The 72089-nt window shown below is 40.7% G+C and overlaps 6 protein-coding genes and 1 pseudogene across 6 annotated transcripts; all 7 read left to right on the top strand.

Moving 5' to 3' along the window:
- The first annotated feature begins 9447 nt into the window (after positions 1–9447).
- Positions 9448–10227, top strand: LOC116409554 (olfactory receptor 2T1-like). The gene has a single exon (XM_031898230.1). It carries the CDS (start codon positions 9448–9450, stop codon positions 10225–10227), a length of 780 nt encoding a protein of 259 aa, XP_031754090.1.
- Positions 10228–13578: 3351 nt separating this feature from the next.
- LOC116409553 (olfactory receptor 1-like) lies at positions 13579–14181 on the top strand. The gene has a single exon (XM_031898229.1). It carries the CDS (start codon positions 13579–13581, stop codon positions 14179–14181), a length of 603 nt encoding a protein of 200 aa, XP_031754089.1.
- Positions 14182–17154: 2973 nt separating this feature from the next.
- On the top strand, positions 17155–18099 carry LOC116409552 (olfactory receptor 13C9-like). The gene has a single exon (XM_031898228.1). It carries the CDS (start codon positions 17155–17157, stop codon positions 18097–18099), a length of 945 nt encoding a protein of 314 aa, XP_031754088.1.
- A 24373-nt stretch (positions 18100–42472) lies between these two features.
- Positions 42473–43093, top strand: LOC116409551 (annotated as a pseudogene).
- A 3459-nt stretch (positions 43094–46552) lies between these two features.
- On the top strand, positions 46553–47140 carry LOC116409550 (olfactory receptor 1-like). Its single transcript, XM_031898227.1, has one exon. The coding sequence runs from the start codon at positions 46553–46555 to the stop codon at positions 47138–47140; it is 588 nt and encodes a 195-aa protein (XP_031754087.1).
- Positions 47141–53638: 6498 nt separating this feature from the next.
- On the top strand, positions 53639–54595 carry LOC116409549 (olfactory receptor 13-like). Its single transcript, XM_031898226.1, has one exon. It carries the CDS (start codon positions 53639–53641, stop codon positions 54593–54595), a length of 957 nt encoding a protein of 318 aa, XP_031754086.1.
- Positions 54596–69500: 14905 nt separating this feature from the next.
- LOC116409548 (olfactory receptor 2T10-like) lies at positions 69501–70253 on the top strand. The gene has a single exon (XM_031898225.1). The coding sequence runs from the start codon at positions 69501–69503 to the stop codon at positions 70251–70253; it is 753 nt and encodes a 250-aa protein (XP_031754085.1).
- Positions 70254–72089: the final 1836 nt, after the last annotated feature.

Here is a 72089-nt window from a genome sequence, read left to right as displayed (position 1 = left end):
CCTGCCAGGGGTTAGGGGGGTGTGGGGCAGTAGCCCCGGTTGGCCCTGCATCCCCCAGTCCGACCCTAGTCATATCACTTATAAAACGGAATGGTGACAACAATCTGTTGCTTTGGAAATTGTTAACTGTAAGTATTCCTTGCTAGGCAAACGCTAATGGGTAATGGGGGACACTTCATTGCTTTCCAAAGATCCAACAATAGTAAATATTCCCTGAGATGTCTGGTGTGAGGGCTCACAGAACCCATGCCCCATGGTTCTTGTGCTGCCTTTGGTTAATATAGCTTGATCCTCACCAGAACAATGCAAAGTTATCCTATCACTAATAAAGTACTGTCTGTGTCTTTTAAATCTCGGCTCTTATGAACACAATGTAAAAATCAAATGTTATCTTCTTATTCAACAAAACAAAATAAAGTGATTTGCTAGAGGACAAACCACATGGTAATCATGCTTCCCAGGCTAATAACCCAATGGTTTAGTATCTGACAGGGTTTGAAGAACTGATTTCCATTGATTGCAGATTAAAACAACAAACTTCTTGACTGTAAAAGTTAAAAATATTTCCACACAAAGGCTCCCTATTGTATGGTTGTAATAACAAACAGCAACAATACAGGGAGCAGAGAGACATTGTGATGAATTTTGGTTACAGATCTATATATGCTTGTGTAATACTTAAAATATGCATAATAATTGTAGGGACCCATAGGGTTAAATGGTCCCTATGGCTTTAAATCCACACAGGTTAAATTCCCTTAGTTGCTGGGCAGAAGGGAATGTATCTAAGTAAGTTTATTAACATATGTGTGCTATTGGCTAGTAGGTATGGTGACCACTTCCTGCCTCACTTTGCTATAGTGCTGGGAAAGGAATGGCACCTTCCTGTTTGCTTCCTCCTGAGGAACAGGATTGGTGTGTGCTGTGAGCCCAGGGAAGGGGCCCAGTGAAGTCGGGGAACAGGGCCCCGTGAATGAGGCATTAAATAGTGGCAGGTGTAGCTCCCTTTATTGTACCACTCTAGGAGTGTAAGGCAGTTAGGGTTGAGCTAGAAAGAGCAGTTCTGAGCTCCTGCATAGGAATTGCAGTTTTGGAGATATCTCTCCCAGGCCACATTGCCTGTAGTGTAGGGATCCAAGTGAATAGGGAATCAGGATAGAGAATCCCCTGAGGGATCCACTACAGGGTGTGTCGCAGAGGTGAAGTACAATTCCTGCCAAGTCTGTACTCAGGGGAGTGTCAGTCTGTATTAGACTCTGTATGTGGTGTTGCCTGTACCACTGGCCCCTGAGAAGCTTTATTGTGAGTAACCCTGTGGATGTTCAATAAACACTTATTATTTTGTTGTTTGCAAGAACCTCTGGCGCCCTCTGTTTTTATTTTTCTGTATAGCACTAAGAGGTATAGTTGCAAAACACCCTCACCTTCCTCTTCCACTTAGCAAAGGCCCATTCTGGGTGAGAGACTACAGTGTAATCCATGTTCTACTGGTACTAGTCCGGGAAGAAAGCTATTGAGCTGAAATAGAGGTTACATAATAATGTTATTGCATTTGCTATTTTGTAATGAAGAGACAATACAAATCCACCGAGGAACCAAAGTTTGCCACTTGTATTATACCCACTTCATATGTTCCAGAGAACAAGAACACATTGCTGTAGCAGGAGGTCATTTATGGGGCCGTTATTGGGGGTATATAGTAGCATGCATGCATGTATGCCTCACTGAAACTTGTGTATCATAATAAATTTGTACCCCCTGTTGTAAAAAAAAAAGAATATTAGATGTCACCTCAGAGTTCCAACTCTCAGCCTTCGGCCTTGTACCTTTATATGGTCATAGAGGTCATGGAACTCCTTCTATTTTACAGGAATAGGGGGTACATTATTTATTATTGTCAGGACCTGCCTGTACCAGAACTCTAGACTGTATGTTAGGCAGGTTCAGCATTACCTCACTGAGCCACTGGAGACCTTGGGCACCCAGCCCTGAACTTTCTGTTAACCCCTCTTCTTTGCTTCTGTGTCTATGTTCTCCTTCTCCTCCCTTAATTAGCCCAGGTGGTTGCAATCAGACAATTAACGGGCCTTATAAGCCTGTAAACCCCTGGTTGCTTGATCATTGAGCCCTTTTACGTTCCAGTGACCTTACCTGCTTGTTCCAGTCCCTGTTCCTGCCTGACTCCTGCCCGCATACCTGCCTGATTCCGTTCACCTTACCCTGTTCTACTACTCCTGTTCCTGACCTCTGTTTGATCTCCCGGTATTGACCTCGGCCTGATTATTGGACTCTCCCTGCCTTCAGCCTGCCCCTGACCACTGCCTGTTATTCCGGACCCTCCTTGTTTGCTGCCAGTCCAGACCCTCTGCCTGCTTTCCGGATTTGTTTCATCTTCTGCCTGCCTCTGACCACTGGCCTGTTGTAAGGACTTCCATATTTCTTATTGCTCAATTTTCATTTAATAAATCAAGTTTCAGCAACATAACTTTTTTCCTGCCTATCAACAAGCGCAGTACCCCCTGTACCCATATTACACGGCATATAAGCTCCTACCTGCCAGCCACCCACCTGTGGCTGTTCCTGACAATTATATAAACACAGGGCTCTAACAGTAATCTGAATTTTACACCACCCCTTTTCATAGGCCTGTGATGGGAATCCTGATTTTAGGCTTTGTGGCTCCATAAAAATGAAAGATATTTTTAATGCCAGTTAGATCCCCTAACAATGGAAAGGAATATAAAACTGTGAATTACTTAAAAAATACACTGTAAAAGAGCAAGATAGATAAATATATAGATGCTGTAGATGATGATGATGATGATAGATAGATAGATAGATAGACGGACAATAGATAGATAGATAGATCAATCGATCGATAGATAGATAGATAGACGATAGATAGATAGATAGATAGAAACATAGATGGATAGATAGATATCCAAAGATAGATAGATACATAGAAACATAGATGGATAGATGATAGATAGATGATATAGATAGATAGATAGATAGATAAATAGATGATAGATAGATAGATAGATAGATAGATAGATGATAAATAGATAGATAGATAGATAGATAAATAGATGATACATATCCCTTCAGGCTGGCAATAGGGACATTTCATTAGGTATTAGGGAAATGAATAGTGATGAGTGAATCTGCCCGGTTTGGCTTCGCCGGAAAATTCTCAAAACATCAAGAAATGTTGTGAACCAGCAAAAATTCAGCAAAACGCGTTTGTCGCACGACTTTTTTGTCCCCCACATCTTTTTGCTGCAACCATGCCTACTTTGCCGTGATCGCACCCATTTTGATGTATCACCCCTATTTTGAAGTGACCAATTTGGCACAACCGTGACTTTTTTTTAAACCTTGAACCTTTTAAACTTTGTAAAATAATCAAATTTAACCATGTTTTTATTTGAGAGACAACTGCAGCAACCTAAATGTTCTGTCTTATTTATTTATTTTTAGCTTGGGGGGTGGAGTTGTAGTTTGTTTTTTACTTGTTGAATGTTAATTGTCCTTCCTAGGATTTGGACAGAATTTGTTGCTCTATAGAAATTAAATACAATCAACACCTCACCTTCATGAGATCCTTGACCCCATGCTGGTTATGATAAACAGATTATGCTGATTGGAGCAACATTCCGGGGTATTTATTCCAGGAAGATCATTGTACAAGTCATTCTGAATTGAGAAAGCCAGTTGGATGACTGGCAAAATGACTTCAAGAAAAACACAGCAAGTTCAGTTGATTTGACTTATTATTACAGATATACTAAGCAACCATTATTATCTGCTATTTGTCACTAAAAACAATAAGTGCAGATCAAAAGAACCTTTCTCTGCATTACCAGAGGCCCAACAACTGTCTTCATAGGCCACCCAAATTTAACAAAAAAGCTAACCCAACCCTGTCACTGGTGAGAGAATGGGCTGATTGGCTGGAGAGTGAGACCATTCCCTATCATGCATTGAAGTGTCAAAGTCAGAAAGGTTATTGCGCCATTTACAATCGTTCAGATACAAAAATATCGTACATCTACGAAAATAATTTTTGTAACATTTTCGATCATCAGAAATTATAAATTATTATTATATTTACTCCACATATTTGCCAATCGTACTTTTAAACATCCGAAATTTGGACTTATAAATGGGACCCTGCTCGGACCTAAATCACTAATCACAATTAATCACAAGTAATATGTCCTTTTTCTAGTACAGATTCCATTTATTTGGTTTATTTGGACATAAGCTGTACTAAAGTATGGTCTGTCTACTAATACTTGTCAGTAAATCTAAATAGATAGAGTATTATTTTAATTCCCTAAGATCTAATTGCTCAGAACATTATTAGCTGGGTTTCTTATGAGAATAAACAGGAGTCCTTTTGGGAACTATGTACGTTTATATAAATCTCAGCTTTCTAAAGCAAGATTTTGGCTCAGTTGGCTCAGTAAAATGGGAAATAGTCTCAGCAACAAGATACATTCCCGAGTCATATTCACCAGTTTTATTCCAATTAGCGGCGGCTTATAAACCATTTACAGTAAGGGTTAATGCGTCTTTATCCAAGTCAAGCCTGTTTAAATGGTACAGAAAATGTTCAATATTGATATTCTGGAAACACTTTTCTTCCTATTATGCAAAGGGATTTGAGATGCATCTGTTTTCAGTGTTTTCAGTGTTCAGCTTTTAAAATGGAGGAGCAATTCAAAATTGATCCAAAGTGGGTTTATGACCAAAATGAAAATTCTATTATTTATATTCCTTCCTTTCACAAGTCATGTCTGGGTTTTGAAGAGACCGTTTTTTCTTTTTAATCTTTTTATCTTTTGTGGTTTGTGTGAAGGCGTATGTTATTATTATCCTTTATTTATAAAGTGTCAACATAATCTACAACGCTTCATGGAAATTCTATTTAGTTCATATTTAATGGAGCTTGTAATCTAAGGTCAGGAGAGTCTTTAGCGGGTAGGGGGAACCCATACAAGCATGGGGAGAACATACAAACTAATGTTCTGGTTGGAATCAAACCCAAGACCTTGGAGCTGCAAGGCATCAGTACTACCCACTGTACTACTATACTGCCCCGTGTCAGTGAATGCTACAGGCAGGATGCTTTTCCTTAGCAACAGGGTTTTCCTACTAGGAGTAATGCAAACTCAATCAGATTAACATGTAGCTAATGATAGGAACTTTATTATTTTATTGTTATTATACGATTTGATTATTTGACAGTTTCTGTCCTTTACTGAACAATACATTTACTAATTTACCCAAGAATTACAAATAGGATTGAAAAATACTTGTTTTACATTTCTTTTGCATTAAAAGACTCTTTTAAATTTCTGTCATCCATTTTCTTTAGAAAGAGTTTAAAAGGGGCTATAAATTAGGAAATGGCCACGTGTCTCTCATTTTTGACACTTAATTGATAAAAATCCTATTTAATAATTTTATTTCCAACATGTTATAAGCATATTTCTCTTAACTATTATTTTTTCTTACTTTAGTTTGTAAAGAATTTCATTCAAAAAATTTAAAAATCATCTATTTTTTTTTCCTTAGACTTACAGTGAAATAAATTGTTTTCCAAAGGAAGCTAAAAATGTATGATTTCATACAGGAAGATAATCTGTGGCAAAAAGAGAGTCACAGAGATGCTCCCCTACTAGTGATGTGCGGGCCGGTCGGCACATAATTGGCGTGGGTGGGTTCGGGTTGAGCTCCTCCGCTCCCCCTCCCCGCCAGAAACCGGGGGTTCGGGTTGGAAGTAGGCGGGTTAGGGTTGGGTTCAGGTTGAGATTTTCTCGACCCACACATTACTATTCCCTACCCATCACTAATTTTGTCAAAATCAGTGTAACATTATACTGAGCAATATTTCAGTGTTTAATCAGTGTTTTACCAATTCAATTCAATCTTTACTTTTGTATCACCGTCTGATTCTGAATAAAACGTAAAATGCATTAGAGATGAAATGTTACTACTCCAGTGGTCTAAAACAGGGCACATTTATCCATATCCCACTAAGTTGACAGGTAGGATCCAAAACAAAGAACACATTAATCCCCAACTAGTTTCTAAGAGCCCAGAAGATATTTCTGTAGTCTCCACAAGGCCATTTACAGGGATTTTTTAATGGGGTCACTGCGCCAGTTCATCGTGCAACAAGCTTGATATGTTTTTATATATGTGTGTATGCTTTGGCTCACATTATATACATATTTATTCATGATTTATTCCTGGAGCTGAATCATAGGCGGAGGGTGACTTTTTTGTTTGGGGAGGCTAAAGATGGGTCATACAGAGACTGACCTACAGCTAATGTGAGACTTAGTGGATTCGCTGCTGGTGTAAAAAATGAACTTCCCAACTACCTCTTACGGTTCCCACTGACTCCCAGGGATACTGCGCAAAAGTGCGGGTGGGAGTGCTTGTTTTTTTACCCTAAAATGCTTAGAATGTACTTCTGTAAGGGGTTCTCCATTCATTTGTGTTTGTGATCAGTTAGCTTAAAGGGGCAGTTCACCTTTAATTCACTTTTAATATGATGTAGACATTGATATTCTGAAACAATTTGCAATTGGCCCTCTTTTATTTTTAATGGTTTTTCAGTTATTTAGCTTTTTTTCAGCTCTCTGTTCAGCTCTCCATTTGGTATTTCAGCAGCTATCTGGTTGCTTATTTACCCTAGCAACCAGGTAGTGGTTTAAACAAGAGATGGGAATATGAATAGTTAAGGGTCCTGCATGGAAAAATAAAAAAAGTATTAAAAAATTACAATAATAATAAAATTTAGCCTCACAGAGCAATATTTTTTAAAAGCTGGAAAGAGGCAGAAGAGAAATATAATTTGAAAGCTGGAAAGAGGCAGAAGAGAAAAGCAAATTACTCAAGAACTATAAAAAAAAATTAATTAGGAAGACCAATTGCAAAGTTGCTAGGAATAGGCCATTCTATAACATACTAAACGTTAACTTAAAAGTGAACCACACCTTTAGATGTATTTTATTTACTTTTATAGAGAGAGAGGCAGTGGGTACTGACACCCCAGGCACATTATATACAGTCAGACGCAGTCGGTATTGACAAAACCAGCACATTATATGGAGTGAGATGCAGTGGGTACTGATGGCAGATATTCAGGCACTGGCACTGATATACAACATTGGTTCCCCTGTAACTAACTAGAAATGAACAAAACAATAGTAAGTGCAAAAAACAACAACAACAAATATATAAAAGCACAATGAGCTTTTTCAGGGGGAAAGAGTTAACTTACCCTCCATCTGTTAGGATAGGTGATAGGGATATTATAAATGTCAGGCCAGGCCAAAAACAATTTAATTTCAACTAGTGATTCAGCCTTTAGAACTGTATAGTACTTGTGTATAGTACCTGTGTGTATAGTACCTGTGTATAGTACCTGTGTGTATAGTACCGGTGTATAGTACCTGTGTGTATAGTACCTGTGTATAGTACCTGTGTGTATAGTACCTGTGTATAGTACCTGTGTATAGTACCCTGTGTATAGTACCTGTGTGTATAGTACCTGTGTATAGTACCTGTGTGTATAGTACCTGTGTATAGTACCTGTGTATAGTACCTGTGTGTATAGTACCTGTGTATAGTACCTGTGTATAGTACCTGTGTGTATAGTACCTGTGTATAGTACCTGTGTATAGTACCCTGTGTATAGTACCTGTGTATAGTACCTGTGTGTATAGCACCTGTGTATAGTACCTGTGTATAGTACCTGTGTATAGTACCTGTGTGTATAGTACCTGTGTATAGTACCTGTGTGTATAGTACCCTGTGTATAGTACCCTGTGTATAGTACCTGTGTGTATAGTACCTGTGTGTATAGTACCTGTGTATAGTACCTGTGTGTATAGTACCTGTGTGTATAGTACCTGTGTATAGTACCTGTGTATAGTACCTGTGTATAGTACCTGTGTGTATAATACCTGTGTGTATAGTACCTGTGTATAGTACCTGTGTGTATAGTACCTGTGTATAGTACCTGTGTATAGTACCTGTGTGTATAGTACTTGTGTATAGTACCTGTGTGTATAGTACCTGTGTATAGTACCTGTGTATAGTACCTGTGTGTATAGTACCTGTGTATAGTACCTGTGTATAGTACCTGTGTGTATAGTACCTGTGTATAGTACCTGTGTGTATAGTACCTGTGTATAGTACCTGTCTGTATAGTACCTGTGTATAGTACCTGTGTATAGTACCTGTGTATAGTGCCTGGGTATAGTACCTGTGTGTATAGTACCTGTGTATAGTACCTGTGTATAGTACCTGTGTGTATAGTACCTGTGTATAGTACCTGTGTGTATAGTACCTGTGTATAGTACCTGTCTGTATAGTACCTGTGTATAGTACCTGTGTATAGTACCTGTGTATAGTGCCTGGGTATAGTACCTGTGTGTATAGTACCTGTGTATAGTACCTGTGGGAGTGGGATGAAATCTGCAGCAAAAGTTCAGAGTTGGTTCTCAGGTAAAGTGTACAGTCTGGAGATCCTTCTTTTCAGTCTTTATTTCTGCACTGCCTTCAGTTTGTAATATCTCCCGAGCCCTGTCTGCATCTGTGCCTTGATTGGTCAATTTTACTGTCTGTCAAGAAAGCTGTGCACTGATTGAACAATCCACAAGAAGAAAGATCCAATCAGAGCACAGCACAACTGGCTTGCAGGAACAGGAGAAGATTTCCAGGACAGTGCAGAAATGGAGTGAGGTTATTTTTGTTTGTTTTTCTTAAGGTGCCAAGCTGGTTTGGGGAGGCTTAGCCTTATTGAAAATCTGCCTATGAGCTAAATTAGTTTTTTCCTCTTTTTATTATTTTACGAATTATGTGTTAGCAATTTCTTACATGCCATTCATTTACTGGTGATCTTGTTGACACAAAAGCTGTCATGGGCACAAAGTGTAGAAGGAACCCGGTTCTCAATATCTGGTCAAAACAGAGGTATAATACAAGGTTCTTTTGTGCCTTAGATCAATGCACCCTGCACCTTGTGTCTATTTCACTAAAGTAGGTGCAGTTGCTTAACTTATTCTTTTTAATATATCATAAATCTAGGTTCTGTATTTCAATAGTACAAGTTTGCACATGTTGTAGTATCTACCAACAACAAAAGAGCTACAAAGGGTCAAATATATATACTTATTCATTATCACTTTTGCATTTTTCAGTCCATACATATTAAATTAACTATTCTGCTTTCCCCAAGGACACAGCATGACTGGAAATAAAGGAACGAACAGAACATTGCAGAGAGAATTCCACCTCTTGGCATTTTTGAGTCATGAAAAGCTTTCAATCTCTATTTTGGTGCTACTGATGTACATTCTAACTGTATGTGCAAACCTTATCATTACTGCACTTGTATGTTTGGTGCCCCGCCTGCACACTCCAATGTACTTTTTCCTCTGCAACTTGTCTGTCCAAGACATTGTCTATGTCACTGCCATCTTGCCCAAGTTTCTGTCCATCACTATAACAGGAGACAACAGCATTTCTTTCCTGGGCTGTATGACTCAGTTGTTTATTTATGGAACATGTGTGTCGGTGGAATTCCTCCTCCTGACCTCCATGGCTTATGATCGCTTTGTAGCCATCTGTATCCCCATGCGCTACTCTCTCATCATGAAGACAAGTGTGTGTGTTCTTCTTGTCTCCGTTTCTTGGTTGATGGGTGCCACAAATGGTTTCATGTATTGTTGGTTCATTTCTAATTTATTTTTCTGTGATCATCAAAATATCAATCATTTCTTTTGTGAGCTGAAAGCCATACTGGAGCTTTCTTGTAGTAGCTTTGAAAACATTAAAATTGTAATGATTGTTACATGTGTAATTATTGGAGTTATACCCTTTGGTTTAATTCTGATCTCCTATGGAAACATTATATCTTCTGCCTTAAAGATCCGAACTTCAGCAGGAAAACTCAAGACCTTCTCCAGCTGCTGCTCCCATCTCACAGTTGTGCTTCTGTTCTGTGGGACGTGTATAAGTTTGTACATGAAACCTGATTCTGGGAATACCCAAGAAATGGATAGGCTGCTGTCTCTGCTGTATGTGGCTGTCACTCCCCTGTTAAACCCATTAGTGTATAGCTTGAGGAACAAGGATGTTATTAATGCCATTAAACATATCATAAAACTTTATTTCTGGTGTAAACACCCATTTTATATGTAATAATGCATTGCATTTAATAATAAAATGCAAATAAATATATTACTTCTCATATAGGCATAACTGTAACTGTCTACATACAGTACATTTTTGCCCCTATTAACTTAAGGTCCAAGCTTTATTTTGTCAATGCAGGGAGACACATTAGATATATTCCTTTACAATCTTTAATTCTGTAAGTAATTTAGTGACAAAGGCTTGGCAAGGGCATTGGTAGGCTTACTAACACAGGGAACATAACACAAATTTTATAAACAACCCTCTGTTCTCATTTCAATTAAGCTGAAATTCTGCACTGTGGTTTTCAGGAAGCTTGTTGCTCTTAGAATGGATTCCATTTCGCGGATCTTTTGATTTGCGAATTTTTCGGCGAAACGGAACAGATTCGCTCATCACTAATGGCCTGTCTACTTATACTTGTCAGTAAACCTAAATAGATGGAGTCTTATTTTAAATCCCTAAGATCTAATTGCTCAGAACATTATTAGCTGGGTTTCTTAGGAGAATAAACAGGAGTCCTTTTGGGAACTATGTACGTTTATATAAATCTCAGCTTTCTAAAGCAAGATTTTGGCTCAGTTGGCTCAGTAAAATGGGAAATAGTCTCAGCAACAAGATACATTCCCGAGTCATATTCACCAGTTTTATCCCAATTAGTGGCGGCTTATAAACCATTTGCAGTAAGGGTTAATGCGTCTTTATCCAAGTCAAGCCTGTTTAAATGGTACAGAAAATGTTCAATATTGATTTTCTGGAAACTCTTTTCTTCCTATTATGCAAAGGGATTTGAGATGCATCTGTTTTCAGTGTTTTCAGTGTTCAGCTTTTAAAATGGAAGAGCAATTCAAAAATTGTGGGTTTATGACCAAAATGAAAATTATATTATTTGTATTCCTTCCTTTCACGAGTCATGTCTGGGTTTTGAAGAGACCGTTTCTCTTTTTAATTTTTTTTATCTTTTGGGGTTTGTGTGAAGGCGTATGTACACACTATGTTATAGGCAGGAAACAGCCCGGACTGGAAATCTGACTATTATTATCCTTTATTTATAAAGCGTCATATTCTACAACGCTTCATGGAAATTCTATTTAGTTCATATTTAATGGAGCTTGTAATCTAAGGTCAGGAGCCAGTTACCCGGCCTCTTTAGTGGGTAGGGGGAACCCATACAAGCATAGGGAGAACATACAAACTGATGCTCTAGTTGGAATCAAACCCAAGACCTTGGAGCTGCAAGGCATCAGTACTACCCACTGTACTACTATACTGCCCCGTGTCAGTGAATGCTACAGGCAGGATCCTTTTCCTTAATCACAGGGTTTTCCTACTAGGAGTAATGCAAACTCAATCAGATTGACATGTAGCTAATGATAGGAACTTTATTAGTGTATTGTTATTGTGTGATTATTTACAGTTTCTGTCCTTTACTGAACAATACATTTACTAATTTACCCAAGAATTACAAATAGGATTGAAAAATACTTGTTTTACATTTCTTTTGCATTAAAAGACTCTTTTAAATTTCTGTCATCCATTTTCTTTAGAAAGTGCTTAAGGGGGAGGGCTATGAATTAGGAAAAAGCCAAATTTCTCTCACACTTAAATAATCGAAAAAAAATATATTTAATAATTTTATTTCCAACATGTTATAAGCATATTTCTAACTATTATTTTTTCTTACTTTAGGTAGTAAAGAATTTAAAAAAATTCATCTTCTATTTTTTTTTCCTTAGACTTGGGGGCATGTTTACTAAGATTGGAGATAAATATCTCCGGTAAGATTTGAACAGTCACCTACAAGTTAGAAACCAAAGCAAAGACCTAATTGGCTGCTACAGGCAACATCACAGGTGATATTTACAGTATCTCCATTCTTAGTAAACACACCCCTTAGAGTGAAATAAATTGTTTTCCAAAGGAAGCTAAAAATGTATGATTTCATACAGGAAGATAATCTGTGGCAAAAAGAGGGATAAAGTCACAGAGATGCTCCCCTACTAGTGATGTGTGGGCCGGCCTTGGCACATAACTTGTGTGGGTGGGTTCTCCCTGCCAGAAGCCGGGTAGGGTTCGGGTTGGTAGTAGGTGGGTTAGGGTTGGGTTTAGGTTGAGATTTTCTCGACCCACACATCACTATCCCCTACCCATCGCTAATTTTGTCAAAATCAGTGTAACATTATACTGAACAATGTTTCAGTGTTTAAGCAGTGTTTTACCAATTCAATTCAATTTTTACTTTTGTATCACCGTCTGATTCTGAATAAAACGTAAAATGTGTTAGAGATGAAAATTTTTCTACATCAGTGGTCTAAAAGAGGGCACATAATATTTATGCATATCCCACTAAGTTGACATGTAGGATCCAAAACAAAGAACACATTAATCCCCAACTAGTTTTTCAAGAACCCAGAAGATATTTCTGTAGTCTCCACATGGCCATTTACAGGGATTTTTTAATGGGGCCACTGGACCAGTTCATCGTGCAACAAGCTTGTTATGTTTTTATATATGTGTGTATGCTTTGGCTCACATTATATACATATTTATTCATGAATTATTCCTGGAGCTGAATTAGTTCTTTCCTCTTTTTATAAATTTATGAGTTATGTGTTAGCAATTTCTTACATGCCATTCAGTTACTGGTGATCTTGTTGGCACAAAAGCTGTCATGGGCACAAAGTGTAGAAGGAACCTGGTTCTCAATATCTGGTCAAAACAGAGGTATAGTACAAGGTTCTTTTGTGCCTTAGATCAATTTACCCTGCTCCTTGTATCTATTTCACTAAAGTAGGTACAGTTGCTTAACTTATTCTTCTTAATATATCATAAATCTAGGTTCTGTATTTTAATAGTACAAGTTTGCACGTGTTGTTGTATCTACCAACAACAAATGAGCTACAAAGGGTCAAATATATATACTTATTAGTTATCACTTTTGCATTATTCAGTCCATACATATTAACGTAACTATTCTGCTTTCCCCAAGGACACAGCATGACTGGAAATAAAGGAACAAACAGCACATTGCAGAGAGAATTCCACCTCTTGGCATTTTTGAGTCATGAAACACTACAGCTTTTAATCTTCCTTTTGGTGCTACTGATGTACAGTCTAACTGTATGTGCAAACCTTATCATTACTGCACTTGTATGTTTGGTGCCCCGCCTGCACACCCCAATGTACTTTTTCCTCTGCAACTTGTCTGTCCAAGACATTGTCTATGTCACTGCCATCTTGCCAAAGTTTCTGGCCATCACTATAACAGGAGACAACAGCATTTCTTTCCTGGGCTGTATGACTCAGTTGTTTCTTTATGGGTCATGTGTTACAGTGGAATTCCTCCTCCTGACCTCCATGGCTTATGATCGCTATGTAGCCATCTGTATCCCCATGCACTACTCTCTCATCATGAAGACAAGTGTTTGTGTTCTTCTTGTCTCTGTTCCTTGGTTGATGGGTGCCACAAATGGTTTCATGTATTGTTGGTTCATTTCTAATTTATTTTTCTGTGATCATCAAAATATTGATCATTTATTTTGTGAGCTGAAAGCCATACTGGAGCTCTCTTGTAGTAGCTTTGAAACCATTAAAATTGCAATGATTGTTACATGTGTAATTATGGGACTCCTTCCCTTTGGTTTAATTCTGATCTCCTATGGAAACATTATATCTTCTGCCTTAAAGATCCGAACTTCAGCAGGAAAACTCAAGACCTTCTCCAGCTGCTGCTCCCATCTCACAGTTGTGCTTCTGTTCTGTGGGACATCTTTAAGTTTGTACATGAAGCCTGATTCTGGGAATTCCCAAGAAATGGATAAGCTGCTGTCTCTGCTGTATGTGGCTGTCACTCCCCTGTTAAACCCAATAGTGTATAGCTTGAGGAACAAGGATATTATTAATGCCATTAAACATGTCGCAAATCTATATTTCTGGTCTAAAAACCCATTTTATATGTAAAAATGCTTTGTATTTAATAAAAAAATGCAAATAAATATATTAATTCTCATACATAACTGTAACTGTCTACATAGAGTACATTTTTGCCCCTATTAACTTAAGGTCCAAGCTTTATTTTGTCAATGCAGGGAGACACATTAGATATATTCCTTTACGATCATTAACTCTTTGTAGCTCTCTTTTGCTACGGCATGAGATTAAAGCATTCACTTGCACGTGGCACTACAGGAGTCCTGTGCCTCCGCTATCTGAAAGAGCAGGTACACTGATAAATGGCGTGCCTCCACCCAGGGTCAGGAGAGGTTTGACTGCAATACCCCTCCTCTGTTCCACAACACACAGGAAAGGTTGATGGATTTATTGTCAGAACACTATACCTTTAAATTTGCAGAGATAGATACAGCCTGCCAGCCAGGGGCAACTTCCCTCACATAACATAGCTGGTACTTTCTGAACTGCTGAGGGGAATCCCCCACTTATGTGGCAAGAACTCCCTTTGGCTTTCCGTGCCCTGAGAAGAGCACGTTTTGCTCTTCAGAGCCCAGAGCCCCCTTTCCTTCCGCACCCTAAAAGAGCGCGCTTTCTGCCACTGGGGGGGTTTACTTTCTTATACAGAACGGTGTGAGCTACCAGCACCTTGCTTGTCTCTCTGCTTTCTTGTTCCAGCAGCACCTCCTTCTCACTTCCTTCCTGTCAGATCACACAGGGGGTGGGGGCTCCTCCACCTGCATAGTAACAACACAGAGGAGAGACAAGTGTACACAGCTCCCCTACATCTGTAAGTAATTTACTGACAAAGGCTTGGCAAGGGCATTTGTAGGCTTACTAACACATGGAACACAACACAAATTTTATAAACAATGCCTTGTTCTCATTTCAATTAAGCTGAAATTCTGCACTGTGGTTTCCAGGAAGCTTGTTGCTCTTAGAATAGATTCCATCAAGATCCCAATCAGTTCCTTAGCTAAGAGTGGAAGGACATAAATAGCCATATATGTTTCAAGTATCACCTACAGTAGGGAGCTCTTTACCAGTTAGTGAAGAAAGTTTAAAAAATTGCCTTTTTCACTAAGAACCAATTTCAGGCCCCTCGGTTCTGCCCCTACAGGGGCCGATAAGCTGATGAATCGGTCCAAGGGACCGAAATCGGCAGCTATAATCGGCCCGTGTATGGGGACCTTAAGAACCATTAGCAGAGATCAGAAGAACCTTACTCTCCATTTCCTGATGTCCTACAACTATCTTCAGAGGCCAACTGACTTTAACAAAAAAGCTGAGCCAACCCTGTCACCGGTGAGAGAATGGGCTGATTGGCTGGGGATTGGGACAACTCTTAAGGGGTTGCTGGGAATCCTAATGTACTGCTTGAAAGGAAGACCTGGCATCAGCCTGGTGTTTGTGTCCAAAATGGAGGATTTGCAAGAGCCAATCCCTGTACTGTAAGGAAAAGAAAGGCAAAGAGACAGGAGCAGGGCTGGATTTTTTTCAAGTGCTGCCCTAGGCACCATTGGGCATTAGCTAGATAAGTAAGTGTCACTACTGTTGTTTTTAGTGCAACCAACAAGAATGAGACTTCCTTGAGGTGTCAGCAACCGGCCAGGCTACATTAGAACTCTTAATCTGTTGCTCAGACCTAAATCACTAATCACAAGTTATCAGTACTGTGGTAACCACTGGAACTGAAACTAGTCCCCATTCACTCATTATGTTCTTTTTATAGTATTAATTTCATTAATTCATTAATTTCATTTTTAGACATAATCTGGCAACTAAAATAAAGTATGGTCTGTCTACTAATACTTGTCAGTAAACCTAAATAGATGGAGTCTTATTTTAAATCCCTAAGATCTAAATGCTCGCAGCATTATCAGCTGGGTTTCTTAGGAGAATAAACAGGAGTCCTTTTGGGAATTATGTATGTTTATATAAATCTCAGCTTTCTAAAGCACGATTTTGGCTTTTTTGGCTCAGTAAAATGGGTTATATCCTCAGAATCAAGATACATTTTCTTCAGTTTTATTCCAATTAGCGGAGGCTTATAAACCATTTACACTAAGGGTTTATGCTTCTTTATCCAAGTCATGCCTGTTTAAATGGGACAGAGAATGTTGCAAAAACTGAACAGTGTTGATGTTCTGGAAACATTTTTCTTCATATTGTGCAAAGGGTTTTGATTCTGAAGAACATGTGAAATGTGTTAGAGATGAAAATGTTACTACTTCATTGGCTAGAGTGGCTCATTATATTTATGCATTTCCCACTAAATTGATATGTAGGATCTAAACAAAGAACGCATTTATCCCCAACCAGTTTTTTTAAGAATCCGCAAAAATTTTCTGTAATATTCAGAAGGACATAAGAGGGATTTTTTTAATGAGACCATTGTACCAGTTCATCGTGCAACTAGCACAACATGTTTATATATATATGCGTTTATGCTTTGGGTCACATTATATTCATATTTATTCTTAATTTATTCCAGGAGCTGAATTAGTCTTTATTTCTTATTATTGTTTTTGGAGTTATATGTCAGCAATTTCTTAAAAGCCATTCAATTATTGGTTCTCAATCTGGTCAATACTGATGTATAAGATGGGAGGTTCTTTTGTGCCTTTGATTAATTTACCCTGCGCCTTTTGTCTATTTCACTAAAGTAGGTACAGTTGCTAAACTTATTCTACTTAATATAGCCTAAATAAACTTAAAGTCTAGATGTAGTCACATCCAGTATTTTGATAGTATAAGTTTGCACATGTAGTTGTACCCACCACCAACAAAAGAGCTACAAAGGGTGGAATATATACATATATACAAGAACAATAAATATTCTGTAAATTATATCCTTATAAATGGAACTTAGTGATGTCATAAGTTATAATCGGTGCTTAGTAATATCATTTCTGTCTTCAGCCTCGTGCTTGATTCAATCCACACACGTTAAATTAACTATTCTGCTTACCCCAAGGACACAGCATGACTGGAAATAAAGGAACAAACAAAACATTACAGAGAGAATTCCACCTCTTGGCATTTCTGAGTCATGAGAAATTCCAGCTTCTGATCTTCCTTTTGGTGTTACTGATGTACAGTCTAACTGTATGTGCAAACCTTATCATTACTGCACTTGTATGTTTGGTGCCCCGCCTGCACACTCCTATGTACTTTTTCCTCTGCAACTTGTCTGTCCAAGACATTGTCTATGTCACTGCCATCTTGCCAAAGCTTCTGGCCATCACTATAACAGGAGACAACAGCATTTCTTTCCTGGGCTGTATGACTCAGTTTTATCTCTATGCATCATGTGTTGCAACAGAATTCCTCCTCCTGACCTCCATGGCTTATGATCGCTATGTAGCCATCTGTATCCCCATGCGCTACTCTCTCATCATGCAGAAAACTGTGTATGTTTTTCTTGCTTCTGTTTCTTGGTTGATGGGTGCCACAAATGGTTTCATGTATTACTGGTTCGTTTCTAATTTATTTTTCTGTGATTTTCAAGAAATCAATCATTTCTTTTGTGAGCTGAAAGCCATACTGAAGCTCTCTTGTAGTAGCTTTGAAAGCATTAAAATTGTAATGATTGTAACATGTGTAATTATTGGGTTCATACCATTTGGTTTAATTCTGATCTCCTATGGAAACATTATTTCTTCTGCCTTAAAGATCCGAACTTCAGCAGGAAAACTCAAGACCTTCTCCAGCTGCTGCTCCCATCTCACAGTTGTGGTTCTGTTCTGTGGGACATCTTTAAGTCTGTACATGAAGCCAGATTCTGGGAATTCCCAAGAAATGGATAAGCTGCTGTCTCTGCTGTATGTGGCTGTCACTCCCCTGTTAAACCCATTAGTGTATAGCTTGAGGAACAAGGATATTATTAATGCTATCAAAAATATAAAAAAATCAATATTTCTGATGTAAACACCCAGTTTGTACATAACGATGCACTGCATTTAATGCTAAAATCAAAATGAATATATTATTCCCCATTTATACGTTACTGTATACCCAGACTGAATATCTGCCCCAAAAAACTTAAGGCCCAAATGTATTGTCAATGCAGGGAGACAATTTACTGACAAAGGCTTGTCAAGGTTTATTAACAATGCCTTCAATTAAGGTGACATTTTGAATTGTGGTTTTCAGCTGGTTACTCTTGGAATGGATTCCATATCTCACTGGAGAATGTTGAAAGTCTATTATACAAGTAATATAGCATCCTGGCAACCTCCCTGATGCTTAGCACTGTAACCAGAGATGCGCACTCCCTCATTATATCATAATATATATAATCTCATTATATTTGGCTGCAATATTTATTGTACGGCAAAAGAGTACTTTGTGCTAGCCAAGGTAAAAATTTGAATGAGCAAATCTGATTGTTGTGTTGTAACCTGGGTCTTAGCCAAACTTGATTTTGTTATTTCACAGGGAAGCTCTGAATGGCATTTCTCCCCTGGTGACAGGCAAAGGCCATCTTGTATGTTGCTTAGGTGAGTAATGGGTGAAACTTTTATGGTTATTGCTACAGCCTACCACAAAAAAATGAAAGTAGGACCCCTGTCTGCATTTAATAGTTGTTGATTGGCTGGAGGGTGGGGCATATGGCTGGAGAATATTGGGAGCCCTAAGGGTTTGTTGGTTAGATAGAAAGGCCTGGATTTAGCCCAAAAAATTACTGAGGGACACAAAATTGTATAGATGACTCCCTGCAGCCAGAGAGAGAGAGAGACAGTCCTGCCTCTGCTTAACTAAGCCAGAAAGAGAGCCCAGGAGTTTAATCACTCACAAAGCAAAGGTCCTCCAATGTCATTTTTTCGGAAATTTTGCCGGTGCCGCGTGCTAGTTTAGGGAGACAGCGGGAGCTTAGGGAGCTAAATGCGTGGCTAAAGTCTTGGTGTAGGAAGGAAGGGTTTGGGTTCCTAGAGCACTGGGCTGACTTTTCTTTGGGGTACAATCTATACAGCCCTGACGGATTGCACCTCAATGGAAAGGGGTCTACTGTGCTAGGGGAGAGAATGGTTAAGAGGCTGGAGGAGTGTTTAAACTAGACAAGGGGGGGGGGGTTGGTAAGCTAGATTCTTATGGGAGAGCTAGTGTAGATGGGGCAGTGGGACCAGTAAAGGGTTGTGGGGGAGGAGTGAGGGGGGCATATAGTTTATCAGATAAGGAGCTTCCATTGTTACAAGGGAAACAGACTAATTTTCACCTTAGCTCTAACTGTCCTTTAGCTAATGTAAGCATCAGAGGAAGAAGTAGTAATCTCCGCTGCATGCTGGCTAATGCGCGTAGCTTGTCGGGAAAAATAGGGGAGCTGCAAGCTATTGCATGTATTGAAAATTATGACTTAATTGGTATCACTGAGACCTGGTGGGATGGGGGATGCGACTGGGCTGTGAATTTGGATGGGTATACGCTTTTTAGGAGGGACAGAGGGATTAAAAAGGGTGGAGGGGTTTGTCTTTATGTAAAGTCAGATTTAAAGCCATGTAATAAAGACATTACCAATGAAAACGTTGAATCTCTTTGGGTAGAAATTTCAGTAGGGCTGAAGGTCACAAAGAAAATGATCATTGGTGTATGCTATAAACCACCCCGTATAGATGAGGGGGATGAGGCCCAGCTACTTTTGCAAATGGAGGAGGCTTCAAAATTGGGTCAAGTTGTTATTATGGGGGACTTTAATTATCCGGACGTTGACTGGAGTAATGGGGTGGCTAAGTCAGAAAAAGCTAGTAGGTTTGTAAATATGCTAAATGACAACTTTTTATTTCAGGTGGTTCAAGAACCTACTCGGAATGATTCTATTTTGGACCTGGTAATATCTAATAATACTGAACTTATCTCTAACATTTGTGTGGGTGAGCATTTGGGGAACAGTGATCACAACATGGTCTCCTTTGAGATAATGCTGCAGAGACAGCTCTATAAGGGAGTAACTAAAACGCTCAATTTTAGACGTGCAGACTTTGCCAGTATAAGGGCATCTCTGCAATGTGTCAACTGGGAAAGGCTTTTCATGGGGTTAGACATAGAAGGAAAATGGAACGTCTTTAAAACATTGCTTTGCAAGTATACACAACAGTATATCCCCCTTGTAAGCAAGGAGAGGCATCGCAAAGCAAATCCTTTATGGCTGAATAAAAGAGTTAAGGTCGAGGTTGGTAATAAAAAACATGCTTTTAAAGCATTCAAGTTAGCTGGGACAGCAGAAACTTTCATCAGGTACAAGGAAGCAAATAAAGCAGCAAAAAAGCTATCAAGCAAGCTAAAATAGAGATGGAAAGGGATATTGCAGCTAGGAGTAAAAAGAATCCAAAATTATTTTTTAATTATGTGAATAGTAAAAAAATGAAGCAAGAAGGGGTGGGAACTTTATTATCACGGGGAGGTACGTTGGTTGATGAGAACGGGGAAAAAGCAGAAATTTTGAACTCTTATTTTTCATCTGTCTATACATCTGAGGAGCCAGATAATGAAGGCTTCCCTTGTAATATGCCCAGTTCTAGTAATTTAGCTACTGACGCATGGGTCACTCAGGAGGGAATTCAAAAGAGACTTGAACATGTAAAGGTAAACAAAGGTCCAGGACCGGATGGGATTCATCCCAGGGTATTAAATGAGCTGAGCGCTGTGATTGCCAAGCCTCTTCACATAATTTTTCAGGATTCGTTGAGGTTTGGCATGGTGCCGAGAGACTGGCGGATTGCTAATGTGGTGGAATTATTATAAAAGGGATCTCGTTCTCAGCCTGAAAACTATATGTCTGTTAGTCTGACATCAGTAGTAGGAAAGCTTCTGGAAGTGGTAATAAGGGATAGGATAGATGAATACATTGCAGTTCACAATACTATTAGTTTGTGCCAGCATGGTTTTATGCGTAACAGATCTTGCCAGACTAATTTAGTTGCCTTTTATGAGGAGGTGAGCAGGAACCTTGATGCTGGAATGGCAGTTCATGTCATCTACTAAGATTTTGCTAAAGCGTTTGATACAGTACCTCACAGAAGGTTAATGATCAAATTGAGGAATATTGGCCTAGAACATAATATTTGTAATTGGATAGAGAACTGGCTGAAGGATAGAGTACAAAGAGTGGTTGTAAATGGAACATTTTCTAATTGGGCCAGTGTGGTTAGTGGAGTACCGCAGGGGTCAGTCCTTGGTCCTTTGCTTTTTAACTTGTTTATTAATGACCTGGAGGTGGGCATAGACAGTACTGTTTCTATTTTTGCTGATGACACAAAATTGTGCAAAACTATAAGTTCCATGCAGGATGCTGCCGCTTTGCAGAGCGATTTGACAAAATTGGAAAACTGGGCAGCAAACTGGAAAATGAGGTTCAATGTTGATAAGTGCAAAGTTATGCACTTTGGTAGGAATAATATAAACGCAAACTATCTACTGAATGGTAGTGTGTTGGGGGTTTCCTTAATGGAGAAGGATCTAGGGGTTTTTGTAGATCACAAGTTGTCCAATTCCAGGCAGTGTCATTCTGTGGCTACTACAGCAAATAAAGTGCTGTCTTGTATAAAAAAGGGCATTGACTCAAGGGATGAGAACATATTTTTGCCGCTTTATAGGTCCCTGGTAAGGCCTCACCTTGAGTATGCAGTGCAGTTTTGGGCTCCAGTCCTTAAGAAGGATATTAATGAGCTGGAGAAAGTGCAGAGACGTGCAACTAAACTGGTAAAGGGGATGGAAGGGTTAAACTATGAGGTGAGACTGTCGAGGTTGGGGTTGTTTTCTCTGGAAAAGAGGCGCTTGCGAGGGGACATGATTACTCTGTACAAGTACATTAGAGGGGATTATAGGCAGTTGGGGGATGTTCTTTTTTCCCATAAAAACAATCAACGCACCAGAGGTCACCCCTATAGATTAGAGGAACGGAGCTTCCATTTGAAGCAGTGTAGGGGTGTTTCACGGTGAGGGCAGTGAGGTTGGGGAATGCCCTTCCTAGTGATGTGGTAATGGCAGACTCTGTTAATACCTATAAGAGGGGCCTGGGTGAGTTTTTGAACAAGCAGAATATCCAAGGCTATTGTGATACTAATATCTACAGTTAGTATTACTGGTTGTATATATATAGTTTATGTATGTGAGTGTATAGATTGATTAGTATAGGTTGTGTGCTGGGTTTACTCGGATGGGTTGAACTTGATGGACAATGGTCTTTTTTCAACCCTATGTAACTATGTAACTATGTAACCTACCGGTATGTATGTTAATATTTTTCAATTGACTTTTGTTAGTACCATTGGTGTTATATTTACTTTATGCCTTATCTCTGATATTGTACTACTTCTTCTCATGCAAGATTATTCAATTTTGTCTATAAAAGTGCTGAAAAGAGAGAAAGAACAACCTGATACCTGCTTAGTTGCAAAACACCATGAAGTGACCAACATTGCTGGATAGGGTAACAGCCCTGCAATCTATGAACTTCAGTGAGCCATACCCTGTGAGCATATCTGGGAGAAGACTGCCAGTGGGAGGATATAGGTAGAGTTACAAGTGTGTGGCCCTGGTGTGAATATAGGTCTTGTAAATGTGCCTGCACATAGTAGTAGCTGCCTTTTTGCCAGGGCGAGCATCAGAAAAGGTAGCACTAAACCAGGAACAAGCCTGTACCTTTAAATATCCTATTGGAGGTAAATGGTGTGACTCTAACATAAAAACACTTATTAGTCAACTTGTATTGTTTTTATAGCAAGTTAGACAAAGTGTCGGCATTGCATGTTTTTCTTTTATTATTTGCCTGAGACATTTTTCTCTTTCTATGTGAATTTCAATATCTTTGCTAATAATAATAATAATAATAACTTTTGATATTATTATTATCCATTCCAAGAACCTAGCCTTGATCCTAGCTCCCCAAACAACTATAGCACTCATTTTTGAGACTTTTATCGGTACGAATCGAGGTGTCTCTCTAATGGAGTAAAACCCTAGATTGACAGGCCCCACCAAGAAGAACAGCTTTTGTCCAGGTTTCCAAATAGCTTTTACAGATGGCAGCTAGACAACCACCCAAAGACAGATAGTTGATTGATTGACACCAAGGGGCACATTTACTTACTCACGATTGTTCTGACGGCGTCCGATTGCGTTTTTTTCGTAATGATCGCTATTTTGCGATTTTTCGGAAAATTGTCGCGACTTTTTCATTGCCATTCCAAATGTTGCGCAAAATCTGCCGATTTTTTCGTAGCGTCAAAACTTGCGCGAAAAGTCGCGAATTTTTCGTAGCCTTCGCGCCGAGTACGAAAGATTCGGATTCATTCAAGCTTCAGTATGGTGACTTTTCTTGGGCCAGGTTGGAGCTGCAGGGTGCCATTGAGCCCTATGGGAGACTTTCCTTGGGCCGGGTTGGAGCTGCAGGGTGCCATTGAGCCCTATGGGAGACTTTCCTTGGGCCGTGTTGGAGCTGCAGGGTGCCATTGAGCCCTATGGGAGACTTTCCTTGGGCCAGGTTGGAGCTGCAGGGTGCCATTGAGCCCTATGGGAGACTTTCCTTGGGCCGGGTTGGAGCTGCAGAGTGCCATTGAGCCCTATGGGAGACTTTCCTTGGGCCAGGTTGGAGCTGCAGAGTGCCATTGAGCCCTATGGGAGACTTTCCTTGGGCCGGGTTGGAGCTGCAGAGTGCCATTGAGCCCTATGGGAGACTTTCCTTGGGCCAGGTTGGAGCTGCAGAGTGCCATTGAGCCCTATGGGAGACTTTCCTTGGGTCAGGTTGGAGCTGCAGGGTGCCATTGAGCCCTATGGGAGACTGACTTTCCTTGGGCCGGGTTGGAGCTGCAGAGTGCCATTGAGCCCTATGGGAGACTTTCCTTGGGCCGGGTTGGAGCTGCAGGGTGCCATTGAGCCCTATGGGAGACTTTCCTTGGGCCGGGTTGGAGCTGCAGAGTGCCATTGAGCCCTATGAGAGACTTTCCTTGGGCCGGGTTGGAGTTGCAGAGTGCCATTGAGCCCTATGGGAGGCTTTCCTTGGGCCGGGTTGGAGCTGCAGAGTGCCATTGAGCCCTATGGGAGACTTTCCTTGGGCCAGGTTGGAGCTGCAGGGTGCCATTGAGCCCTATGGGAGGCTTTCCTTGGGCCGGGTTGGAGCTGCAGAGTGCCATTGAGCCCTATGGGAGACTTTCCTTGGGCCAGGTTGGAGCTGCAGGGTGCCATTGAGCCCTATGGGAGACTTTCCTTGGGCCGGGTTGGAGCTGCAGGGTGCCATTGAGCCCTATGGGAGACTTTCCTTGGGCCGGGTTGGAGCTGCAGAGTGCCATTGAGCCCTATGGGAGACTTTCCTTGGGCCGGGTTGGAGCTGCAGAGTGCCATTGAGCCCTATGGGAGACTTTCCTTGGGCCAGGTTGGAGCTGCAGGGTGCCATTGAGCCCTATGGGAGACTTTCCTTGGGCCGGGTTGGAGCTGCAGAGTGCCATTGAGCCCTATGGGAGACTTTCCTTGGGCCGGGTTGGAGCTGCAGAGTGCCATTGAGCCCTATGGGAGACTTTCCTTGGGCCGGGTTGGAGCTGAAGGGTGCCATTGAGTTCTATGGGAGGCTTCCAAAATCATGCCTGAAAGTCTGAAAGTTTCGCCCGCCGCTTACGAGCGCTCAATACGAAAAAGTCGCGACAAGATACGAGCTCATTGTAATGGCTACGAAAAAACTCACGTTTTTTCGCGCAAATCGTATAGGTAACGAAAAAGTCGCGACAATTTCCGAAAAGTTGTAAAGGCGGCGAAAAAATCGCAAAAAATACGAAAAAGTCGCAAAATGTTCGTTTTCCAATCGGAATTTTTCCAATTCGGGTTCGGATTCGTGGGTTAGTAAATGTGCCCCCAAGACTACTACTACCATTTGCTAAAGATGCATTGATATTAGTAACAGCACAAATATCATCCAAATTGGAAGTAGCCAAGGTTAGTGTAGAAGAATCAAAGAGAAAAGTATAGCAGTGGATAAGGCTGCATTGGGGAGAGGAGGATATATCTTTGAGTAAAGGATGCTACTGATGTCAGCAATGGGCTGACCTGAATATTCCCACTGCAAGACTCATTCCTCTAATAAATATCACCATATCCACACTGGTAGTGGACAGCCATGTTTGCTTTTTAGTGACCTCCTATCTGTGGCACTGACAGGACACAGGCAGTTCTGTGCCAGTTCTGAACATTGGTTGAGCCTTGACACCCAGAAATCAATATCATCACTGTGGGTGGTGTGTTGCACACCCACAGACCCCATGTTGAAGCCCCACATTGGCAAGACTCCTCGCCTGCTATCTGCTTCTCTAGAATGGCAAAAATGTAATTTACCTGATCTGGGTATGGGTATTTGGCAACTCCCCAAACTGTTAAGGGATTATAAGAGATGTAGATGGCGTACTATACATTTGTGTTGGATGAGTGTATGTATACTAATATTTATGGTGCTTGACAAATATTCACATAATTAGAAAATTGCTGCTAGAGCAACACATCTCTGTGCAGATCAGACCTAGGTGACTTACCCCAAGTATTCAGCTCCATAGTAAGCCAAAACTAGGCCCTGATCACAAATGTTTCTTTTAATTTTCCTTGTTTGTTATTCACTTTGTTTCTCCAAAAGCTGAACAATGTTTATCTAAATAATTGCCAGAATTACTTGAAAAAATATTAATTATATGGAGTCTTTTAATTCCCTAAGATTATTGCTTACAATGTTCTTTGTTGGGTTTCATGGGAAAACAAACATGAAGCCTTTTGGGAAACACAATATATATATATATATATAGCACAGTATCTGTCTTTATAAATCTCAGCTCTCATGAACAAGACTTTGGCTCTTTATCTGGTACGTACAGAATCAACAACTGATATCTGATCTCTGCAACAAGATATATTCCAGGGTTATTTTTATTCTAATTTAGAGTAAAAATATTATTGTACAAGGATAGGATCAGTTATCTGGAAACCCAATATCCAGAAAGCTCCAAATTACGGAAAGGCCATCTCCTGTAGATTCCATTACAAGCAAATGATTCTAATATTTCTAATATCCTTACTAGAAGCAAAACAATCCTATTGGATTTAATTACTGTTTAAATAATTTTATTAGCAGACTTATGTATGGTGATCTAAATTATGGAAAACCCCAGGTCCCGAGCATTCCGGATTTTGTGATCAATATGCAACTGATCTTATTTTTATTACACATTTTCACCTCTTTATCCAGTCTTTTTCTGGATTTTGGAGAGAATTAGTGAATACAGCAGGATCTTTTTTCCTCAACTACAGGAGCTTTTGACTAGGAGTAATGCAATTAGACTCAGGTTTCTGGGTACTTAACTTCTGAATATTTGTTCAGACCACCTCTTGTGCAAGTTGAACCATGTTCCTGTTTAAAAATTAGCAAAAAAGGGATATAAAGTAGGAATAGGTTAATATTAGATTAGAAAATGGATTCTTTGGGAAAGTACTAACATTAGTTCCAAGCACATAAAGAAAGCATTGTCTACTCTTTAAATTTGGCTCACTATTTCACTTATGCCTAGGGACTATTGTGCCTACATATAATACTCTATAATACTACTATAATACTACTATAACACTACTATAATACTACTATAATGGCCTACATTATCTGATTTGAGTGAAACACAAATTCAGGATTTTATGTGTAAACTTCCAAATGGAAAAACATATATCCATTTTTTCAAATTCTCCAGATGTTCCTACTTTATATTTATGTTTTATGTCTAACACTATCCAAATACATTTTTGTTAATTGCTTTTTTTCTCACTCCAGTTTGTAACACAATTTAAAGCATGTTTAAACAAAATCTGAAAACAATATTATGCTTACTAATAATATTAGTACATCATGGAGATGTTCATATAAAGGTGTAGAATCTCTGTGCAGAATATATCATTACATTTGCTGTACAATTTAATGATTTTCTTTTTCTCTGTAATAATACAACAGTGCCTTCAACTTGAAGTAAACAGAATGTACCAAATTTGGTGGCAAAATAATCATATTGGGTTCATTTTTTTGTTTAAATGATTTCTAACAGACTTAAGGTATGTTGATCCAAATTACAGAATGATCCCATATCTGGAAAACCCCTGGTCCCAAGCATTCTAGATGGATTCGCTGACTCATGGATAATATGATGGTGATGTTGTGCCTTCTAATGACAACAACAATAACCATAATGGATAAAGGTTAGTTTCATTATCGTGATTATTTTATTAAAATACCCTGAGGTAGAGCTCTACCTCAAAATCTGATGATCAATTGTTTCAGATGACTATATAAAGTCCAACGTACAGCACTAACCAGATCTTGATAAAGCCTTTCTCCCTTGATAAGGCTGAGACCAAAACATTATAAGATATAATATAGAGTGCTAATTAAAAGCCCCCATACAAATCCAAAGTAGAGCACAAAGGTAAAGAGTTTTATTGACCTATTAATACATTTTGGTCAGAACCTGTGACCTTTCTCAAGGGGGAAAGGCTTTATCAAGATAAGTCTTGTGTAATTTTAAAGATATTAATAAAGCTGAAATGTTTATTCATTTCATGTCAATTTACAGAAAGAATGCATTATGCATTTTAAAAACCAGAAGAACTTCCTGTAGCCTTCAGGAGGCCACTAATGGAGATGTCTTGGTGGGATCAGTGCCCCAGTCTATTGTGCTATCAGCTCAATAGCTACAGTGTTGTAGAAGTTGTAGAAGAGTGAGAGGCATTATATGCATTATTGTCACCCCTTAATTTACCTAAACTAATGTATTTAAACCTTCTAATTCCTACTGAATCAAGAATTTCTCCCTTGACCTGTAACCCAGGAGAATAGGGGCAAGGCAGACAAATAATTCACCTCTTCAAATTACACTATTAAAGGAGAAGAAAAGGCTAATATAGAGTTAATCTCAAGCTGCAGGCATTCCTTCAGTTCTCTCAATATTTCACCTGTTCAGATGATCAGAAGCCAAACAGGAAGAAAAAATGCTGAGCTGTGTAAGCAAAGTTCCCATAATGCCTCACTCCTGCACTGAGACCGAGACCAAGTGTACATGCTCAGTTAGTTAGACTATGAGTCAGCTTCCCGCTAATTGACTCAGATCCACATTCAAACGGGGGGGAGTGAGCTCTTAGCATTCTTGAGGGAGGGGGGAGCAGGAGAGAGGAGAAAGCAGAGAGCTGCGTGTCTCTGGCACATGAATTACAGACACAAGAAATCTTTTGACAGAGAAGTCAGTGCAGCATTTCTGTGAGTGCTTATGGCTGTATTTACATAGACCTCTCTGATAAAGCTTACTTAGTTTTTACCTTTGTTTCTAAGTTAAAGCAGTTCTTTGTGTTTATATACAGTACAGCAATATTGTACTTATGACTGTAATAACTGAATTTGTTTTATGTGCTTCTTTACTTTGCCATACATTATATTCATATTTCTTCAAGGAAGCATATTCATTCTTTCCTCTTTTTATTCCCTTTGGGGTATTGTGTTGATATTACCTTACAAGCTCCTTAATTCCTAGTGATTTTTTTGCCGTGCAGAGAATATTCTGTTCTCAATGCCTCATCAGTGATGGATGTAAAGTACAAGTTTCCATAGATCTCTGCACACAGAACCTTGTGTACATCTAGTAGGCACTTAATTGGGCATCTGGTGTAGTGTATTTTTATAGGTCCGAGTTTGCACATGTTGTTGCACCCACCAACATCAAAATGAGGCTCAAATACATAGTTAAAGTTATTCAGTCTGCACATAATGAATTCATTGTTCTACTTTTCCTCAAGGACAAAACATGACTGAAAACGAAGTTAGAGAAAACACAATGCAGAAAGAATTCCACCTCTTGGCATTTCTGATTCATGAAAATTTACAGCTTCTGATTTTTATTTGGTTGTTACTGATGTACATTCTCGCTGTATGTGCAAACCTTATCATTACTGCACTTGTATGTTTGGTGCCCCGCCTGCACACTCCAATGTACTTTTTCCTCTGCAACTTGTCTGTCCAAGACATTGTCTATGTCACTGCCATCTTGCCAAAGCTTCTGGCCATCACTATAACAGGAGACAACAGCATTTCTTTCCTGGGCTGTATGACGCAGATGTTTCTTTATGGGTCATGTTTGACGGTGGAATTCCTCCTCCTGACCTCCATGGCTTATGATCGCTATGTAGCCATCTGTATCCCCATGCGCTACTCTCTCATCATGAAGAAAAGCGTTTGTGTTGTTCTTGCCTCTGTGTCTTGGTTCTTCGGTGCCACAAATTCATTCCCATATTGTTGGCTTGTTTCTAATTTAATATTCTGCAATTATAAAGAAATCAATCATTTCTTTTGTGAGCATAAAGCAATATTGGGGCACTCCTGCAGTGACACTGAAAACATTAAAATATTAATAAATGTAACATGTGTTATTGTTGGGTTCCTACCCTTTGGTTTAATTCTGATCTCCTATGGAAACATTATTTCTTCTGCCTTAAAGATCCGAACTTCAGCAGGAAAACTCAAGACCTTCTCCAGCTGCTGCTCCCATCTCACAGTTGTGCTTCTGTTCTGTGGGACGTGTATGAGTTTGTACATGAGGCCAGATTCTGGGAATTCCCAAGAAATGGATAAGCTGCTGTCTCTACTGTGTGTGGCTCTCACTCCTCTGTTAAACCCATTGGTGTATAGCTTGAGGAACAAAGATATTATTCATGTCATTAAAAATATCATAAACCGACATTTCTAATGCAAACTTCCAGCTTGTATGCAGTTTTCAAGATCCAAATAAATATAATGATGTTGGAAAGATGTTTTTTTTTATAAAAAGAAAATAATAATGCTAATTATAGTGATGAGTTAATTTTTTTTGGAAGGCACGGATTCAATGACTTTTGGGGGAGGGGGATTAGTCTTAGCCTCTGCCACAATCTGTAACTCATTTCCTTTGTTTGCCATCCTTATTGCTGTCTGTGACCACTCTAACTTGTAGTTTATAGATGCCTTCTTGTCTTCACTATTAACTTCTTCCAAATTAATCCAAATAGATTGGTCATTAACACACTTACATGTACTTCTGAATAAATTTGATTTATCAATGATTTCATATAATTTTAAATGACAACTAAAATGTGCTTTTCTGAAATAAAGAGTCCTAGGTTTCATTAAGAAGGCACATCCTAATTCCACACTGGAATCTAGGATTTCCAAAATGGCCCTAGTCCTGGTTAATTGGAATGGAATTATAACACAATAGGAGGGCCAAGGAGCTGATGAAGAATCTTGTAGTAAGCCAGTGATGCAGTAAGCATCAACAAGGCCATAACTGCAGGTTGAGTCACCTTCATAGAAGCTATGGGAGAAAAGCAAAGGGAAGGTTAATGAGATAACATTATGGTCACTATCACCAGGGGTTCAGCTATAAATTATATTTTTTTTCAGTGCAACCACCAACAGTGAAATAGCCACTAGAATGGAAACTAGACCATATCTTGAAATAGGTCCTTGTATTTGTCCCTAAGCCGACTGCTGTAATAAGTATTGTCTTTCTTCTGGACAAATAATTGGCAGCAAACCTAGCAAGTAAATAAGATGGAGTCTTCTTCCAATTCCCTACAATCTAACTGCTCACAACATTTTTAGCAGGGGATCTTAGGAGAATAAACAGGATTCCTTGTGGATACTATGTATGTTTATATAAATCTCAGCTTTCTAATACAAGAGTTTGGTTCATGATTAGGTTTGTACAAAATCTGCTCACTGTTATATAATCTTGGCAACAAACAAAATCCCTTCATTCCAAATAGCGGTGGCTAGTTTCAGGGTCACTGAAATCAACTTAGAAATCATCCAAAGTGGACAAATAAGTAACTGATATTATTTTTATTTAAACTTTTCACTTATTTATTCAAGCCACGTGTATATTTTGCAGAGAAGGATTTTTTTTTTTTTTCGTGGTCAGTGTGAGTGCAAATGTACAGACTCTTTTATAAACAGAAAATATTTCAGATGGGAAATCTGGATATCAAGAAAGTAGGCTCCTTTTCCTTAACCAAAGGGGTTTTCTACTAGAAATAAAGCAAATAAAATCAGATTGACATGTACGTAAAGGGGTGGCTCACATTTGGGTTAACTTTTATTATGTTATAGAATGGCCAATTCTTAGCAACTTCATTTCTTATAGTTTTTTAACTATCTGCTTTTCTCTTCAGACTCTTTCCAACTTTCAAATGGGGGTCACTGACCCCGGCAGCCAAAAACTATTGCTCTGTGAGGCTACGGTTTTATTGTTAATGTTTATTTCTTATTTGTCTAGCTAGGCCCTCCTCTATTCATATCCATGTCTCCTTTTCAAATCACTGCCTGGTTGCTAGGTTAAACTATCAATTGAACGGACATCTGCCACTGATTTTCACACAATCTCGGCAAGTTTTAGCAAATTGTTGGGTTTGAATTGTTAGCTGTTTGGACACATATTAAATCTTGACAAAGTTGCAGCTTTTCTTCCCCTCAACTTTTAATGCTAAAAATTTGAACTGAAAAAAAAAAAACCTGATGGTTAGTAAATGTTCCCCCTAGTGTAGGTTTGATCACATGGTTTTACTGGCAACAGAAGAGATGAGAGACATTACTAGGGCAAAGTAATATTAATATTGTGATGGTTAGGAGCAGAGGCACAGAGCAATGTGATTAGGCTGTGACACTGGGGAGGAGAAACACTCAAAATGCTTCATACACAATGGCTCCCAGTTCTGCCTGCCCCATCCTGAGCTCCTGGAGTGATTAAAGTGAAACAACACAATGTGATTCATGAGAAAGTGCCGCTATCAACCAGATAATGTAATGTACCTTTCTCCATTATTAACATTGTAAAAAAGTACTGTCAGTGTACAGGGCAAATATCTGTTAATAAAACATACTTATTAAATAATTCCCTAAGAACAACATTCTCAGTTGGGGTTTCTTGGGAGAACAAACAGGAAACCTTTTGGGAACGGACTCTGTTGTATAAATACCAGCTCTCTTAAACAAGACATGTCAAGTCTGTCTACCTGTTACCGTGGGGCAGAAAATATTCATGCAAACACTGGACTATGGTTGGTCATTTCTGAAATAATTGTCTTCATATAGTTTAGGTGTTTTTAAGAAGCACCAGCTTTTAGTTTTATGTTTTAGTGTCAACTTTTAAAACAGGAGCAATGTATGTGTCCATGTATCCTCTATTTTACAGGAAAGAAATATCCCAAGGCATTTCTAATAGGGGTCTTCTGTTAGGAATAATGCAAACCTAGAATTATGGGAACTTCACTTCTGATGATATTATCAAGGTGGAAAGGGAGAGGGTACCAAGTTGTGAATTGTATCCAATACCAAGGAATGGTAAACAAGCCTCACTATCAAGAGGAGGACCCCAATGTAGGAGAATACCTCAGTAAAATATCAGGGAATATGGAACCAGTGAATGAGGACTAGCTAAAGTGAGAATTAGTCTCTGTAAAAGCTTGAGAGAAATAGGTGTAGACTGGCTAGCAAGAGCAGTTCTCTGCTTCATCTTATAGGAGTAGTGTGGGGTTAGTGCAAAAGGTAATTACCAATCAAAGCAAGGAATCCATTGGATAGGCTCATGTTAGGGATGTTCTTTCGGAGCAAAACTGAGTTCTTCTTGTTGTTTGTGTCTGTATCTGTAATGGTGACCGTAAATGTACTGCCTGAAGCCCTTATTGTGCAGGAATACAGTTAATGTTTTTGTTTTTCAAGAACCACTTGGAAAGTGTGAGTGTCTCAGCTCGGAGATCCTTCCCTCGTGCACTTTCCTTGGGACTCGGTTAAGAGTAAGTGTGTGCTCAGCCAATGAGCAGCAGAAGCGACTTAAAAACTGAGCTGAACAAACGAGTGAATTGATTGGCCCAAAGAAATTGATTTCTGTCAGATTCAAATTGTTTCTAGAATTATATCGTGAGATTTTGCATCTATGAACCTGGAGGTAAGCACCAATGTATTCCACGTTCTGTTTAAATAAACCTGTAACAATTCAATTTTAACATTAATTAGCAAATTAGCTCAGTAGGGCACTTATATATATTTACTGTTAAACAGCTTTCCCTATGTCCTAATGTTTATGAAGAACCTAAATATTTGAGCTTTTTTTTTCCTCATAAAACCTTGTTAAAAATATAATTACATTTAGAAGCAAAATAACTTTATTTTGGCAAAATGAGAGAAAAAGCAAAGAGAGTTCTTAAGTTCCAAGTTCTTAAGCCATTTCTTCAGTCCTCGAAGCACTATACAGGATTTCTTTTATATATTTATTTGATTTAATTTTTGTGTAAACAACTATGTTATTTCTCTTGAACTTTTTTTGGACATTCTGACAGTTTGGCCAAACTCATTGAAATGGGTCAGAAATGTAAATGTTCCTTACTGTCAGCGGGGGCTTCCGGCACCCACGGGAGGGGTGAAGTCAGGATCAAGGAGGAAGGCCGCTTCCAGCGAGTCTGAGCGAAGTACAGATGCAGGATTATCCAATAGAGAGGTCAGGTTCAGGCAAAGGTCACTTAAGGCAGGCAGCAAGGTTCAAGGTCAGGAACAGGCAAATAGACAGCAACAGTAAAGCAGATAGGGATATTAGAAACCCAGGAACACAATAGGTAAATTGAGCTATACTCGGGCATTGAACCTGGGTCTCTGGCGTTCTTTTAAGTTTGAATTTGGCGCCATAGCGCGTGACGTCATCGCGCCGGCGTCCTTGCGCCCACGTGGAGCCCTGGGCGCCGCCATCTTGGATTCGCCGCGCCGGGAGGAAGGACGCCGCCGCACGCCAGGTAGGGAGCGTCGCCGATTCATGACAGTACCCCCCCCCCCACGGGGGGCCACTGGACCACTAGACCGAGGCTTCTGAGGAAATTGACCATGGAACGCCTTCACAAGACGAGGAGCATGTACATCAGAGTCTTTCTCCCAGGAGCATTCCTCAGGGCCGAATCCCTTCCATTGGACGAGGTATTGAAGAGATCCCCTGGAGAGCCTAGAATCTAGAATCTTCTCAACTTCGTACTCTTGCTGACCATCCACGAGGACGGCAGAAGGAGGGGACTGAGCAGAAGAGAAGTGATTGAGCACCACTGGTTTCAACAAGGAGACGTGGAACACGTTAGGAATCCGCATCTCTGGGGGAAGTTGTAGCCGGACTGCCACGGGATTGATCACCTCAGAGATGGAGAAGGGACCCAGGAACTTGGGACCCAGTTTCGGAGATGGTACCTTCAAGCGGATGTTCTTGGAAGAAAGCCAGACTTTTTCACCAACCTTGTATGGAGGGGAAGGCTTTCTCCGACGATCAGCGAAGGTTTTGTGTACCAGGGAACTTTTCTCCAAATTAGACTTGGTGGCAGCCCAGATAACAGACATGTGAGCCGCCAGGTCATCTGCAGCGGGAACTTCGGAGAGGAGAAAATCTTGAGGGAAGGCCAAAGGATGTTGACCATACACTGACAAGAAAGGAGATCTTCCAGTGGAGGAATGACTGGCATTGTTGTGAGCGAATTCTGCCCACGGGAGTAAATCTGACCAGTCGTCTTGGCAAAGGGAAACATGGTTTCGCAGAAATTGTTCAAGAGCTTGGTTTACACGCTCTGCTGCCCCATTGGTCTGAGGGTGATAGGCCGAGGAGAACTGAAGAGATACTCCCAGAGACTTGCACAAGGAGCGCCAAAATCTGGACACAAACTGAGACCCCCTATCGGAGACAATTTCCACAGGGAAACCATGCAAACGAAAGATATGCTGTATGAAGAGTTGAGCCAGTTCTACAGCCGAGGGGAGTTTCTTCAAGGGTACGAAGTGTGCCATCTTGCTGAAGCGGTCTATCACTACCCAAATGACAGTGTTACCACAGGAGGGCGGCAACTCCACAATAAAGTCCATACCCAAATGCGTCCATGGGCGAGAGGGTACTGGCAATGGATGCAGAAGACCGCAGGGTCGAGAGTGGCTGGCTTTAGTGGTGGCACATACAGTACAAGCTGCGACAAAGTCTCGGACATCCTTGCGGATGGTCGGCCACCAAACTAGGCGTCGAAGAAGTTCAAGAGTTTTTCCAGAACCAGGGTGGCCAGCTTGTTTGGAGCTATGAGTCTGCTGGAGAATGGGAAGGCGTAACTCAGGAGGTACAAATGCCATCCCTATGGGAGTATCTGGAGGAGCGGCAGACTGGCTTAGCAATATTTGTTCAGCGAATTGGGGCAATACAGAGGCAATGATCCTGGATGGAGGAATGATAGGCTCTTGCTCTATAGGTAGACGATCCTCTGGGGAGAAACTCCGGGACAGGGCGTCTGCCTTCCGATTCTTGGTCCCAGGACTATACGTCAGGACAAAATTGAAACGGGAGAAGAAAAGCGACCACCTCGCCTGACGGGGATTCTGTCTCTTTAGAGACTGTAGAAATTCTAGGTTCTTATGATCGGTATACAGTGGAGGAAATAATTATTTGACCCCTCACTGATTTTGTAAGTTTGTCCAATGACAAAGAAATGAAAAGTCTCAGAACAGTATCATTTCAATGGTAGGTTTATTTTAACAGTGGCAGATAGCACATCAAAAGGAAAATCGAAAAAATAACTTTAAATAAAAGATAGCAACTGATTTGCATTTCATTGAGTGAAATAAGTTTTTGAACCCTCTAACAAAAAAAGACTTAATACTTAGTGGAAAAACCCTTGTTTGCAAGCACAGAGGTCAAACGTTTCTTGTAATTGATGACCAAGTTTGCGCACATTTTAGGAGGAATGTTGGTCCACTCCTCTTTGCAGATCATCTCTAAATCCCTAAGGTTTCGAGGCTGTCTCTGTGCATCTCTGAGCTTGAGCTCCCTCCATAGGTTTTCTATTGGATTAAGGTCCGGAGACTGACTAGGCCACTCCATGACCTTAATGTGCTTCTTCTTGAGCCACTCCTTTGTTGCCTTTGCTGTATGTTTTGGGTCATTGTCGTGCTGGAACACCCATCCACGACCCATTTTCAGTTTCCTGGCAGAGGGAAGGAGGTTGTCGTTCAGGATTTCACGATACATGGCTCCGTCCATTTTCCCGTTAATGCGAATAAGTTGTCCTGTGCCCTTAGCAGAAAAACACCCCCAAAGCAAAATGTTTCCACCCCCATGCTTGACGGTGGGGACGGTGTTTTGGGGGTCATAGGCAGCATTTTTTTTCCTCCAAACACAGCGAGTTGAGTTAATGCCAAAGAGCTCTATTTTGGTCTCATCAGACCACAGCACCTTCTCCCAGTCACTCACAGAATCATTCAGGTGTTCATTGGCAAACTTCAGACGGGCCTGCACATGTGCCTTCTTGAGCAGGGGGACCTTGCGAGCCCTGCAGGATTTTAATTCATTGCGGTGTAATGTGTTTCCAATGGTTTTCTTGGTGACTGTGGTCCCTGCTAATTTGAGGTCATTAACTAACTCCTCCTGTGTAGTTCTAGGATGCTTTTTCACCTTTCTCAGAATCATTGACACCCCACGAGGTGAGATCTTGCGTGGAGCCCCAGAGCGAGGTCGATTGATGGTCATTTTGTGCTCCTTCCATTTTCGAACAATCGCACCAACAGTTGTCACCTTCTCTCCCAGCTTCTTGCTAATGGTTTTGTAGCCCATTCCAGCCTTGTGCAGGTCTACAATTTTGTCTCTGACATCCTTGGACAGCTCTTTGGTCTTTCCCATGTTGGAGAGTTTGGAGTCTGCTTGATTGATTGATTCTGTGGACAGGTGTCTTTTATACAGGTGACTAGTTAAGACAGGTGTCCTTAATGAGGTTGACTAATTGAGTAGAAGTGTCTAACCACTCTGTGGGAGCCAGAACTCTTAATGGTTGGTAGGGGTTCAAAAACTTATTTCACTCAATGAAATGCAAATCAGTTGCTATCTTTTATTTAAAGTTATTTTTTCGATTTTCCTTTTGATGTGGTATCTGCCACTGTTAAAATAAACCTACCATTGAAATGATACTGTTCTGAGACTTTTCATTTCTTTGTCATTGGACAAACTTACAAAATCAGTGAGGGGTCAAATAATTATTTCCTCCACTGTAGATCGTGACCGGATGAGATGCTCCCTCTAAGAGGTGTCGCCATTCCTCGAGGGCGAGTTTGACAGCCAGGAGTTCACGATTCCCAATGTCATAATTCTGCTCGGCGGAGGAAAACTTCTTGGAGAAGTATGCACATGGATGGAGCTTACCATCTGCAGAATGTCTCTGGGAAAGAATAGCACCTGCTCCTACATCGGAGGCGTCGACTTCAATAAAGAAGGGTAGATGAGGCTCCGGGTGTCGAAGAACAGAGGCCGAAATGAAGGCATCCTTCAGGGACTGGAAGGCTTCAAGGGCCACAGGAGGCCAACAATTGGGTCTCCCTCCTTTGCGGATGAGAGAAAGGATAGGAGCAATGCGTGAAGAAAAGCCTTCAATGAACTGGCGGTAATAGTTCGCAAATCCTATAAACCTCTGGATTGCTTTAGTACTCTGGGGGAGTGGCCACTTCTGGATAGCAGATACCTTGGCAGGATCCATTTCGAAGCCCCTAGACGAGATAATGTAGCCCAGGAAGGAGATCTTTGGTACTTCAAAAGTGCATTTCTCCAACTTGGCAAAAAGAGAATTTTCTCTAAGGCGAGAAAGGGCTTCTTTGACTTGGGAGCGATGGGTCTCCAAATCTTGAGAGAAGATAAGGATGTCATCCAGGTACACGACAACAGACTTCCCCAGGAGGTCCCGAAAAATATCGTTTACGAACTCTTGGAAGACGGCTGGAGCGTTGCAGAGGCCAAAGGGCATCACGAGATACTCGTAATGCCCATCACGGGTATTGAAAGCCGTCTTCCACTCATCGCCCTTTCGGATCCTGATGAGATTATAGGCCCCACGGAGATCCAACTTAGAGAAAATCTTGGCCCCTTTTAGTTGGTCAAAAAGTTCTGAAATAAGGGGTAAAGGGTATCTGTTCTTAACAGTTATTTTATTGAGACCCCGGTAGTCAATACAGGGGCGGAGTCCACCGTCCTTCTTTTCGACAAAAAAGAAGCCAGCTCCTGCTGGAGAGGTAGAAGGACGGATAAATCCACGCTGGAGATTCTCAGATATACTCCTTCATGGCAGCCGTCTCTGCAGGGGATAAGGGATAGGTCCGCCCACGGGGTGGCATGATTCCAGGAAGGAGATCAATAGGGCAGTCATACCGCCGATGCGGGGGAAGAAACTCTGCTGATTTTTTACAAAAGACATCAGAGAAGTCCCTGTAGACGGAGGGTAGAGCTGAAAGACTCGTAGAGGAGACTGTAACCCGCTGGAGTGGCTGAAGAATTAAACAATGTCTTTGGCAGTACTGACTCCAACGGGAGATTTGACCCGATGACCAGTCAATGGAGGGGTTATGGAGTCGTAGCCATGGCAACCCCAGCACAACAGGAGACGAAGGACATGGAATGATCAGGAATGACATCTTTTCCAGATGTAGCGCTCCAATCTGGACAGATAGTTCACCGGTGGTTAAAGTGATGGTGTCCGTGGAGAGAGGTCTGTCATCGATGGCGAGGACCCGAATAGGAGGAGTCACTGGAAAGAGGGAAATGCCAACCTTTTTTGCGAATGCCAAGTCCATAAAGTTTCCTGCAGCTCCGGAATCAAGGAAGGCTGAGACTGGAATTGCCTGGGAGGGCAACCGGATCTGCACAGGAACATGAAATTGGTGAGATTGTTCCGCTGACTTAGGAACAATACTACCAGCAAAAGAAACAATAGTCTTACTTGAAGCAGGAGTATTCCCCAGCTTGACAGGGCAGGAAACCGCTAAGTGGGATTGTCCGCCGCAGTATAGACATAGGCCGGAAAGGCGTCTCCGAAGCTTCTCTTGTGCAGATAGTCGAGCCTTCCCAAGTTGCATGGGTTCCTCCGAAGGGGAAGAGGTAAACTGCGGGGAAGACGGTGGTATCATAGGGTTCTGGAAGCGCGGAGCCAGGACTGGATGAGACTTTTTACTCCGCTCTTTATCAGCCTGATGTTCCTTAAGGCGAGTGTCTACCTTAATAGCGAGAGCAATCAAATCTTCGAGGGAGTCAGGTAGATCTCTGGATACCAGGTCATCCTTCAGACGGGACGATAGGCCTTGATAGAAGACTGCCTTATAAGCCTCCTCATTCCAGGAAGTTTCCGCCATGAGGGTTCTAAAGTCTATGGCATACTCACTGGCACCGAGACTGCCCTGGCGGATTTGCAGCAGGCGTGAAGAGGCAGTAGCGACCCGACCAGGGGCATCAAAGATGGTTCTGAACATCTGTAGAAATTCCTTCACATCAAATGTCAGGGGTGACTGACTCTCCCAGAGAGAAGTTGCCCATTCCAGTGGTTTGCCCTCCAGACGAGACATAACGTAGCCCACCTTCGCTCGCTCACAGGAGAATTGGGAAGGTTGGAACTCAAACTGAATCTGGCATTGAGTCACGAATCCCCTGCAGGCCTGCGGATTGCCACTGTAGCGCGGAGGAGGAGGTATTCGTGGCTCACGAGCTGGCGGCATCGCTGGCAGAGGAACCACCACAGCAGGAGGAATTTCCGCGACAGCGGGAGAAACGGGCAAACGGGACAAAATGGAATCAAGTACTTGCCCAATTCTGACTTGCTGGGATTCATACGCCTCCATACGGGACGCCAGCCCGCGAAGGGCTCTTCCGACGTCCGGTACCGCTTCCTCGGGATCCATGGCCCGAGTATAATGTCAGCGGGGGCTTCCGGCACCCACGGGAGGGGTGAAGTCAGGATCAAGGAGGAAGGCCGCTTCCAGCGAGTCTGAGCGAAGTACAGATGCAGGATTATCCAATAGAGAGGTCAGGTTCAGGCAAAGGTCACTTAAGGCAGGCAGCAAGGTTCAAGGTCAGGAACAGGCAAATAGACAGCAACAGTAAAGCAGATAGGGATATTAGAAACCCAGGAACACAATAGGTAAATTGAGCTATACTCGGGCATTGAACCTGGGTCTCTGGCGTTCTATTAAGTTTGAATTTGGCGCCATAGCGCGTGACGTCATCGCGCCGGCGTCCTTGCGCCCACGTGGAGCCCTGGGTGCCGCCATCTTGGATTCGCCGCGCCGGGAGGAAGGACGCCGCCGCACGCCAGGTAGGGAGCGTCGCCGATTCATGACACTTACTTTAACAGCTTGTAAATGGGGCTCATAATTATTAAAGAATTATTAATTCTTTGATATTTTTTGTAGCACTACTATAATAAAAAAAGTTTTATGAAAATATCTGAAATCTCAAATCACCAAATTCCAGTGACTGGGTAAAGAGGGCATTAGGCAGAAGAGCACCCAAGAAGCCTTAGGAAACCCTGAAGGAGTTGGAGACAACCATAGCAAAAATGGGAGAAACTGTCAATGGGACAACTATAACCCAGATGCATCACAAAGCTTGGCATTATGGAAAAGTGAAAATAAGAAAGCAATTACTAAAAAACGTGATTCAACTTCATTCTGAGTGTTCCAAAAGTCACTTGGGGGACACAAAAAACATAGAATATTCTTTAATCGAACAAAATGAAGCTTTCTGGTCTGGCAACACTACTCATAAGCTTGAAAATGCCATCCTCCAGTGTAAAGCATTGTGGGTACAAAATCATTCTTTGGGAATGCTGTTTTAGAGGTCAACCTGTTTTAGTCTATAAGAGGACAGAGACTGGAACTGAGGTTCATCTTCCAACCGGACATTGATCCTATATGGACAGCCAAAGGTACACTAGAGCGGTTTAAAACTTAGAACCAATGTAAAGCCTAGACCTCATTCATTTAGGAATCTGTGGCAAGAATGTCTGTTCACCAAAGGTCCCCATCTCACCTAACAGGGCATAAGAAATTTTACTAAAAAGAATTTCGGGATCCACTTGTACAAAACTGGTAAAGACATAATTGAAAAAACTCACAACTGTGTTGTTGTTTTACCAAGTATTGTCTTATAGGAATGAAAACATTTTACTAATACAATGAAATGTCTGTGAAGGTTAAATAAGACAAAAGGTCATCAAGTTTAAATCAAATGTTACAAATCCCAGTTTAATCAACTTTGATTTTAGATTGTATGACTTCACAGCTTGATAATTGCATTGTAATTGATTGTGTAAGATTGAGAAAAGGATATTTAGGTTTTGAACAGAACTATTCTTAATAAAGGAGTTGTGGTAGACTTGCATTTGAGTGAAGCTTTATTTGAAAGAACACAGTATTGATGAGCTATAAGTAAATCTTATCAGTGCAGGTGGGTCCAGACTGCTTTAGGAAAATATATGAAATAAAGGGGAAAATGACCCTTTGCCCTAACCTTTCCACTTTTTTACCACATTAGTCCCTCCTTCTGATGTTACTGGAAGGTTAGGATCCGATTTGCTAGATACTATGCGTTGTGCACATTGTGATTGGATTAGTGGAAGAGTATATATGCTGGGGACTTCCCATACCAGTCAGTTGAACTGAAGAAGCTGCTCGGATGAGTAGTGAAACGTCTTCAATGATTACTAAACAAGTCCAGTTGCTTTAGATTTACTTATACTAGATATACCATGACCTGGATGAATGAAAATCATCCTAGTCATATGGAATAAAGGGGAAAATTACCCTTTGCCCTGACCTTTCCACTTTTTTACCACACCAGTCTCTCCTTCTGTGATGTTACTGGAAGGTTAGGATCAGATTTGCTACATACTGTGTGTTGTGCACATTGGTGCAGGTTCTATATTGGCTGGTTAGGATCCTGTTTGGATTTGGTTTTATTTTGACCTATTTATCAGTAAAGTGAAAATGTGAAGTAGAAATGTATTCTGAAACAAACATGACTTATACCTGTTACTTGTATTTCCTTTTAATTATTTAGTCTTTAGATCTGCACAATAATAGTTTCACCAAGAACACAAGATGACCAAAAATGAAGGAACAAACAGCACATTACAGAGAGAATTCCACCTCTTGGCATTTCTGAGTCATGAAAAACTACAGCTTCTGATCTTCCTTTTGGTGTTACTGATGTACAGTCTAACTGTATGTGCAAACCTTATCATTACTGCACTTGTATGTTTGGTGCCCCGCCTGCACACCCCAATGTACTTTTTCCTCTGCAACTTGTCTGTCCAAGACATTGTCTATGTCACTGCCATCTTGCCAAAGCTTCTGGCCATCACTATAACAGGAGACAACAGCATTTCTTTCCTGGGATGTATGACTCAGTTTTATCTACATATATCATGTGTTACAGGGGAATTCCTCCTCCTGACCTCCATGGCTTATGATCGCTATGTAGCCATCTGTATCCCCATGCGCTACTCTCTCATCATGAAGAGAAGTGTATGCGTCCTTCTTGCCTCTGTTCCTTGGTTTATTGGTGCCACAGATTAATTTATTTATTGCTGGTTAATTTCTCATTTACAATTCTGTGATCATCAAGACATCAATAATTTCTTTTGTGAGCTAAAAACCATTCTGGAGCTTTCTTGCAGTGGCACTGAAAACATTAAAATGGTAATACTTGTAAAAAGTTTAGTTTTGGGGTTTTTACCCTTTAGTTTAATTCTGATCTCCTATGGAAACATTATATCTTCTGCCTTAAAGATCCGAACTTCAGCAGGAAAACTCAAGACCTTCTCCAGCTGCTGCTCCCATCTCACAGTTGTGCTTCTGTTCTGTGGGACGTGTATAAGTCTGTACATGAAGCCAGATTCTGGGAATTCCCAAGAAATGGATAAGCTGCTGTCTCTGCTGTATGTGGCTGTCACTCCCCTGTTAAACCCATTAGTGTATAGCTTGAGGAACAAGGATATTATTAATGCCATTAAAAATATCATGAAACACAATTCTTTTTTTAACTCAAATATCAATATTGCTAGCAATATTTCAAGGTAACTTTTTACACAGAAATAATTATATTCATTCTTATGTAAACCGAATTCTTAATGCAAGTGAGTTCCTGCCTCAAACAATGAAATATCCATGATTTTTTATGCATAAGGTGCAGGGAGATAAAGACCGATGACAGATTTAGTTAATTAAATCTCTGTTAGGAATGAACTGTGATTCATGAGTTTTTGTTTAACTCTATGGTGTGTTTAGCCAGCTGTAAAAAAGTCTCAGCTTTCAGCTAAGGTTCCCAACACAGTTATACTGGCCTGACACATCTGCCCAGGAGAAGACAATATGTGTGTGTCCAGGAAGCTTTGTATTGGGAAACTGGGAAGCCATTGGTTGTTATCAAACACTTTATGACACGCGAAGGCAGTGAAGTCATTTAGTAATGTATGTGTGTATGTATATATATATATGTAGCTTTTATTTATACTGTATAGTGCTACTTATGTACACAGTGCTACAGAGCAGAACAATAAATTAATAAAGAAACAGTGTTCATTAAAATAATAGATAATTAAATACAAAGTACAACTTGGAAGGGTTAAACTTGATGGACTCTGGTCTTTTTTCAATCCTATGTAACAATCATGAAAATAAAGTAAACAAATAAAGTAAATAAAAAGTACAGTTGCATTGAAGATGCCACAGAGCTAAGTAACAAAGAGACAAGAGGATGGAGGTCCCTGCCCTGTAGAGCTTACAATCTAAATATGAGGGTAACTTACAGACACAAAAAGGATAGTAATTAGTGCTGCAGGTTACAGTAGATGACACTGCAACTTGCAGTTCAGATGCTATGTGAGTGCACCAAGAGGTAGTCTTTGAGTTTAGTTTTGAAGAGACTGAGGGAGGATTCTCTCCATAGGGATTCAGGAATGTAATTCCAGTTGTAAGTAGCAGCAAGGCAGAAGGGTTTAAGATGGGAAATAGCAGTAGTAGTGGGGGGGGGGGGGTGCAACCAGGTGGTTGCTTTAAGAGGAGCAGAGTATTTGGCATCTATCAACATTACATCTGTAACACAATATCAGCATGTCTTGCTGCGTTTGTGTAATATGCATATACATACCACAGTTTGCTGGGGAATGTGGGCAGTTGAAATAATCGTTTGTGACAAGTTAATATTTGATGAAAAAGATTATTTGATGGAACCCCAGTAAAAAAAATAAGGTCTCACAATACAGAGAAAACCTGCAGAATAAAGGAACTCATGCCCATCCCAAGAGCCGGGGTTGAGGCATCTGGAAACATACAGGGCTTGGGATTGAGAATATGATAATGATTTAGGACATACATATAGAATGGAAAGAAAGGGCCCCAGTTATGCCAGTGTTTGGGTGGGTCACATACTTTTTCAATTGCAGAGCAAATGAAACAGGTTAGAAATGCCAAGACATAGAAGATTTTATGGTGGAGTAATTAAAAATATGCAAAAAGTATTTTTTCAGTTACAGACATATTCACTAATGTATATGAAAATGCTATATTTTCCATGTTAGTGAATATCCCTTTAAAACCACAATATTCTTGCATTAATCGGTCTCTGAAGATTCTCTCACAGTAGATTCTAAATCCCATATGTATCTCAAAGTTCTATTTAAAGTTGCTGAATTAGCTAGAGCCCTGGGTAAGGTGAATCACTGCCAGCAGAAGGAACTATAAAAGTCACAGACACCTAATCAGAAGCCATATTGCTTATCCCTTCAGCTCCCCATACTGTATTCCTTCCAGTAGTGCTCAGGTATTTTCTCCTACCTGCAGAATTTTAATCTGACAATGGTATCAGCACCGTCACTTCAAGACATATTTCCTAAATAGAGAAGAAATACTTTGAATGGACAGATATGGCATGATTTTATACTTTGGCTCCATTTAATCTGCACAAGATTTGTATAAAGTATTTTCAACACAAACCCTAAATGTTACTTTGAAAGGCTGAATATGGCAGCAATATGTACAAGGGGTTTGTCCACCAAAAATCATGGCCAGGCCATAGGTAGAGATGTAGCGAACTGTTCGCCGGCGAACTAATTCGCGCGAACATCGGGTGTTCGCGTTCGCACAAATTCGCGGACTTTTGCCGATGTTCGCCACTTTGGGTTCGCCGCGTTTTTTTTTGGCGCCGCGTTTTTTCTCCTTGGTTTTTCCGCCACGTTTTTCCGCCGCATTTTATCGCCTATGCATATACATAGGAATAGCTTGCGGGGGTTTTTTTGGCATTATTTTTTTGCGTTTTTTTTGCGTTTTTTTTACAAAGTATTTTTCAGAGAAATTTTTGCTTGATCCCCCTCCTGCATGCCACTGTCCAGGTCGTGGCACCCTTTAAACAACTTTAAAATCAGTTTTCTGGCCAGAAATGGCTTTTCTAGGTTTTAAAGTTCGCCTTCCCATTGAAGTCTATGGGGTTCGCAAAGTTCGCGAATATTCGCGAGTTTTGGCGAAAGTCCGCGAACGGGTTCGCGAACATTTTTGGTGATGTTCGCTACATCCCTAGCCATAGGCAAGGAAGTAAAGTGTATAATAGCAACATGGCACAGAAAGCCTTGATATCTGCTACAAGTCTCTTAGTCATAGGCCTACAGCTACAGTAAGTGCCTTGTAGCAAGAAATTCCTACATGTCTCTATAATAAATTCTAATTATCCTATACTCTTGCTTGGAAGAGAATTATACGTGTCCCTGACCATCTACATATTCCTGAAATGCTTGGGACCTGGGGTTTACTAGATATTGGATTGTTACATTATTTGGAGCACCTTAAGTATTATTTGGAGTATCTTAAGCCTACTAAAATGATATTAAAATAACCCAGTAGGACTTATACAGCATAGTTAACATCTCACACAAGGTACTAACTATTACACAGGAAAGGTAAATCTGGGAGAGGGCACATTTATGAACACTGTGAGTCTGTTTGGGAATAAAGGACCACAGCTACAAATACATGACAAGCAGAATGGCATGATGGTGGAGCAATGTTTTGCAATTAATTTTGTGTCCTTAAATAGAAAACTAGGCCAAGAGGTTATTTTGTTGACCTTTGCATGAGTCGGTCTCTACGAGTACAAAGTGATAATTTTCCTTTCCCCAAGAAGACAAAATGACTCAAAATGAAGCAAGAAATATCACATCAGATACAGATTTTCACCTCTTGGCATTTCTGATATATGAAAAACTACAGCTTTTAATCTTTATTTTGGTGCTACTGATGTACAGTCTAACTGTATGTGCAAACCTTATCATTACTGCACTTGTATGTTTGGTGCCCCGCCTGCACACTCCTATGTACTTTTTCCTCTGCAACTTGTCTGTCCAAGACATTGTCTATGTCACTGCCATCTTGCCAAAATTTCTGGCCATCACTATAACAGGAGACAACAGCATTTCTTTCCTGGGCTGTATGACTCAAATCTATACATATGGATCATGTGCTTTGGCAGAATTCCTCCTCCTGACCTCCATGGCTTATGATCGCTATGTAGCCATCTGTATCCCCATGCGCTACTCTATCATCATGAAGAGAAGTGTTTGTGTCCTTCTTGCCTCTGTTTCTTGGTTTGTCAGTGCCATAAATGGATTTCTGTTTTCTTGGCTCATTTCTAATTTATTGTTCTGGGATCATCAAAAAATCAACCATTTCTTTTGTGAGCTAAAAACCGTTGTGGGGCTTTCTTGCAGTGACACTGACACCATCAATATTGTGTTAATTGTAATATGCATATTTTTTGGCTTCTTACCATTTGGTTTAATTCTGATTTCTTATGTAAACATTATGTCTGTTGTCTCAAAGATCCAAACTTCAGCAGGAAAACTCAAGACCTTCTCCAGCTGCTGCTCCCATCTCACAGTTGTGCTTCTGTTCTGTGGGACATCTTTAAGTTTGTACATGAAGCCTGATTCTGGGAATTCCCAAGAAATGGATAAGCTGCTGTCTCTGCTGTATGTGGCTGTCACTCCCCTGTTAAACCCATTGGTGTATAGCTTGAGGAACAAGGATATTATTAATGCCATTAAACATAAAATTGTCTCAATGTCATTGTTCAGGTAGATAGATAGCATTGTCTGGTTAACTAATTTTTACTTTGCCACAATTCCTTGCTAAGTATCACTCAAATACTATGAAATAGCACAACCTCATTGGTCAGATGATCAGATGTGATTCTGGGGTAAATATATGGCAGAGTAAAGCACAACGCGTTTAAAACCCCTAGGTGAATTCATTTTTCTCTGCTGCTGTGTAGTTCTATGATACCAAAGAATGGCACAATCTAAAAACTTTAAACTGAAAACACTGAGCTACGCGTATTGACCAAATCACACTTGACGCTTGGAGAACATTATTACACAAGGACTAGCAATGATTGGTGTCTTTTTCAAGTTGTTTGGAATGGTACCTGAAACATCTAGTCAGAGGCCACCATCACTGTACTCTGAATCCAGTAAAAGCTGATGAACTATTGACATCAGGCGGTATTAGCCTGCAAATACCTATATTGTGAAGGTTACAACATGTTTTGAGATACTTCCCTTTATCAGTGAACAGCAAACAATGTGGTGTATATCCTTAACTACCCACAACTGGTAGACCAATACTAGCAAGCAGAAGCACAGTACTTGAACCAATAGCAAAATACTTGGGCAAGTACTTACAGCCTATAGTTATTATAATTGGCGTATGCCTGAAAGACACCACTGACTTATAGGTAGATTGTCAGCTCAAGGGCCCATAGACAACAATATAATACTGGCATCAATAGACATCCAAAGTCTATTTATCTCAATGCCACAAGGAGAAGACATGAGGTACATACAGTAGAAGAAGTCCTTTTGGAAACAGCTTTACCTAATCAGCTGATACACTTTCTGATGGACTGTTTGCATCTTCAGGTTTAATAACCAACTTTACTTGCTGGGGTTATATAAACTAAGAGCCCTATAGGGGAAATTTCATATTACAGGTTTGCGTATGATATTCTAATATTGTGGTCAGGGCCTGTATGCCTGTCGCACTAAATGGTATTAAAGCAAATCCCACAAGAGCATAACGTTTACTGTAGAAATCTCTGACTGCTCCACTAACATATTTGGGTGTGTTATGGAAATTTCAGATACCGAAAGCCATTTGATGTAATTAGGTAAGATTTATTAGACACGTACGTGGGTTCAAAAGATAGTCAGAACTGCAGAACAAAGACAGAACAGGGTTTATATAGACTTTGTGAGAAACGTATGAGCATAGAGGTTACCAGCTTGCCGGTGTACGTGCATAGAAATATCTGTTCGCAGCACAGAAAACAAGGTCTTTGCCAAATAGGTGGTTCTGTCTTCAAGGCTATAGTTGACGTGACTAAGGCTAGCTTAAGAACAGAATCCATCCAAGTCAGGGGGGCCTGTGGGTGAATCTGCACACACAGAATATATGTAAGCATAAAAAAACAAGATTATAACAAATTCATACTGTAAACCAACAAACAAAAATTCCTTGTTATGACTCAATAGCTTTAACCACCCAAAAGTAAAAAAAAAAAATCATAAGATTATCATAAGATAATTCATCTGGCGATCTGTGCGCAGATACTTAAGCAACAAGCACTAAGGGGGGCGCTGTTGCAATTGTACCTTCGTGGGTTCTTACCCTTAAGCCCCTTATGGATTTAAGTGTAATCTTGTTGATTGGTGGACACTCCCCTGACTCAGCCAACATATAGAAAGGAGCGAATTTTTTCGCCAGGCATGGATTCGCAGCGAGTTTACACACTTCACCATTGGCGAATTGTTTCACGAAACGTCTGTGAAAATCCACCATGGAAAAATTTGTCACGTGTCAAAAACAAGTCCCGGCAAATTAGGCGCGGTCACGTCCAAATTTTGCCCAGTCGCATCAATATTGAGCGCGATCGCATAAAAAAAGACACAGGCGACAAGAAAACGACAAAAAAATTCACGCAACAAATGCGTTTCGCAAATTTTCTTCCCGTTTTTGGAAATATGAAACAGGACAGATTCGCTCATCACTAGTAATAAGCTCTTAGTAATGTTTTGTATGTTCTTTAAATAGTGTAGGATATCAACCACACAAAATGAATTAAGACAGGATTTTTTTTCACTTCAAAATGCTTTAATAGAATGAGCAGATTGATTATTGTATAAGATATTATCTTTAATATCCACATTTTAAAAATGGCTGCCCATTGTAACAGGTTAATTGGGCAGAATAAAGGTTAAATCAGGATAAATCTGCAGAAAGTATATTTTAAAGTACCAGATGGGCTTTTAATTTCAAGATCCATAAGGAACTTTATTAATATAGAGTTGAAAAAGTCTAAAAATTCTGTTTTTATTGAGATTAATGATATAACCTGAAAACTCAATGTATGAATTGAAAAATGTAAAGCTTTCTCTATAATAAGAATAATAATGAGTATAATAAGAAGTCATCCACAAACGCAGAAGTGTTTTTTGATGTTCACCTTAATTCTTAGCCCTTAAAAAACCCATTTTGGTTTATGTATGTATGTATGTATGTATAACTTTATTTATAAAGCGCCACAAGAGTACGCAGCGCTGTACAATCTTACAGAATACAAAATTACACACAGGGAGGACAAGTGATATAATAAATAAATACAATAAATACATATATGTATATATATATATATAAGTGCCATGTGGTATGATTTACAGTAGGAAGGAGGTTCCTGCCCCGTAGAGCTTACAGTCTATGTGGTATATTTATAAAGATTGCTTTCAAGCTGCCCCTACTCTAACGTGTGGTGTAGAATGCATTTGCTTCATAAAGTTTATAAAATAACCATTAAACCTGAAACCTTTTTCAACAGTTGAAAAGTTCCTCCAGGAACAATTTCAAAGACATTTTTTTGCATCCAAATAAATGATTAATCTGCTGTATAGATTATACTTAGAAAAACTGGAATATCTCTGATCTTTTCTTAAGGAATTAGATCTGCCATACTCAGTGTCATTGCTGTCGCCAGGGTTAGTGGGGCCTGGTACAGTTGTGGCCCATATGTCAAAACCAAAGTGCTTCTTTGGGAATCGGAGCCATTGCTTCCAACTTCCACGCACGATTCCTTAGATGACATACACTGCCCTTGCTGATACATCCTGCACCGGGACCCCAGGAGCCACCTCCACCTTAGTCACAGAACGAAGGCCCCCCTTGAGCTTAATTTGGAACAGGAGGCAGGGATTTTGTGCACAAAACTTGACAGTGGCCAATGTTGTGCACTTGTCGTCATAAATGCCCCCTTATAATTATAACTAGTGTACAATGAAAAATGTTCTCTTAACATTACAGAGTATGTAAGGGAGTTCCAAATTTCCTTACATTTTTCACAAACATGTAAAATGTAAATATGGGTTTCACAGTTTTTTTACTGAGTGACAAATATTGCCTATTCATTTTACTTTAAGGTGTACCATAATAAAGGCAAATGTTTGTATATGTCTCTAAACACTTTTCATCTACTATTCAGTAGGGGTCATTCTTGAAGTTGCCGTTGGAAAGCCCTTTGCCTCGCATCTAGAGATTCATTTAAGAATCACACAATTCCATTACAAAAATGTAAATATGATATTGTTTGATGTTTTGTAATTATAACATTTTGCTCGTATTAACTGTCCATACAAAGATCCAAATCAGGAGACAAAAGCAGTATCAATAATAATAGAACAGGCAATGAAACATTCTAGGTAAGAGACACAAAGACACCTCCAGTGAGAGAACAGAAAGCTGTCTGACATTGGGTTTGCCTGGCCAGAAAGCGAAGCTTCAGATCTTTTACTCTGCAATGGAAGCATGAACTGGTGATGAAAATAGTGTTTTATTGTTGGATCCAAACAGAATTCATATTTTTGGAATAAAGGTTGTAAAGTGATGACATAAACTAAATAAAGTGCCCAAGTGCAATGAAAATGTATAATTATGGAAATAATCCTTGGTATACTTAGTTAACTGATTTGCCACTTTCATAAAGTGTTTATATTAAATACACAGAGCAGTAGGACACCTAGGGGCTGATTTACTAACCCACGAATTCGAATCCGAATTGGAAAAATTCCAATTGGAAAACGAACATTTTGCGACTTTTTCGTATTTTTTGCGATTTTTTTCGGCGCCTTTACGACTTTTCGGAAATTATCGCGACTTTTTCGTTACCAATACGATTTGCGCGAAAAAACGCGAGTTTTTCGTAGCCATTCCGAATTTTTTCGTAGCGTTAAAACTTGCGCGAAAAGTTGCGCTTTTTTCGTAGCGTTAAAACTTAAAAGGCGCGACGTTTTGCGCAAGTTTTAACACTACGAAAAAATCGCAACTTTCGGAATGGCTACGAAAAACTCGCGTTTTTCCGCAAAAATCGTATTGGTAACGAAAAAGTCGCGATAATTTTCCGAAAAAAAACGCAAAATACCGATCATTACGAAAAAAACGCAATCGGACGCATTCGGCCCGTTCGTGAGTAAGTAAATGGGCCCCCTACTCTCTGTGCATAGGTCAGTACTCATGATACCCATCACCAACTGTTACTGTAATATCAAGAGAAAGCTACAGCTTGAAATGTTGTTCTTCTTTCAAAGTTACTAAATCACAAATGATGAAAAGGATTCTTCCAAACATGAAACCTGATGGGGCCCCAGGAATAAAAACAAGGTCCCTGAATATAGAGAATAACTGAAGCCTGAAGGACCAAAAACACATCCTACGGGGGGGGGGGGGGGGGGTGGGAATTGAGGCTTCTGATGATGATTAGGGATATGTATTTTGGAATGGAAAAGAGGAGCCCTTAGACTCATTGCATGGCAGTTATGCCAGTGGTTGGGTGTTTAGACTCAGTCCTCGGTGTAATCCAACACAGACTAAATACTTTCCTAATCATAGTCATTGTTAACTTAAGGAAAATATGATAGTGTGGTAAATAAACAAAAACTACAATGTAAATCCAGTTACAGGCATTCTATATTCACTAATATATACTAAATGCTGTTTTTGTAATTTTGCATGCTGGTGAATATCCCTTTAAAATCCACAATATTCTTGCATTAATCAGTCTCTGGAGATTCTCTCTTAGTAGATTCCTAAATCCCCTTTGTGTCTCCCAGTTCTATTTAAATCTGCTGAATCAGATCAAACCCTGGGGGTTCTCAGGTAAATTAAGCCACTGCCTGCAGACCGAACTATAAAGTCACAGGCGTGGATGCCTAATCAGAAGCCATTTTGCTTTACTGTATTCCTTCCAGCAGCACTTGGGTATTTTCTACTTGCAGATTTTAATCTGTTTTGGCCTCTCAGATAATGGTCTCGGCACTGTCGCTACTATTGGGAGAGAATGATTTGTACTTACCTTAACAGAAAATCATCTTTCTTAAAAGTGATGGATACACTTTGAATGATTATATATGACACTTTTAATACTTTGGTTCCTATGTAATATCTGCTCATGGTTTGTATCATGTATTTTCAGCACAATCCCATAATATCCTTTTGCTGTCTGAGTACTGGCAGTTATATGTATAGGGGTTTGACCCACCAAAAACCATGGCCAGGCCAGAGTAAAGGAGAAGCAAAGTTTATAATAGGAACATGGTACAGTAAGTTGTATGTCTAGTAGTAATAAACCTATACCTGTATATGTTTTTATAATAAATACTATATTTGTTGTACTCTGGCCTGGTAGAGGGTTTCATGTGTGCCTACCCATCTACATATTCCTCGATAATCCATTCCATTTACTGAAGGTCTTGGGCACTGGAGCCCACATTGCTACTGCTACTTTCTCTGTTCAATTCAATCATTTTTTCCTAAAATGTACCTGACAGTCTAGAAAGCTCCTTATTTGTAATTAAGTATAGTCAGTTATAGCGGATATGCTGTTTGTTGTAAAGTTCACCCAGAACTATAAAAATATTTTAGATATTTCTGTACATCTATGGGATCTATTCCTCAGAATGCTTGGAACCTGGGGTTTATCAGATATGGGATTGTACCATTATTTGGAGTAATGTGTCTTAAGGCTACTAAAAAAAAATAGATATTAAAATAACCCAATAGAATGTATTTTCCTGTAATATGGATTTATACAGCTTAGTTAACATCAAGTGCAAGGTACTTACTAATTATTACACAGAAAATGGAAATCTGGTAAAGGGCTCATTTATGGACACAGGTCTTCAATAGCATGAATAGTTGCCCTCTATCAAACAATCAGATGTTTGTTTTCTTTTTCTAACCGGTAATGGGCTAATCAAACTAAAAAAACTTCAGTCCCACTTGCCTGATTTCAATTATGTGCAGTATTGGATATCTCATGGTTACTGATGTCTGTGAGTCTGTTTGGGCATAAGGAGCTACATCTACAATGAATGGAAAGCCAGATGGCCTGATAGTAGATCAGTAGGCCAATGATTTGCAATTAATGTTCTCAAATAGAAAATTAGGCCAAGGGGTTGAATTGCTGAGATGACCTTTGCATGATACAGTGTCCTTACATGTACAAAGTCATTGCTTTTCTTTCCCCATTGACACAACATGACTGAAAATGAAGCACGAAACAGCACATTACAGAGAGAATTCCACCTCTTGGCATTTTTGAGTCATGAAAAACTACAGATCCTGATCTTCCTTTTGGTGTTACTGATGTACATTCTAACTGTATGTGCAAACCTTATCATTACTGCACTTGTATGTTTGGTGCCCCGCCTGCACACTCCTATGTACTTTTTCCTCTGCAACTTGTCTGTCCAAGACATTGTCTATGTCACTGCCATCTTGCCAAAGTTTCTGGCCATCACTATAACAGGAGACAACAGAATTTCTTTCCTGGGCTGTATGACGCAAATGTTTCTTTATGGAACATGTGTTTCAGTGGAATTCCTCCTCCTGACCTCCATGGCTTATGATCGCTATGTAGCCATCTGTATCCCCATGCGCTACTCTCTCATCATGAAGACAAGTGTTTGTGTTCTTTTTGCCTTTATTTCTTGGTTCATTGGTGTCACAGTTTCATTCATGTATTGTTGGTTAATTTCTAATTTACTCATTTGTGATCATCAAGAAATCAATCATTTCTTTTGTGAGTTGAAAGCTACACTGGAACTCTCTTGTACTGGCTTTGAAAACATTCAAAATGTAATGATTGTTACATGTGTAGTTATTGGAGTTCTACCCTTTTGTTTAATTCTGATCTCCTATGGAAACATTATTTCTTCTGCCTTAAAGATCCGAACTTCAGCAGGAAAACTCAAGACCTTCTCCAGCTGCTGCTCCCATCTCACAGTTGTGCTTCTGTTCTGTGGGACGTGTATAAGTCTGTACATGAAGCCAGATTCTGGGAATCCCCAAGAAATGGATAAGCTGCTGTCTCTGCTGTATGTGGCTGTCACTCCCCTGTTAAACCCATTAGTGTATAGCTTGAGGAACAAGGATATTATTAATGCCATTAAAAATATCAGAAATCTATATTGCTGTTGCAAATACCCACTTTAGACAAAAAGATGTAGAAAATGTGTTGATTTTTTTTAATTGCAAATAAATATATGAAATATACAATATATTTTATATATATAATTGTCTCTAGTCCCCAAATTTTGCAAACAGAACACTAGGGGGCACATTTACTAATCCACGAACGGACCGAAAGCGTCCGAATGTGTTTTTTTCCTAATGATCGGTATTTTTGCGAGTTTTTCGTTGCGTCGCGATTTTTCGTATTTTGCGCGACTTTTTCATCGCCGTTACAACTTTATCGTATATTTTCCACGACTTTTTCATCGCCGTTGCGAAAAAATCGGATTGGTTTTTCCGCCGTTTACAATTGCTCAATACGGAAAAATGGCAACGGAAAAATGGCAACGAAAAAGTTGTGCAAAATACGATAAAGTCATGATGGTGACGAAAAAATCGCACAAAATACGAAAAAAACGCGACAGCGACGAAAAAAGGAGAAAATTATTTCATACTTACCGAAATTTTCTTTTCCTGCCCATCCTCCTGGTCAACATAAAAAACACTTACTGATGGGTTTCCCCTGCTGGTTCCCAGCCTGGACAGAAGAAATGGTTAATTTTACAAGGCTATAAGTTCCTCCCCTTCCTGGGTCCCAACAGTCTGATTATAAAGTCCCAGATTTGGGTGGGTATGTTGACCAGGAGGATGGCCAGGAAAAGAAAATTTCGGTAAGTATGAAATAATTTTCTCCTTTCCTGGCCATCCTCCGTCAACATAAAAAACACTTACTGATGGGTTATACCCAAGCAATTAAGTGAATAAGGGAGGGAGTCAAATCATGCTTAACTTTTTTTAATTTACAGACATAGCTGAAGAAATAATAGATTGCCCAAACTGGGCTTGTGATTTGGACAAAACATCCAACTTATAATGCTTAATGAACGTGTTTGGAGTAACCCAGGTTGCTGCCTTACAGATCATCTCTGAAGATACTCCTGCCTCTGCTGCCCATGAGGCCGCCACACCTCGAGTAGAGTGAGCCCTTACTCCTTCAGGCGGTGCTCTGCCCTGCTCCTCATAAGCTTTAGTGATTGTCTTGACGATCCAAGAACTTAATGTTGATCTAGAAGCTGCTTCTCCCTTTCTTTTCCCTGCTGGGATGACAAACAGTCTTCTAGACTTTCTGATGCTCTCAGTTCTACCGATGTAGGCTTTTAGACAATCCTTCACATCTAGGGTAGATGACTGGTCCTGACAGGTCACAGGAGGACTCAAGGAAGGTAAACTAATTGGTTCGTTGATATGAAATTTAGATACCACCTTAGGTAGGAAACTTAGAACAGGTCTTAGCACCACCTTTTCCTCATGAAAAACTGTATATGGGGGATCAACTGAAAGGGCTTGAAGTTCAGAAACTCTTCGGGCCGATGTCAGTGCTACCAGAAAAAAGGTCTTAAGAGTCATAAACCAACAGGACACATACATAGTTACATAGTTAGTTACATAGTTACATAGGGTTGAAAAAAGACCAGTGTCCATCAAGTTCAACCCATCCAAGTAAACCCAGCACACCTAACCCACACCTACCAATCTATACACTCACATACATAAACTATAAATACAACCACTAGTACTAACTGTAGATATTAGTATCACAATAGCCTTTGATATTCTGATTGATCAAGAACTCATCCAGGCCCCTCTTAAAGGCATTAACAGAATCTGCCATTACCACATCACTAGGAAGGGCATTCCACAACCTCACTGCCCTCACCGTGAAAAACCACCTACGCTGCTTCAAATGGAAGCTCCTTTCCTCTAATCTAAAGGGGTGACCTCTGGTGCGTTGATTGTTTTTATGGGAAAAAAGAACATCCCCCAACTGCCTATAATCCCCTCTAATGTACTTGTACAGAGTAATCATGTCCCCTCTCAAGCGCCTCTTTTCCAGAGAAAACAACCCCAACCTCGACAGTCTCACCTCATAGTTTAAATCTTCCATCCCCTTTACCAGTTTAGTTGCAGTCTCTGCACTTTCTCCAGCTCATTAATATCCTTCTTAAGGACTGGAGCCCAAAACTGCACTGCATACTCAAGGTGAGGCCTTACCAGGGACCTATAAAGGGGCAAAATTATGTTCTCATCCCTTGAGTCAATGCCCTTTTTTATACAAGACAGCACTTTATTTGCTTTAGTAGCCACAGAATGACACTGCCTGGCATTAGACAACTTGTGATCTACAAAAACCCCCAGATCCTTCTCCATTAAGGAAACCCCAACACACTACCATTCAGTAGATAGTTTGCGTTTATATTATTTCTACCAAAGTGCATAACTTTGCACTTATCAACATTGAACCTCATTTTCCAGTTTGCTGCCCAGTTATCTAATTTTGTCAAATCGCTCTGCAAAGCGGCAGCATCCTGCATGGAACTTATAGTTTTGCACAATTTAGTGTCATCAGCAAAAATAGACACAGTACTGTCTATGCCCACCTCCAGGTCATTAATAAACAAGTTAAAAAGCAAAGGCCCAAGGACTGACCCCTGCGGTACTCCACTAACCACACTGGTCCAATTAGAAAATGTTCCATTTACAACCACTCTTTGTACTCTATCCTTCAGCCAGTTCTCTATCCAATTACAAATATTATGTTCTAGGCCAATATTCCTTAATTTGATCATTAACCTTCTGTGAGGTACTGTATCAAACGCTTTAGCAAAGTCCAAGTAGATGACATCAACTGCCATTCCAGCATCAAGGTTCCTGCTCACCTCCTCATAAAAGGCGACTAAATTAGTCTGGCAAGATCTGTTACGCATAAAACCATGCTGGCACAAACTAATAGTATTGTGAACTGCAATGTATTCAAGTACCCTATCCCTTATTACCCCTTCCAAAAGTTTTCCTACTACTGATGTCAGACTAACAGGCCTATAGTTTTCAGGCTGAGAACGGGATCCCTTTTTAAATAACGGCACCACATTAGCAATCCGCCAGTCTCTTGGCACCATGCCAGACCTCAATGAATCCTGAAAAATTAAGTGAAGAGGTTTGGCAATCACAGCGCTCAGCTCATTTAATACCCTGGGATGAATCCCATCCGGCCCTGGACCTTTGTTTACCTTTACATGTTCAAGTCTCTTTTGAATTTCCTCCCGAGTGACCCACGCGTCAGTAGCTAAATTACTAGAACTGGGCATATTACAAGGGAAGCCTTCATTATCTGGCTCCTCAGATGTATAGACAGATGAAAAATAAGAGTTCAAAATTTCAGCTTTTTCCCCGTTTTCATCAACCAACGTACCCCCCCGTGATAATAAGGTTCCCACCCCTTCTTGCTTCATTTTTTTACTATTCACATAATTAAAAAATAATTTTGGATTCTTTTTACTCCTAGCTGCAATATCCCTTTCCATCTCTATTTTAGCTTGCCTGATAGCTTTTTTGCATGCTTTATTTGCTTCCTTGTACCTGATGAAAGTTTCCGCTGTCCCAGCTAACTTGAGTGCCCTAAAAGCACGTCTTTTCTTACCAACCTCGACAATAACACTTTTATTCAGCCATAAAGGTTTTGCTTTGCGATGCCTCTCCTTGCTTACAAGGGGGATATACTGTTGTGTATACCTACAAAGCAATGTTTTAAAGATGTTCCATTTTCCTTCTGTGTCTAACCCCATGAAAAGCCTTTCCCAGTTGACACATTGCAGAGATGCCCCTATACTGGCAAAGTCTGCACGTCTAAAATTGAGCGTTTTAGTTACTCCCTTATAGCGCTGTCTCTGCAGCATTATCTCAAAGGAGACCATGTTGTGATCACTGTTCCCCAAATGCTCACCCACACAAATGTTAGAGATAAGTTCAGCATTATTAGAAATCACCAGGTCCAAAATAGAGTCATTCCTAGTGGGTTCTTGAACCGCCTGAAATAAAAAGTTGTGATTTAGCATATTTACAAACCTACTAGCTCTTTCTGACTTAGCCACCCCATTACTCCAGTCAACGTCCGGATAATTAAAGTCCCCCATAACAACAACTTGACCCAGTTTTGAAGCCTCCTCCATTTGCAACAATAGCTGGGCCTCATCCCCCTCATCTATACGGGGTGGTTTATAGCATACACCAATGATCATTTTCTTTGTGACCTTCAGCCCTACTGAAATTTCTACCCAAAGAGATTCCACGTTTTCATTGGTAATGTCTTTATTACATGGCTTTAAGTCTGACTTTACGTAAAGACAAACCCCTCCACCCTTTTTAATCTCTCTGTCCCTCCTAAAAAGCGTATACCCATTTAAATTCGCAGCCCAGTCGCATTTATCATCACACCAGGTCTCAGTGATACCTATTAAATCATAATTTTCAATACATGCAATAGCTTGCAGCTCCCCTAATTTACCCGACAAGCTACGCGCATTAGCCAGCATGCAGCGGAGATTATTACTTCTCCCTCTGATGTTTACATTAGCTAAGGGAGAATTAGAGCTAAGGCAATTATGAGACTGCTTTCCTTGTAACGGAAGCTCCTTATCTGGTAAACTATATGCCCCCCTCACTCCTCCCCCACAACCCTTTGCTAGTCCCCCTACCCCGTCTACACTAATTTTCCCATGGAATTCTAGCTCACCCACCCCCCCCTTGTCTAGTTTAAACACTCCTCCAACCTCTTAACCATTCTCTCCCCTAGCACAGCAGACCCCCTTCCATTGAGGTGCAATCCGTCAGGGCTGTATAGATTGTACCTTCGCTGAAAGGTTCAAAAGGTGGCAGAGATAGACTTTTAAGAACGAGTGGAAGATCCCAGGCCGGACATATGCTTCTTGTTGGAGGCCGTATCTTGTTTACTGCTTGGAAGAATCTTTCCACTAGCGGATCTCTGGCCCACTTCCTTTCCAGAATGGCTGATAAAGCGGACACTTGACCCTTGAGTGTGCTTAAGCCTAAGCCTCTTTCAAGCCCGGCCTGCAGAAAATCTAAAATGTCCACTACCGACGGTAGCATAGGATCTAGGGACCTTTTCACTGCCCAGGAACAGAAGGAGTCCCACACCTTATGGTATTTAGACATGGTTACTTTCTTTCTGGCCTTAACCAGTGTATTGATAACTGCCTCTGAGCACCCTAATTATTTCAGGATCCGCCTCTCAACTTCCAGGCCTTTAGACTGAGATTCACCGGGTCTGGGTGTTCCCATCTGCCCTGCATCAAAAGATCTCTGGTCCTCGGTAGACATAGCGGGTGCGAGACTTAAAGGCTCCTCAGCAAGGGATACCATGGCCTTCTCGGCCAATCCGGAAGGATTGCAATGACTATCATTCTTGTTGAACGGATCTTCAATAGGACTCTCAGAATGACTGGAATTGGAGGGAAGATGTAAGCAAACAATTCTGCGATAAAGCATCCACTGCTGCTGCCCCTGGACAAGGGACTCTGGAAAAAAATGTCGGGAGTTTGGTATTCAGGTGAGTTGCCATTAGATCTATTTCTGGGCATCCCCAGATGCTGACAATCCAGGCGAATACTCTCGGGTTCAATGCCCATTCTCCCTTGAGGAAGATTTGCCGGCTGAGACAGTCCGCCTCCACATTCTCTATCCCCGGAATATACTGGGCTGTTAGGTCCAAAAGGTGACGCTGAGCCCACTCCATGATGGGGAGAACTTCGTTGAATAGGGACCTGCTTCTGGTTCCCCCTTGTCTTCTGATGTAGGCTGCGGCCGCAGCATTGTCTGTTCTTATCTTGACTGCAGAACCCTGGAGAATCTCCTTGAAGGAAATAAGTGCCTGGAACACCGCTCTGAGTTCCAGGATGTTGGAGGGGACTGCCGAAAGATCCTCTATCCATCTGCCTTGGGATGAGAGATTCAGGAGATGTGCTCCCCAGCCTAGGCCCGAGGCATCCGTAAAGAGTTCTATCCAATCTGGACTCTGTAGGGGTAGACCTCCGCGAAGGTTGCTGGGGACCATCCACCAGGATAATTGCTTCCTGCATTTCGCAGTAATTCGAATCATCTGAGACCAATTCTGGGTCACTGAACCCCATTGGGCTAGAAAAGAGAGTTGGATAGGTCTCACCCTCCATCTGGCCCACCTGACAAGCCCGATCGTAGATGTTAAGAGGCCCAACATGCTCATGAATCCTCTTGCTGATATGGCAGTTTTCTTTCTGAATTGGGTAACTTGAAGAACAATATGGTCTATCTTCTCTCTGGGCAGAGACAGTAGCCCCAAAACAGTGTCTATCTGAGCTCCCAGATAGATCATTTTCTGCGACGGCGTTAAATGGCTCTTGGGCAGATTCAGGATCCAACCGAATCTCTCCAAAACTTCCATGGTCCTCAGGAGATTGGCCTGTAAGGTAATTGCATTCCTTGCCACCAGGAGAAGGTCGTCGAGATAATGGTATATTTCTATACCCTCTCTTCTTAGCTTGGCTATAATCACAACTAATACCTTTGTGAAAGTACGGGGTGAAGTGGCTAGGCCGAAGGGGAGGCACCGGAACTGATAATGCTGGTTCTGGAGGCAGAATCGAAGAAACCTCTGATGCTCCTGAGCTATAGGGATATGCAGATATGCGTCCTTCAGATCCAGGGATGCAAGCCAATCCCCCGGACGAACCATCTCCCTTATGGTTGTTAATGTTTCCATCTTGAAAGTTTGCCGCTTTAGGAACTTGTTTATCTCTCTGAGATCCAAAATGGGGCGTAGATCTCCTGTAGACTTGGTCACTAAGAAGAGAGGGGAGTAAAAACCCCTTTTTTCCTCTTGTGGTGGAACTGGAGCAATAGCCTGCTTTTGAAGGAGCTGTTGTACATACTGGAAAAGAAATTCTCTTTTTTGAGAATCGCGACGTAAAGCGGTAGGAATGAAATGATTTATAAGTGGTAAGTGACAGAATTCTAGACGATAACCTCTCTGCACTGTGGAGATTACCCAGGCATCTCGAATTTCTGCAGTCCAAACCTCTTGAAAAATGAGCAGCCTTGCCCCAACTAGAGGTTGGACAGGTAAACCGTCATTGCTTAGCTGAGGGCCTGGGGGATCTAGGTGTCTTGACCTTTGGGGACTTAAAGAAAGCACTCTGTCCTGAGCACCAAGTAGACGATCTATAATGTCTTCCTGGTCGGTAAGATCTTGCATCGTCTCTTCGCTTGAAGAAAGTGTCTGACTGCTTTCTGGAAGACTCACGAAAGCGCCTCGTCTGTGGGAGAAAAGTGCTCTTCCCTCCAGTGGATTTAGATATTATATCATCCAGAGCTTTACCGAATAAACGCTTGCCCTCATAGGGCATTTTACAGAGAGAATTCTTAGAGGCTGTGTCGGCAAACCAGGATCTGACCCACAAGGCTCTCCGTGCTGCTACTCCAAAGGACATGGACCGAGCAGAGAGTTGGACTAGATGAAGTGCCGCTTCTAAGCAGAAATTAGAAGCTAGCCTGAAGTCCTCCAGACCTTCTAGGATCTTATCTCTAGGAGTCTTCTCCTTAACTGCTTGCTCCAAATTCTCAGCCCATATGGAAAGAGCTTTGGTCACTGAGACGAGTGCGACCGCAGGCTTACATGCCGCACCGGAAGACAAATAGCACTTTTTGAGCTCAGTCTCCATACGCCTATCCATAGGGTGTTTCAGAGCAGATATATCGTCAATAGGTAAAGCCGTCTTCCTAGAGAGTCTAGCTACTGGGGCATCCACTGAAGGAGGTGTATTCCAAATCTCTTGGATATCGTTCCCAAAAGGATAAAGCTTCTCAATCTTTCTTTCTACTGGAATTCTTTTGGATATTTTAGCCCACTCCAACTGAATCATTTCCTGCACCTCTTTATGAATAGGGAACACCGGTCTCTTCTTTTTATTAAATAAGAGTGATGTAGATGGTTGCTCCGCCTCTTCTAAATTAAGGGTTCGCTTAACCGCCTTAATTAAGGAACTTAAGTGCCTCTGGTCAAACACAGAAATCTCCTCTCCAGTTTCCTCCTCTTCAGAGTAGGAAGTCTCATCAGAAGAAATCTCCTGAGGAATGGAACTTGAGCTTTCCATAGGAGTTTCAGAAGTCGCTTGTACTGTCTCTTTAAGAGTTTGTGAAACTGCTTCCTTGATCCATAGCATGAGAGACTGCTGGCTTGGAAAGGAAGAAGAAGTTGAAGGTGCTTCTGTATCCTTAACTGCAGAATCAAACTCTTTAGACATTAACTCAGACAGGCAGTCTTTACAAATCCGTTTATCTTTAAGGGCAGGCTTGTGACAGGCTTTACAGCGTCTCTCAGACTCCTGTTTGTCTTTCCTTTTAGTGGGCTCATCCACAGGGGCAGAAACACTGCAAGACAAATAAAATAATGCTGCTTTAGCAAACAGTATAGGGCTCTTTTCGAAGGGGAGATGTAGCTGTACTCACTCAGCCCTAGGAGCGTTCCTCTTGGAGGCAGCCGGTTCCATCTCTGCAGCACGCCAAGGCAGCAAGCAAGGGCGCGAGAGGACCGGCTGCTAAGGGCTTTAAACTGTCGGCGTGACGTCATCAAACGGCGCCACGCAAACCCGGAAGCGCCGAGCGCACAGAGGAGCTGCGAATCGCAGCACAACAGTCCCTGCAATCCAGCAAGGGACTCCCCTTCCAGGCAACGCTGTTGCCATGCAGGACAGGGGCTACGGGCAGAGAGAGCCAGGAGAACTGTGCCCGGTAATCTGGTAAGTCGCTACTTTCTACCTGCAAGAAAAGAAAAAACAGGTTAAAAAAAAAAAAATATTAAAAAAACTTGGAGAGTAATCTGAACCCAGGCTGGGACAGAAGAAAAAGACTGTTGGGACCCAGGAAGGGGAGGGACTTATAGCCTTGTAAAATTAACCATTTCTTCTGTCCAGGCTGGGAACCAGCAGGGGAAACCCATCAGTAAGTGTTTTTTATGTTGACGGAGGATGGCCAGGAAATTTTGTTTCCAATCCGATTTTTCCCATTCGGGATTCGTGGATTAGCAAATGTGCCCCTTGGTCTTATTAATAACTCATAACTGAATTTTTTTTTTTTTTGTTATCAGGAAGCTAGAAGCTTTTCGACTAGATTTAATATCTCATTTTACCAATAAAATATTAAGTCTATTGCCCAAGTAATGCAAGAACCTAACATACCGGAAGCTTAGCACAAGGCTGCAATCAGAGCTATGCACTTCCTATCTCATACAGTTCACCCAAGGAGTAATTTTGCTGGCTAAGATAAAATGTGCAGTTCTGGTTGTTGTTTTGTAACCTGGAGGAGGACCTGGAAGCAGCCAAAAAATGACTGTGGGCCTAGAATCTAAAGAGATCTCCCTACAGCCACTCCCACCAGAGAGAGAGACTGTCTAAGAGAGCAGGTTGAGTGCTGACCCTGCTAAACTCAGGAACAAAGACCTGCACTGAATGAACAACCTGCTACCTGCTTAGTTGCACAATATTCAGAAGGTGACAAACACCACTGTGTAAAATATCAGCCCTATAAACTCCAATGAGCCATCCCCTGTGAGCATACCTGGGAGTAGATTGCCATGGGAAGGATATTGGCACAGTTAAAAGTGTTTTGCCCCTGTGTGAGGATAGGTCTTGTATGTGTGCCAGCAATATAAGAAGTAGTAGTTTATGCAAAGCTGATGCTCTCATCTAAGAGTCGTGGTTCTGTTGTAGTAGACCACTTTAATTCAAAAATAAAAAAAGGCATTAGTGAGAAGAGGGCACTGGTAACTCCGAATGAGCTGGAGAAATCCATAGATGAGATGGAAAAAACTCTCAATGGGACAACTATACCCGGGCATAATACAAAGCTGTGCTTTATGGAAAATGGTCAAGAAGAAAACTAATGCTAAAAAGAATGATCAAATTCAATTCTAAGTCTGCCAAAAGGCATGTGGGAGATACAACAAACATGGTCTAAAGGAGAATGAAAATGAGCTTTCTGGTCTTAGCACAAAACACTTTGGGCCTGATTCACTAAAGTGCGATAAAACGCGCGCTATTTTTATTGTGCGCTAAAATATTTACCGCGGCTTAATTTTGGCGATGTTTCGCACAATTCACTATAAGTATACTTGCGCTTTTTTACGCGCGATATTGCAATTGTTATTTAACTCGCGAAAGACTATTTCAATGCGGTATTTGCCGGTACATGCGCTAAATTACGCGAATAGTCGCCGCATATTAATGGTAGCATAGAAATAGTGTATAAAAATTGTCGCCGCATATAAATGGTGTATATAAATATTAGCCACATATAAATGGTAGCATATAAATAGTAGATGCTCATAAATAGTAGCCACTAGTGATGAGCAAATGTGTTCTGGTTTCTTTAGTGAAAAATTAGCAAATCTTTCGAAAGATCAACGAAACGGCAAAAATGTTGTGCGGGAAAAAAAATTGTTGCCCGTGACTATTATTTTTTTACGCTTGTATCAATTTTTGGATGTGCGGTGAATTTTAGCGTGGCGAATTTTTTCATGCGTTTTGCCATTGGCGGATTGTTTTGCGAAACGCATGAAAAAATCCGCCCGGAAAAAATTCAATGCACGTCCAAAAATTCGCTGCGAATCCATGCCTGGCGAAACATTTAATCACTTGTAGCCAAATATAAATAGTCGCGCAAATGAACGCACGCCATGTTAGCCATACACGCCAATACTTGCAGAAAATTACTGTATTAAAAATGAACATTTCGCTGCGTTTTTTTCGTAATGATCGGTATTTTGCGATTTTTCGGAAAATCGTCGCGACTTTTTCGTTGCCATTCCGAATGTTGCGCAAAATCTGGCGATTTTTTCGTAGCGTTAAAACTTGCGCGAAAAGTCGCGCCTTTTAAGTTTTACCGCTACGAAAAAAATCGGCAGATTTTGCGCAACTTTCGTAATGGCTACGAAAAATCGCGTTTTTTCGCGCAAGTCGTAATGGCTACGAAAAACTTGCATTTTTTCGCACAAGTCGTAATGGCTATGAAAACTCTTGGGCCAGGTTGGAGCTGCAGAGTGCCATTGAGCCCTATGGGAGACTTTCCTTGGGCCGGGTTGGAGCTGCAGAGTGCCATTGAACCCTATGGGAGACTTTCCTTGGGCCGGGTTGGAGCTGCAGAGTGCCACTGAGCCCTATGGGAGACTTTCCTTGGGCCGGGTTGGAGCTGCAGAGTGCCATTGAGCCCTATGGGAGACTTTCCTTGGGCCGGGTTGGAGCTGCAGAGTGCCACTGAGCCCTATGGGAGACTTTCCTTTGGGCCGGGTTGGAGCTGCAGAGTGCCATTGAGCCCTATGGGAGACTTTCCTTGGGCCGGGTTGGAGCTGCAGAGTGCCATTGAGCCCTATGGGAGACTTTCCTTGGGCCGGGTTGGAGCTGCAGAGTGCCATTGAGCCCTATGGGAGGCTTTCCTTGGGCCGGGTTGGAGCTGCAGAGTGCCATTGAGCCCTATGGGAGGCTTTCCTTGGGCCGGGTTGGAGCTGCAGAGTGCCATTGAGCCCTATGGGAGACTTTCCTTGGGCCGGGTTGGAGCTGCAGAGTGCCATTGAGCCCTATGGGAGACTTTCCTTGGGCCGGGTTGGAGCTGCAGAGTGCCATTGAGCCCTATGGGAGACTTTCCTTGGGCCGGGTTGGAGCTGCAGAGTGCCATTGAGCCCTATGGGAGGCTTTCCTTGGGCTGGGTTGGAGCTGCAGAGTGCCATTGAGCCCTATGGGAGACTTTCCTTGGGCCGGGTTGGAGCTGCAGAGTGCCATTGAGCCCTATGGGAGACTTTCCTTGGGCCAGGTTGGAGCTGCAGAGTGCCATTGAGCCCTATGGGAGACTTTCCTTGGGCCAGGTTGGAGCTGCAGAGTGCCATTGAGCCCTATGGGAGACTTTCCTTGGGCCGGGTTGGAGCTGCAGGGTGCCATTGAGTCCTATGGAAGGCTTCCAAAATCATGCTAAGTCTGAAAGTTTCGCCCGCCGCTTATGAGCGCTCAATACGAAAAAGTCGCGAAAAGATACGAGCAAATCGTAATGGCTATGAAAAACTCGCGTTTTTTCGCGCAAATCGTAATGGTAACGAAAAAGTTGCGACAATTTCCGAAAAGTCGTAAAGGCGCCGAAAAAATCGCAAAAAATACAAAAAAGTCGCAAAATGTTCGTTTTCCAATCGGAATTTTTCCAATTCGGATTCGTGGGTTAGTAAATGTGCCCCTATTTAGTAATGAGCAGATTGAGCCTGAAACTGACTGGATTCTTGCAGCAAGTAAATGTTACCTGTGCAGAAATGGGAAAGTGACCTTTTGCCTTAGCATCTCCCCTGTTCAACCCATTGGCCTCTTTTACTGTGGTGTCACTCGCGTTTTATCAGTTTTGTGTAAGAAAATTAGCTTTGGTGCAGGTTCTATATTGGCAGATAAGGCTGCCAGTTGGGGTTTTATTTTGACCCATACATTTCTAAAGTTTACTAGTAGAAATGTTCCTCCTCCTGACCTCCATGGCTTATGATCGCTATGTAGCCATCTGTATCCCCATGTGCTACTCTATCATCATGAAAAACGTGTGTGTTCTTCTTGCTTCTATTACTTTGCTTGTCAGTGCAACAGAATTATGCATGTATTGCTGGTTAATTTCTAATATACTATTCTGTGATCATCAAGAAATCAATTGTTCCTTTTGTTAGCTGACAGCTAAGGCACCCAATGCAGTTATACTTCCCCTACCCACCTACCTTTGTACTTGGACATTGGGGAGCTGTTGGTTGTTAAGTAATATATCTCCTATAGTTTTACACTTACATATGTTTTGTTAATGTTTGGTTACAGTCTATCAAAACTTTTATGGAGTGTAATGAGTGCAGTCACAGTGCATACTTATGTACTTTAAAGGTCAGCAGATGTTTATATATAATTTTCCATATTTTATATAACTGTGTATCTCATCCAGAATCTTTGATTACAATTGGTAATGTATATCTGGAATGAAAAATGTGGATTGGCACAATATGCACACTTTTCTATATATTATTTTGGCTTTGGCAAGAGGTTGGCAACCATACTGGGCTGACTTGGAAGAACATTGTGAACCTTGTGCTGAAGAATTAAGCCAATGGACCAATAGATTACTGGTTGCTATGTAGGGTATAAGACTTGGAGCAAACTCTGCACCAGGTATTACATTCCCAACACTGAGCATGATAAAATATAAACTGAAAATCATGGATCAGGCAGATCATTTACTACTAATCTATTTGTAAATTAGCCTAAATGAGTTTTAATCTCTTTTGTAACTATAAAATTCAAAAGGATGAAAATCAGTTTCTGTGTTGCATTGTGAAAGGGAATGAATTTCAGAAGGACTGTATAGGATTTTGACATATTCATTGGTGTTAGGAGGAACTGTTGAAATGTAATATGTCCTGGTAGCACTCACTCTCCAGGTGATTGCTACCACTCACTATCCTCTGGATCAACTAGCAGTTAGGCAGGTTATATATAGGCATTATGGTTGAACATGATGGACGTATGTCTTTTTTCAACCTAACTCACTATGTTACTATGTCACTGCCAGGTAGACAGATTGTCAATGTAAACATTTGTGCATATACCTACTTAGATAGGTATTACAGCAGGAGCAGTACGTTCTGCAACATAAAACAAGGAGGGTAATGGTTTGCACACATTTACTTGGAGAAGGGACTATAAGTTGATTTTAACACTGGGCTGGGTTTGTTCAGTGTTCAAGGGTGGGGCTGTTTCTCTTTCCGGGTTAAAGTTTCCCTGATATTCTGTATTGGCCAGAACTTTTGGAGGAAACACAACTTCCGTGCCCTCCCTCTGGTTCCAACATGTGTGCCTGAGATACATATTATTATTAAGAACAGTGGTTTTGAATCTTACCCACTGTTGTAATGGTACTTTCTGGGTCCAGTAGAAAACCTGACATCCAGTGTCCAATCTTACAGCAATTAGATGCTAATGTAAGTGAAGAGAGAAAGAAAATTAATTTGGAGAGAGATGGTCTAAGGTTCTCTAGTGAGCCCTTGGCACCCCAGCCCCACACTTGATTCTTCTTTTTTTCATAATTTGCTTAATCTAAAAACAGGCTCATACTTATTAAAAAGATCATACATACTAATAGAGCCCAAGAAACTAAAATAGCAGTAAAAAATACATCAACACAGGAAAAATAATAAACCACATCCAATAGGCAAGAAGTGAAGCTTTATGAAAGATATAAAGAGTAGGGTTAAAATGTGTATTGTGTTTTGGGTGCAAATTTGGAATAGGGAAAAGAATAGGGCCTTCACTCAAATTTTACCTGCCAGTTTACCAGACTGAGTTCTCAGTACATAGACCACTTACTTCAAAGGCTGTCTTGGTATGGTAAAACAAAAATTAAGTAAAAGTAATTACTATTTCACATATACTCAATTCTATGCAGGCAAATTTCACTTAAAAAAGAAAAATATTATTGTGCTAATCAGTCAATGGGGATTCTTCCACAAGAGGCTCCTATGTCCCTTATGTGCCTTACAGTTCTTTTTTAAAGCTGTGGAAACAACTAGAGCTACACAGGTTCTTGGCTTAAATGATTGCATATTGGCAGTAAGAACCATAACATCACAGAAGTAGATGCCTAATCAGTGGTCACAAGAACAAGACTTCATATTAGTACTGGTGACCTAATTGCTTTCTTGTTATTTCTGTGTTGGATTCTACCATTTATTCCAAAGCTGTACCAGAGCATCTTCAAAGAGACAGTATGGTCAGATCAAGGTAGCAGTCAATGTATGTTTTTATCTCGAGGAAGCAGTATGACTAGAAATGAAGCAAGAAACGTCACATTAAAGATGGAATTCCACCTCTTGGCATTTCTGAGTTATGAGAAATTACAGTGTCTTATCTACATTTTGGTGCTACTGATGTACAGTCTAACTGTATGTGCAAACCTTATCATTACTGCACTTGTATGTTTGGTGCCCCGCCTGCACACTCCAATGTACTTTTTCCTCTGCAACTTGTCTGTCCAAGACATTGTCTATGTCACTGCCATCTTGCCAAAGTTTCTGGCCATCACTATAACAGGAGACAACAGCATTTCTTTCCTGGGCTGTATGACTCAGTTTTATCTCTATGCATCATGTGTTACAACAGAATTCCTCCTCCTGACCTCCATGGCTTATGATCGCTATGTAGCCATCTGTATCCCCATGCGCTACTCTCTCATCATGAAGAAAAGTGTTTGTGTTCTTCTTGCCTCTGTGTCTTGGTTTATTGGTGCTACCAATTCATTTATGTATTGTTGGCTCATTTCTAATTTATTATTCTGTGATCGTCTTGAAATCAATCATTTCTTTTGTGACCTCAAAACAATTCTGGAGCTTTCTTGCAGCGACACTACATACATTAAAATTGTAATAATTATACTATGTGTAATTTTTGGTTTCTTACCCTTTGGTTTGATTCTGATCTCTTATGGAAACATTATTTCTTCTGCCTTAAAGATCCGAACTTCAGCAGGAAAACTCAAGACCTTCTCCAGCTGCTGCTCCCATCTCACAGTTGTGCTTCTGTTCTGTGGGACGTGTATAAGTTTGTACATGAAACCTGATTCTGGGAATTCCCAAGAAATGGATAAGCTGCTGTCTCTGCTGTATGTGGCTGTCACTCCCCTGTTAAACCCATTAGTGTATAGCTTGAGGAACAAGGACATTATTAATGCCATTAAACATATCATAAATCTGATATAAACCAAAAATATGTGATTTTTGATGCTAATAATTATTTTAATTCATATATAGACACAATTCTTTATGTTCAGTGATTTTTCTGCCCCAGTGAACCAATATGATTTTTCCTGACATGTGAGGTGCCACATCTATCTATCTGACCAGTGTGTTAGTACCCAGCATTGCCTTGTAAACCAGGCATTTTTGGGTCAAATAGTATAACCAAGCTCACCACCCTAAAACCTGTGCTTATATAGTTTCTACTTTTCAACAATGCACTTCTGGGTAGTTCTTGGATACAAAATCATGGCACAATGTCATTGGCTGGAATGTTGCTTAAGGGTAACAGGATGGTAGGTTGAAGCTCAGCAGCTTTGCACACTCCTAGGTGACTGCAATGTCCTTTGCCACAATTTCCTGCCAAGTAGCTCTCTGATACTATGGAATGGCAAAATCTCATTGGTCAGATGGTCAGCCATGTGATTTGGGGATTTTTGCAGATGACAAATTGAAGCACAACAACACACCATTTGATGCTCTGTAGTTCTACGATAATACGGAATAGCACAATCCACATTGGATCAATTTGGATCCACGCAAAAACCCACTTTTATTAAATCTAAATAAGTTTATGGCTTTTTAAAACATCCAAAATGAACTGACATTTGGGGAACATTACATTTGCCTGAAAAACACGTCACCTTTTTATTCATTCCTGTGACATAAGTAGAGTAGAAGAAATCATTTATTTGCCTCTATAGATGACCTTAATAATACATCATCAGCTCAAATAGGCAAGCTCAATATTTCAGATTCTGCCCCAAATTCCATAGTAAAAGGTCTCCCCCAAGGCCTTATATCCCATGGTATTTTCCCCTAGGTAGAGCAGATTTTGTGAAGATACTGGATAGTAGATGAGAGATAATGAAGCCTGTCAAACCATCTCCCTTTGCTATGGAAATTAGTTTATTGAATTTTATAACATTTTTCAACAAAACAAAATTGTGAAAAAATAAGGAAGCTTTGTACTCCCTGAAATATTGATGAATATTGAGACACCATTTTTTGTTAAATCTTTTTACCACAAGTCAGTTATGCAAGGTACTTGTGTCAAAAGGCTCTCCTTGCACTTTCACATAGTAGCGCTTGACACCACTGCCTTACTCCTGATTAAGACACAGGGGAGCCCTGGAGCTGAAGATGGCAGTAGGGTTCCCATTGCTGTGTCAATAGGAGCAGCACACTTGCATCTAAATTATCGCGATCAGGCAATTTTGGCAGTGCAAGGAAAACTGCATCAATTTCAACACATGGGCCACAATTGCATCACATGCAGCTACCCCTGGAGACTGCAATTATGCTGTAAAATGTATCTGTACCATCTTCATATAGAAAGATTTCATTAATAAACCAAAAATTTCCCCTCAACAAAACGTATTTGTTAAGAACAGGTCAGGCGTTAGAAATATTAGAACACTGGTGAATATAATCTATACTGTAGAAAAATATGCACTTTCCCCACGGATAGTTGTGCATAAAACCACTTTCATTTAAGGTAATTCTGTCAAAATTCAGTCCTTGCCCTTTTATCTCAGTCTTTCAGGCCTTCTGTTCTGAATCAGATGCTGCTGCACCTATTGATGGAACCCTGGAGCTGCCACCTATTCAGGAGGTGACGATAACTACAGGGTTCCTCTGCATTAACAGGCCCGGAACACTTGCAACTAAAGAATCGGGAGAAGATGTCACCCAAACAGTGGTGAATAGTGATGGGCGAAATGTTTCACCAGGCATGGATTTGCAGCAAATTTCCGCGTTTCACCATTGGCGGATTATTTTGCGAAACGGATTAAAAAA

This window comes from Xenopus tropicalis, chromosome 3 (assembly GCF_000004195.4).
Source record: "Xenopus tropicalis strain Nigerian chromosome 3, UCB_Xtro_10.0, whole genome shotgun sequence".
In the NCBI taxonomy this organism is placed as follows: Eukaryota; Metazoa; Chordata; class Amphibia; order Anura; family Pipidae; genus Xenopus; species Xenopus tropicalis.
This window is presented reverse-complemented; position numbering and strand designations above follow the sequence as displayed.

What these genes read in the sequence shown, in the direction of transcription:
- LOC116409548 (XM_031898225.1), top strand. Translation starts at nt 69,501, where the DNA reads ATGTACTTTTTCCTCTGCAACTTGTCTGTCCAAGACATTGTCTATGTC.
- LOC116409550 (XM_031898227.1), top strand. Translation starts at nt 46,553, where the DNA reads ATGGCTTATGATCGCTATGTAGCCATCTGTATCCCCATGCGCTACTCT.
- LOC116409554 (XM_031898230.1), top strand. Translation starts at nt 9,448, where the DNA reads ATGTACTTTTTCCTCTGCAACTTGTCTGTCCAAGACATTGTCTATGTC.
- LOC116409552 (XM_031898228.1), top strand. Translation starts at nt 17,155, where the DNA reads ATGACTGGAAATAAAGGAACAAACAAAACATTACAGAGAGAATTCCAC.
- LOC116409549 (XM_031898226.1), top strand. Translation starts at nt 53,639, where the DNA reads ATGACTGAAAATGAAGCACGAAACAGCACATTACAGAGAGAATTCCAC.
- LOC116409553 (XM_031898229.1), top strand. Translation starts at nt 13,579, where the DNA reads ATGGCTTATGATCGCTATGTAGCCATCTGTATCCCCATGCACTACTCT.